Source organism: Rana temporaria, chromosome 5 (assembly GCF_905171775.1).
Source record: "Rana temporaria chromosome 5, aRanTem1.1, whole genome shotgun sequence".
NCBI lineage: Eukaryota > Metazoa > Chordata > Amphibia > Anura > Ranidae > Rana > Rana temporaria.
In genome coordinates, this window is record NC_053493.1 from 236,696,210 (window position 1) to 236,764,387 (window position 68,178).

At 42.6% G+C, this 68,178-nt stretch overlaps 1 protein-coding gene across 1 annotated transcript; it reads right to left on the bottom strand.

Annotated features, from left to right (window-relative positions):
- Window positions 1-6,467: 6,467 nt before the first annotated feature.
- On the bottom strand, window positions 6,468-43,771 carry KDSR (3-ketodihydrosphingosine reductase). The gene is made up of 11 exons (XM_040353607.1): window positions 43,720-43,771; window positions 43,198-43,330; window positions 34,663-34,752; window positions 32,760-32,816; window positions 28,969-29,034; window positions 28,095-28,190; window positions 26,058-26,249; window positions 17,375-17,458; window positions 14,933-15,016; window positions 12,254-12,355; window positions 6,468-7,058 (listed from the first exon to the last, which is right to left on the bottom strand). The coding sequence occupies exons 2-11, from the start codon at window positions 43,303-43,305 to the stop codon at window positions 6,939-6,941; spliced, it is 999 nt and encodes a 332-aa protein (XP_040209541.1). The 5' UTR covers window positions 43,306-43,330; window positions 43,720-43,771; the 3' UTR covers window positions 6,468-6,938.
- Window positions 43,772-68,178: the final 24,407 nt, after the last annotated feature.

The following is a 68,178-nucleotide window of genomic DNA, read 5'->3' on the forward strand; positions in this document are numbered from 1 at the left end:
ATTAGGAGCTGCAATACTTATACTTTCCATAGTGTTGTGTTCTGCTTTTACAGGGAACGCATGTTGGAGAACCAGAAAGTGTCCAAATAAAAAAATTTCAACAGGAGTTTTATAAAGCACTAAAAGAAGTTGAAAAGTATGATCGCTCATCAAAACTTACTGTTGAAGGAGCCATCCTTGTTTATCCAGAGATCGTTAGTGATGTGGCCAGAATAGTTACTGCAATGCCACCCACCCAAGTCAGTGTCGCAAGATTATTTTCAGCCCTAAAAATAATTAAGTCTGACTTAAGAGCCTCTATGAAAGAGGATCTGGCAGAGGCAATTCTCTTCCTTAGAACTCTACATTGAATTGATTTGCATTTGCTAAGCCTAGAACTACATTTCATAGCGCCCAGAAGCGATTCAGTTCGCATGCGCCGCGCTTTATAAGTTTTTCATTCATTCAAGATTAATATAAACCATTTCTAGGTTTTACAGATTTTTTTTTGGTTCATTATACATAAGCTTTGTTTTTGTTCTAAAACAACCAAATAATGTGGTTTGTATTTTTGAACTGGTAAAGATCCTGTTCCTGATGTTTATGCCTGCTGCTACTATCCAGCCACTTGATTGATTAATATTTTTTTTTTTTATAAAACTTTGTTTTCATTGTGTTTGTCTTTTGCTTAAACTGTGCAATACAGTAGACTGTTGGCTTCCCAGCCAGTAGTCCTGTGGTAGGTTGCGTTTCTTTCCCTCAAATAATGTATAAAATACAGAGGAGTCGGAGTCGGGGAGTCGGAAATACATAAAACTAAGGAGTCGGAGTCGGAACATTTATCTACCGACTCCACAGCCCTGGTAGACAGGTTAATTGGTTTTCTGCAAGCTGGTCGGTAAGTAGGCTTGGTTTTTCCCTGGGCATTCCCCAGGTTTGTGTTGCATTCTGAGTACTCCCCATTTATCACTACCCTCTGAACTCACCCCTATAGCCAGTTTTCAATTCATGTACTCTCCCTTTGGCCCATGCCGGCAGACCTTACTTTGTACAGTAAACATTTATGGGGAGCTGTATCAAATGCCTTTTCAACATCCAGATACACCACATCTATGGGCCTTCCTTTATCTATATGGTAACTCACCTACTCATAGAAGGTCAGATAAAAAAAAAAAAAGCGCAAGTGGATCAATCAACCATCTGTTAAAAAGAATCCCCTCTACCAGCGCTTATAGATATACACGTTATTCCAAATATTTTTAAATACACATCAAGCAGCTATTATAACTATACAATTTAAAACCAATACAGGCAATCCCCTACTTCCAAACATCCGACTTACAAACGACTCCTACTTACAAGCGGAGGGAGACAACAGAAAGTGAGAGGAAATCTACCCCTAGGAAGGGAAATTCTCTCCTGTAAGAGTTAATATAAGGTGTCTCCACTGATGCTTTATCACCAATCCTTGTTTCCCTAATAACACAAAACATTTTCAAAATCCAATTGTCATTGGGACAGAAAGTGAGGTGAAATCTTCTGAACAGGGACAAAGACAGCAAAACAAATGTTACAGGGGTGAGAACCCTTCCCTATGTTATCCAAAAAGCTTAAAAATGTATTTTTTGGCTGGAACTATACTTAAAAATGTACCTGTTCCAACTTACACACAGGAACGACTTAAGAACAAGCCTACAGTCCCTATCCTGTGACGTGTCATGAGAATAAACATTGCAGTTTTGGTTACTGAAGCCCCCCCGTTTCATTTGTAAAGACTGAGAAGAATAAATTAAATACCTTCTCCATCCTTAGTAATGAGATTCCCTTCATCATTCTTTATGGGACCAATCTGATCTGACCTCCCTTTCTTACTATATGTATTTAAAGAATTTCTTGGGATTTATTTTTTACTCTCCTCCTCCGCTACGTGCCTTTCATGTTCTATTTTAGTCACCCTGATTGCACCCTTACATTTCTTGTTGCTTTCTTTGTAAAGTTGGAATGCTGATGATGAACCCTCAGGCTTGTATTTTTTTAAAGGCCTTCTATTTTGCTTTTGTATTTATTTTTACATTGGAGCTAAGCCACCCATGACTTTTATTAGCCGTTTTAAACATATTTCCTATCGGGATGTACTGGCTAATACCCGTATTTAAATATCCCCTTAAAGCAAACCCATTTTTCCTCCGTGTTCTTTGTTCATAAGATTTGATGCCATTTAGTATCTTCTAGCAAGGATTGTAATTTAGGGACATTTAGGAAAAGGGCAAGCTTTAGATGAATGAGCGGTTCCTTCCGCCATGTCTATGTCTGGATAAAAAAAAATAATAAGAATAAAATCGCACATTATAATGACACTTCCCATCCTTGTCCTGTTGGAAGATAAACCTTAACTCCCGTCTGAGGTCCAGAGCACTCTGGATCAGGTTTTCATCAAGGATGTCTCTGTACATTGTTGCATTGATCCTTCCCTCGTTCCTGACCAGTCTCCCAGTTCCTGCCACTGAAGAAAATCCCCACAGCATGATGCTGCCACCACCATGCTTCACTGTAGGGATGGTATTGGCCAGGTGATGAGCGGTGCCTGGTTTCCTCCAGACATGACGCTTGCCATTCAGGCCAAAGAGTTCAATCTATGTTTCATCAGACCAGAGAATTTGTTTTCTCATGTCCTTTGGGTGCCTTTTGGCAAACTCCAAACTGTCATGTGCCTTTTACTGAAGAGTGACTTCCGTCTGGCCACTCTTCACTACCATACAGGCCTGATTTGTGAAGTGCTACAGAGATGGTTGTTCTTCTGAAAGGTTCTTCTCTCCAGAGAAACGCTGGAGCTCTGTCAGAGTGACCATCAGGTCCTTGGTCACCTCCCTTAACAAGGCCCTTCTCCCCCCGATCGTTGTTTGGCCAAGTGGTCCGATCTAGGAAGAGTCATGGTGGTTCCAAACTTCTTCCATTTACGGATGATGGAGGCTACAGTCTCATTGGGATCTTCAATGCTGCAGAAGTTTTTCTGTACCCTTCCCCAGATCTGTGTCTCCATACAATCCTGTCTTGGAGTGCTACAGACAATTCCTTGGACTTCATGGCTTGTTTTGTGCTCAGACATGTACAGTTAACTAGGAAACCTTATATAGACAGGTGTGTGCCTTTCCAAATTATGTCTAATCAACTGAATTCACCACATGTAGACTCCAGTCAAGTTGTAGAAACATCTCAATGATGAACAGTGGAAACAGGATACACCTAAACTCAATTTTGAGTGTCATGGCAAAGGGTGTGAATACATGTGATTTTTTCAGTTTTTTATTTTTAATACATTTGCAAAGATTTCAAACTTCTTTCATGTTGTCGTTATGGGGCATTGCTCATAGAATTTTGAGGAAAATAAGGAATTGAATCAATTTTGGAAAAAGGCTGCAACATAACAAAATGTGAAAAAAATGTAAGCGCTGTGAATACTTTCCGGATGCACTGTAGAAACACTTTAAGTTGTTAGATTTAATATTAAAATTTTATACATTGCATGCAAAACTAGAAAAAAAAAAAAAGGGGGGGGGGACTATGTTGGTGTCTGAATATTTCTAAAAAGGCAAGAAATGTATTTTTGTTACTCAAGTTTTACAGTAATAATTCCACATACGAATAGTTGCCTAATAATTCTGCATACCAAAGCTTTCCCCTGAGAAAGAAAAAGTGCACTTCCTTAGTTTAACATTCTGGTCTGATGTAAAATATCTTAGACCAGGGGTCTCAAACTGGCGTCCCTCCAGCTGTTGCGAAACTACAAGTCCAATGAGGCATTGCAAGGCTAACAGTTACAAGCATGACTCCCCTGCAGGCAGAGTCAATTTTGCAACAGCTAGAGGGCCACCAGTTTGAGATCCCCATCTTAGACTGACTGAGAACATTGTACAGTATTTGTTCCAACAATAAAAAAATTGAGGAATACCATTTGCCTAAATTTGCATGCAGTGTACATTACCAAATATTAATAGTGTCTACAGTATTTAAAGCAAAAAAAACAAAAAGGGAAATTTGTTTAGAATAACCCCCCCACACTTACAAAAGCCTTTATGTGCATTTATTTATATAATATCACTCTAAAATGGCATGTTCCTGGTCACACAACCTCCTGGGATACTCAAGACATCTCCTATGAGGCTGGAGGCTACATAAGCAGGCACACAATGGAGCCAGAGGGCAGGGCATGTATATCAGTGGCAGCTGGCTGTCTGAACGTGGAAGAAGCAACCAACTGAATGACCAAAAGGTGGCAGCTCAGGACAAGGGCTAGGTCACCAAAATAGTGAAATTGCAGTGGGACAGTGGTGGATTCATTATGCAGGTAAATTTATATTTTAAATATGACCCAGCAATAAAAAAAGATAAGCGGGAAACAAAGAAAGAGGGTGGAAAATAAACACTGCAATGGCAGGGGTAGATTGAGTTTAGCTTTAAATACAAAGCACAGCTTGATTTTGTGAAATAATGCAGCACTGGCCTGGGTAGATCTAGAAGAATGGCATGGTAGTGCTCCCACCAGTGGCAGTGTTTTTTTAACAGATATACTGTAACTATAGGTTGCAGATTTTATATATCCATTATATATATAAAAAAGCAAGTTATAGCATTTGGCTAGTTGGAGGAACACAATAGTGCTGCGATATCCCTGAAATATGTTCTATACTAGACACAGAGCTTTTGTTCCCCAACACTGTGCCTCACATGGACCAATAATATTTCCACAGTTACAAAGAAAAGGCACATTCCATTCTGGTGAGAACAATAGTAGAGCTATAGAAACAGCAATGTACAAACAACTATACGAATACAGATCATTGTTTGTGTCCAGAAAAAAAAAAAACACATAAAAACATACATGCTTGTATCACAAGTTTTAGGTTACTAAAATAAACTTTTAGAAAACTGATGTTGATTATACACACCCAGGATTTTTCCCTTGAGTTGTTGCTTTGGATACTCAACAAGGGCCCATTTTACCTTAATAATTGCAGCAATTTGTCAGTACATATTTTTAGGAGGACCCTGTAAGTATATGGCCATTGGTGACTATTCATAAATTGACATCAAAAGTACAGAAGCAGTAACGTTTACATACAAAAAAAAAAAAAAAGAAAGAAAGTGTAGGATAAGCATTTTGGGCCTAGTACTTGCTATGGTGTTCTATCATTTTCTGTTCCAATCATTCCCAACGAACATAAAGGCACCAACATTGTGTTAAACAGTCTTACATCCCCTATACGTGTAAAAGTAAAACAAAAAACACAGAGTTCACCATTATACAACACTGCAAGCCATTTACAGGTTGACAGTAAAAGTGAGGTTTTGAAAACGTCTTTGGCCTTTAACAAAATCCTCTCCAATACAATTTCATCAAGATATACCAAGGAGAGAAGTAGGCACTGCACACATTACATTTCCAATAGCTTCTAACTGCAAAGATCTAAATATTTGCTGGCTAACTGGTCTAGATACATTTAGAACCGGTTCACACTGGGGCGACCTGGGATCCGACTTCAAGTCGTGCGGTCGAGAAAATCAATGGAAGTGAATGGAGCCGTCTTAATGTAAACTACTGAAGTCGCTCCGACTTCAGAAAAGGTTCCTGTACTACTTCAATCCGACTTCTAGGCAACTTGTAGGCAACTTGTACCCATTGATTTCCATGGAAGTCACCTCCGAAGTCGGATCACTGTCTTAACTGAAGCAACAATACAGGAAGATAACATACATTTCTCAGGCAAACCCCTCCCTCCCCCACAGAGCTGATTGTATTTTGATTGGCCACTGGAAAGCCTCCTGTCCTGGAGGCGACTTGAAGTTGCCTTGTAAGTTGCCTGATGATTCATACTCAAGTCGTGTCCAAGTTGCCTCCCAAAGTCATGCTGGAAGACGTGTTGCCCCTGTGTGAATGGGCTCTAAGTGAAGGAAATTCTATATCTCACAATAAATATAGAATGGCATTCCAGGCGCAAACTGGGTAACATTATAAAGTATCTGGTCACTTCTGCTCTAACTGAAATCACATACTTGAGAAAGTGCTGCATCTTAAAGCTGAAATCCAGGTCGATACGGATACATTTGCAGATTAAATATAGATATATCATAGCCGATTTGCCTGGCAAAGAATTTGTGTTTATATCCATCCAGTCTTGAGATTTTGTGGCATGGAAAAATCTGTAAAAATCTAATCTGGCAGGGCAAGAGACCTGAATTCCCCCCACCCTGTGACTAGCCACTGAAAAAGGAGAAAGCTTCTCTCGTGGTCAGTCTTTTTAGCATGCTCCTTGCACTGTAGTACAACAGATTAGCTCCATGTGCGGCTTCTCCCTTTCACAATTTGAGCTCTGCTGTACAGTAGACTACAAATGACCTTTGCCAAGTCACATTCAGGTACTTGCACTTATAAAAAAAAAAAAAAAAAAAATCACATTTGAGGATTTTATCAAATACAGAGCTGCATTACCTTGTGTCTTAAAACTGTACTCTGGGCAGATATAACATTTTGAAATACAGTTTACTCTGAATAAACATCAGTTTTAATTATTGCTCAGTATCAGATTGCAAAATGCTGATAACTGTAGCTTATGGTATCCATTCACATCATTAGATGAAATGGATAATTCATCAGCAGAAAGCAAAAATAAAATAAAAAAGGAAGCCGTAGAACATAAGGTGATCAGGAACAAAGCAAACCGCACATCAGAAAATATTTCTGGCAATACTTAACAAAAAAAACAACCTGAAGTATAAACCTCTCAACACAATTTGCATAGTACCATGCTGGTGCTCAGCATATACAAGATACTCTTCCCTATTCATTTAGACATGTAGTTCTATGTTGGGAACAGTATAAACTAGTCAGATGGTGGGATTATCTTCAGGTCATATGCTTTCTAGCAGCAAGCATTTGAATTAAGTTCTTGGCAGTCCAAGGTTCAGTCTGTTTTATTGGCTTGCTCACAGCTCTGCTTCTGCATCATGCAGCGACGGACGATACTGTCAAAACTGCCAAGGTAGAACAATGCAATTGTACGAAAAAGTCCCATTGTTACGACCTAGAATGGAAACCGGTTAGATTAAATACTGTAATTCATTTCAAAAGGATTACACGTAAAAAAGTAGAGCAGAAAACGATATCTGCTCTTCATTAGACGGTGACCCACCCTATTCATAAAAATCATGACATGGTGTAGCCCCATGGTACTCTCTCCGTTTAAGAGAAACAGAGAGCTATGTGATGGAAATTACCAGACAGGTCACATGACCAGAGGTTCTCCCCCCAGAACTTTTTTTTCCCTTTTTCAAAACACAACTTTCATTAAAATGCTGGTGCAGAACACGGTATATACAGTAGGTAAAGCACAAGCATGGAGTCATACTGCTGTTTTTCAAAGAAGCCCCTTATTTTCACTTCACTAATGGGGCACTGCGGTCACCGATTTCATGGTCAGGCTGCCATTCTGTCAAATAATGTGCTTTTACTGTTCAGTGATGAAGCACCTTTTACTGACATTGCATCAGTCTTCTTATGGGACTGAAAGAAAGCAGAGCATGTCGGTACAACAGTTTACGACTCCCTTTCCTCTTATCGCGCCTCTGTTTATGCTCCTAGCTGCAGGATATTAGCAAAAAAAAATAAAAAAATTAGGCAGAACATGCACAGTGAGCCTAGTGATGCATGAGGCTTAAGAATAAATTATTGGATAGGCACCCAGATTTATCATGGAAGAGTGAACTACCCATTTCATTTGTAGAAGAGAAAAAAAAAAAAAAAACCCCGGGCAAAACATGGATCGGAACAATTTATCAGGGTACTGAGCACCCTTGCTGGGGAGAAACACACAGGTAAGAATTATACACTACTGTACAGAAGTTTTAAGCAGGTGTAAAAAAAAAAAAAAAAAAAGCTGTAAATTAGGAATGCTTTCAGAAATAGATGTGTCAATAGTTTATTTTATCAATTAACAAAATGGAAAGTCAATGACCAGAAGAGAAATCAAAATCAACACTTGGTGTGACCACCCTTTGCCTTAAAGGGGTTGTAAAGGTTCGTTTTTTATTTTCTAAATAGGTTCCTTTAAGCTAGTGCATTGTTGGTTCACTTACCTTTTCCTTCGATTTCCCTTCTAAATGTTTATTTTTCTTTGTCTGAATTTCTCACTTCTTGTTTCTCCTCAGTAAGCTTGCCCCCATCATCTAGCTGGGGGTTAGTCAGCCAGAACAGCTTACTGAGGAGGAACAGGAAGTGAGAAATTCAGACGAAGAAAAAAACATTTAGAAGGGAAATCTACGCCTCCTGATTGTGGACTCGTCCCATCAACAGCACTGGTGAGGGCTGGTCCTTATACTTCCACGCCTCTTACTTTCCTCTCCTTTTTTCCTTCCCTTCCTTGTTTTCCATCCGACTTTCTATTTTCTTTTTCTCTCCCTCTTTCTTGATTGTTTATTGTGAATTTGTTTGTACTGTTTTACTGTATGGGATGTTGGGGTGCCCTGCCTTGTTTTCGAGCTACCGGGACGGTCTCCAGGTTTTTTGACTGTCCTTGGTACCTCTGATTCATCCAAGATGCTTAATCGGTATCAGTAGGGGAGTCATATCTGCACCTACCTAAGGGATGGAGCTTGGGGTCATCCTACCCTTCACTAGTTTGAGGGGGAAGCCTGCCCACGTGGATCGAATATCCAGGGCGGGCGGGGTGCCCCCATGTTCATAGATTGTCAAGAGTTGTTACTCCCTGTGGAGACGGTTGTCCGTATCCGGACGATGTTATACATTTTCCCCGGTATCCCTCTCCTCCCCTTCCTTCACCTGCCGTTTGTCCCCCCCCCCAGTTTGTCTTGGCTATGTTGTACTGTTCAATTGTCAATGTAATTTGAAAATGAAAATAAAAATTATACAAAAAAAAAAGGGAAATCCAAGGAAAAGGTAAGTGAACCAACAACGCACTAGCTTAAAGCAGCGGTCTCAAACTGGCGGTCCTCCAGCTGTTGTATAACTTCAAGTCCCATCATGCCTCTGCCTGTGGGAGTCATGCTTGTAACTGTCAGTCTTTCAATGCCTCATGGGACTTGTAGTTAGGCAACAGCTGGAGGGTTGCCAGTTTGAGAACCCTGGCTTAAAAAGGAACCCATTTAGAAAATAAAAAACAAACCTTTAAAAACAGCATCAATTCTTCTAGGTATACCTGCACACACTTTGAAGGAATTCTGCAGGTAGGTTGCTGCAAACATCTTGGAGAACCACAGATCTTCTGTAGATGTAGGCTGCCTCAAATCCTTCAGTCTCTTCATTGAATCCCAGACAGACTCAATGATGTTATCAGGTCTCTGTAGGGGTGAAACACTCACTTCTAGGACTCCTTGTTCCTCTTTACACTAAAGATTATCATCATCATTATACAGGATTTATGTAGCGCCAACAGTTTGCACGGCGTTTTACAATTTAAAGGGGGACAGTACAATTACAATACAGAAGGAGTAGGATGGCCCTGCTCAGGAAAGCTTACAATCTAAAAAGGGAGGGGGGAGGTGGTACAAAAAGCTAATAGCTGCAGGGGATGCTCTGATGGAGGTGACTCAAGTACAGTTCTTAGGTGGAGGTGGGGTAGGCTTCCCTGAATAGGTGAGTTTTCAAGAATTGCTTAAAGGCAGACAGGGTAGGAGAAGACCGGACATACTGGGACAGGGAGTTCCAGAGGATGGGGGAGGCTCTGGAGGAGAGTATAGGAGGAGGTAACAAGGGAGCTAGAAAGCAGGAGGAGGAGATCTTGGAAGGAGCAGAGAAAGGACGATTTGGGCGATATCTGCAGATGAGGTTGGTGATGTAGCTGGGGGCAACATTGTGGATGGCCTAGTATGTGGTGGTTAGCATTTAGCATTTTATACAATAGGGAAGCCAGTGAAGAGATTGGCAAAGAGGGACAGCAGTCACAGATCGGTTAGTAAGGTTTATTAGTCTAGCAGCAGCGTTTATAATAGACTGAAGGGGGACTAGCCTGTGTAAAGGTAGGTCAGTGAGGAAAGAGTTGCAGTAGTCCAGGCAGGAAATAACCAAGGAGTGAATAAGTTGTTTTGTGGTGTCATTCGTTAGGAAGGGGCAAATTATGGAAATGTTGGAGGTTAAGGCAGCAAGATTTAGCCAGTGATTGTATGTGGAGGCAGAAGGAGAGGTCAGAGTCTAGGATTACACCCAGCACCCCGACATATGTGGAGGGACCAATGGTTGTGCTGTTGATCTCAATGGTAAAGTTGTGGGGAGGGAATCAGGGAAGAGGAAATATTACAAGCCCAGTTTATGAAAGATTGAGTTTGAGGAAGGGGCGTGACATCAATACGGATATGTCGTTTAGTAAGTTTGTGATACGCGAGGAGACTGAGGGGGTGAGTTGAGGAGTTGAGAGATAGATCTGGCAATCGTCAGCAAAGAGGTGGAATTGGAAGCCTTGGAAGCTTATCAGCTGGCCCAGGGATAAAATATAGGAGAAACAATAGGAGGGGCACAATGACAGAGCCTTGGGGTACCCCAACAGAAAGAGGAGAAAAGGAGACGTTGTATGCGACACTGACAGTGCGCTGAGATAGGTCCAGGAAAGAGCAGAGTCATGGAGACCAAGGGACTGGAGTTTCTTGAGGAGGAGTGGGTGGTTAAAAGTCAAAGGCAGCAAACAGGTCTAAGCGTATGAGTATGGAGTACTGCCCATTGGTGAGTTTTAGTAGGGCAGTTTCAGTGGAATATTGTGGGCAGAAGCTGGACTGTAGGGGATTGAGAAGGTTGTTAGTTATTAAATGACACTGACTGTATGTTTGGGGCCATTGTCCTGCTGCAGAATAAATGTGGGGCCCAATCACACGTCTCCCTGACGATATGGCATGATGGATAAGTGTCTGTTTATATTTCTTAGCATTGAGGACACCATTGACCCTGACCAAATCTCCAACTCCATTTGCAGAAATTAAGCCCCAAAACTTTCAAGGACCTCTACTGTGCTTCACTGTTGCCTGCAGACACTCATTGTACCTCTCTGACCCTTTGGCGAACAAACTGCCTCCTGCTCTTGCCACATATCTCACATTTTGACTCATCAGTCCAGAGCACCTGCTGCCATTTTAAGCACCCTATTTTTAAGGTTTTTGTGCATAGTTGAATCACTGAGCCTTATTTCAACATTGGTAGGTATGGCATTTTGGCCACAATTCTTTCATAAAGACCACTTCTGGCCAGTGTATCTGTGCTGATGGCACTCCTGGACTACTTCTGATGTGGAAGGGAAGCAAGCACAATGTGTCTTCATCTGCTGCATCAAGTTTCCTTGGCCAACCACTGCACCTACAGCCCTTAACAGTGCCTATTTCTATGTGTATCTTCAAAACAGCTTGAACAGCACATTTTGAAACACCTGATCTGCTTTGAAATTTTTGCCTGGAAGAGACCTTGCTGATGCAGTAGAACTACCTTGTGTGTTGTTGCTGTGCTCCGTCTTGTCATTTTGTATGACTTGTGACCTGAAACGGTCTTCCACATCCTCCCCTTAGTAGCAGAGTTTGTCTGTTTCTCAGCCAGTTTTAAGCCTCATTACACAGCTGTTTCTGTTTCAGTTAATGAACGTTTCCACCTCTAGTACATATGAAAGTGATGATCATTAGCACCTGCTTGGTATAACTGATTAATCATACACCTGACTCTAATCCTACAAAATCCCTGACTTTGTGCAAGTGTACAAAGTGTGCAAGTGTAAGAATTGATGCTGGTTTGAAGCTAAAAAAGTGTAGTCACACCAAATATTGATTTGATTTAGATTTTTCTTCTGTTCACTCACTTTGCATTTTGTAAATTGATAAAAACAAACAATTAAAATATATATTTCGTAAAGCAATCTTACTTTACAGCCTTTCTTTACACTTGCCTTAAACTTTTGCACAGTACTGTATATATTTGTACCCCCTCAAAAAAAAAAAAAAAAAAAAAAACAGTTTGCAACTACGGTTTTGCATATATTAATTGCTATAAAGCTTGAAAAGGCTGGAAAATTGTCTATTATATGTTCCATCCATGCAGAACTAGAGCAAGTTAAATAATAAAACAGCAAAGAATATGGCATCGGCCCAAATTGCAGGGTGAAAATTCCTTTCTGTTTCCAGTATGTAAAATTGTAATCCAAGCCCTGAAAAAAAGGATCGTTGCCAATCTGGAATTGAGGGCACATCCTGTTACCATTTCTGTCTGAATCAACTAGCACATTTCAAATGTTACCTGCTGGAGCCCTTCTGTGATGGTGGTGACAGGTGACATTCCACACGTTAAAGAAGACAGCATATAGCCATCAGATCCAACAGAACTGTTGAAATTACCTTGCTGCAATTAGGTAGAAAAAAAAAACAATTAATCTGACATTCACAATAATAAAAAATTACTCTGAAATTGGAGCAGCAACATTTGAAAACACCACGACACTGCCTTGAGGTGGACGGCATAACATCCTGGACTTTAAGTGATGTTATCTGAATGCCGCCAGCTGCAGGCACTATCCAAATATATTTTCTCTATTCTTTTCCCCTGCAATGTAAAAGCAAGCATAGCAGCTGTAAAGCCACTTGATTGCTTTAACAGGTGGCTGGAGGTGACACCCCCTCTCCCCCCCCCACCCTCTGGTGTTTTCCCGGCTGGCCCATGCGATCGGATAGCCAGAAAATAAATCCGCCAGCAGGTTACCATAGAGAGTTGGCCCCCTGCCCTATCCATGACCCTCGGAGGCCGAAAGCAAAGTTTATACCGAGCCGTATTGTCAGGGGCGCTGATAGGGGGGCCCACCGGTCCTCCTGTAGAGGGCCTGGGCACACAGAGGGAATCGGTGTGGTCAGATGGAGGGACAATTACAGCATGCCCTGTGTGGCTCTCTGCAGCAGCTCAAAACCATTTTTTCTCCCTCCTACTGGCTTTTAGCTGCTGCAGGAAGAGACACAGCCCCAACACCCTGCAGAAGCTCCCTGCGTTCAAACAAAACAAAACAAATAAAAATTGTAAAAAATAAAAATAATTTTTTTTTAACCACTTCAATACAGGGCATTTTCACCACCTTCTTGCCCAGACCAATTTTTAGTTTTAGCGCTGTCGTACTTTGAATGACAATTGCGGTGTTGTGCGACGTGGCTCCCAAACAAAATTGATGCCCTTTTTTTCCCCACAAATAGAGCTTTCTTTTGGTGGCATTTGATCACCTCTGCGGTTTTTATTTTTTGCGCTATAAACAAAAGAAGAGCAACAATTTTGAAAAAAAAAAAAAAAAAAAAAAACACAATATCTTTTACTTTTTGATTTAATAAATATCATAATTTTTTTTTTTTTACTTTTTTTTCCCTCAGTTTAGACCAATACGTATTAAAAAAAAACAAAAAAAAAAACGCAATAATCGTATTTGATCGGTTTGCGCAAAAGTTCTAGCGTCTACAAAATAGGGAATAGAATTATGGCATTTTTTTTTTTACTAGTAATGGCGGCGATCTGCGATTTTTATTGTGACTTTGCGGCGGACATATTGGACACGTTTGACACATTTTTGGGACCATTCACATTTACACAGCGATTAGTGCTTTAAAACTGCACTGATTACTGTGTAAATGTGACTGGCAGGGAAGGGGTTAACACTAGGGGGCACTGAAGGGGTTAAATATGTTCCCTAAAGTGTGTTCTAACGGTAGGGGGACTCACAAGGGCAGGAGATCGATGTGTGTTCCTCTGTACTGGGAACACACATCGGTCTCCTCACCGCTGACAGGACATAGATCTGTGTGTTTACACACACACACAGATCCATGGTCCTGCCTTGATTGCGGGCAATCGCGGGTGCCCGGCAGACATCAGAGCCGCCGAGCACACGCATCGGGTCCCGAGCAATGCTGCGGGGGCGCGTGCCTGCCGGCGCTTGTGCTCCCCCTAGCGGCCGGAAAAGCAAGGACGTCATATGACGCCCAGTATGAAGGACGAAAGGTCCCTGCTGACGTAATTTTACTATGACTCGGTAGGGAAGAGGTTAAAATTGTAAAATAAAATCATTTTATAACCATTTTTAAAAATGTAAACGTAAAAAAAAAAAAAAAAAAAAAAAAAAAAAAAAAAAAAGGGTGCTAAATCACACAGCTTCCCTGTTATCTTTGTGTCTAAAGCCTCTAACAAACTTTTCCTTGGATTTTTGTCCGAAAGGAGTTGGCTGGGCACACCCAAAGCATACACACGCTCTGATTTTTCTGCAAACATTCCTAAAACTTTCCCAACATCACATGGTTTTTCTGCTCTTTACTGACACCCTTTGGTGAACTTCTGCTATTGTTGGTTGATTTTAACATTGGTTCTGGGCATGCGTATTTGTACTTTGTACAAAAGTCCGATGGCTTGCTGTACACACGGTTGGACTAGGCACCATCGGACTTTTGTTGCCGAAAAGTTTGTCCGTTTGCAGAGCGAACTTTTGTCCGATGAAGACCGAAAAAGTTTGTCCGATGGAGCGTACACACGGTCGGATTTTTTTGCAAACTTGCTAATTTTTAAGTTTGTTGGCAAAAAGTTTGACAGTGTGTATGGGCCTCAAGAATGATTTTAGTATATTTTTTTATTCAAAATGGTATGATATACTCGAGGGGGCCCTGGCAGGTAGGTTGTAATATATATATATATATATATATATATATATATATATATATATATATATATATATATATTTATTTATATTTATATTATATTATATTCACATATGTATGGCAATCTTATGTTGTTGATTAAGAGTTCATAAAGTTCATAAAGTAGTTGAAGCACTTTTTGTTGTTCCATATTGATCACACAGCATAGATGTTTGTAAGTGCTCATTTCCCCAACACCGATGCATATAAATGTGCATTCCACAGGTAAGAGTGCACAGAAGCCTTATTATATACTTACTACAGCATCTCTAACTATCACTTTGGCAACTTGATCAGGTTGGCAAAGGCTTGAAGACTCTGAAATTAACCTGGTTTCCAGTGGCTTGAAATGAAACAAAAAACATGGATTATAAGCATTCATCATTTACATTTGAAAGTTATGGTTACAAGAGTTCCATTTGCATAAATATATGTTAAGAATTATGGATGATATGCACATCTAATGTAGTTTGATTTCCGACTGCATGTGAAAACGTAGAATCTTAAGTATTTAAAGTGGAACTTCTGCCTATATACTTCCTCCCCCATTTGGTGAACATTTGGCACCTTTCAGAGAGGGGGGGGGGGGGATGAAACGGGGACTCGTTTGACAGGTCCCCTTCCCCATTTCCGGAAGACGGCCGCGGCCCTATCTCCTGGAATTTTGGCCCCCTCCTCCTTCCCTTGCCACCAGGCAATTTGGAAAGCAAAGAGTGCTTCACATATGCGCAGTAGGGAACCAGGCAGCAAAGCCTTAAGGCTTCACTGCCTAGTTCCCTTACCAGGAATGGCAGCAGCAGCAACCGGCAGTGGAGCCGAAGATCGGCTGGGGTTCCGACATTGCGGGCTCCCTGGACAGGTAAAGTGCCCTAATATTAAGTCAGCAGCTGCAGTATTTGTAGCTGCTGAATTACATTTTTTATTTTTTTGGGCTGGACCTCCTCTAACTTATCACTTCACTGATTTAGGACCCATTTATACAAGATGCAATGGGATGCATTTTTGAACAAATTCTTATTGCACAAATAGTACAAAATCAAGATTATCCTATGGGCATAGTTCACACCATTACAGTGCATTTAAAAAGAAAAAAAAAGAAAAAAAGTACAGTGCACTGCATTTTTTGCTTATTTTGCACCACAAACGCATGAAAATGCAAATAAATGCATAGAAATACACTGCAACACAGCGCATATAAAAGCCAGAGAAGACAAGAAGGAAGTGACCTCCAAAGAAATGCAAGCAGACAAACGCAAGTCAAAACATATGTCGATGCACACGCAGTTTCTGGTGTCAATGGGCCCTTAAAGTGGACCATACAGGAGAACTTCAGTACAGCTGGAGCATAGGAAAGTGATTATATGCAACACCTGTGCATTTGTTCCTTCAATTGAAACTAGAATTTGCTTGGTCAGATTCAACTTGGCATCAGAAGCTCGCAAGTCTACGATAAAAAATTCTGACACTCCATGGACCAATGTACCAAACCTGAGGGATCCCTCCTGAAGCTGGAAATCACTGTACTAGGCACGGCTACTACATGGATCACCCACTAGCAATCAAGGAATGCAAATTGTTCACTGAATAGTGCCCATGCTGAGCAGACCGCCTCCTGTGTTCACAATGTAGCTCAGCATGGGACTCGGAAGCTAGTGGAGATCAATGTAGTAGGAGTGTCCAGTACAGTGATACCACAGGTATGTGGGACGGGAACTTTTCCCCCTGAAATGCACTCCATTGGGGACCAATGTAACTATGTAAAAAAAAAAAAAAAAAAAAAGAAGAAGAGAAGCAAGTTTCAGGTTGTTAAAAAAAGTCCCTTGGTAGCGCGAAGCCTGAGAACTGAGTGATCACATTACTGATGATCGCTCAGTTCTCGGTTAGCTCTAAGCAGAGTGGCGACAGTCAGTTGCAGAAAACACCACACACACATTTTGTACACGGAGCAGCACTTTCACAGCCTAGGGCACATTCTTGGTACAATGGACAGGAGCCAATTCATCCCACACTGGCCAATCAAAATGGCAAAAGACCCATCGCCCACAAGAAGCTGGGGAGGAGATACCGTGGCACATTTATGGGCTGTTGGATGGGATGTGAGGATTGTGGATTTTAGTTGCACTTTAAATTCTACAGCTTGGTAAAATTTAATAACAGACATAATTTAATCAGAGGTGGCCGAACGTTTGTACACAATTTTAGATATGCATAAAGGTTAAAAACGACTAAGGATTTTTATTTGAAATGGGACAAATTACACTTTCTCCTTACACGTGTCAATGACAGCAAGCAGGTTACAATGAGCAGAAAGATATTTTGTCTTTTCAGTTGTATGACTCGTTTGAAAGGAAGTGTGCTAGCAAATCACATATTAGAAACTCTTCTCTTTAGAAAAAATAAAAAATATAAAAATTGATATAAGAGTTACAGTTAGGCAAAAAAAAAAAAAAATTGATATAAGAGTTACAGTCAGGCAAAAAAAAAAAAAAATTGATATAAGAGTTACAGTTAGGCAAATAAAGTTAAATTTAAGATTAAAAAAAAAAAAAAAAGAAAAAAAAAAAAGAGAAATGCATGCCGGTTAGGTACATACTTGGTTCTCTCCAGTACAAACGCTGGAGTGCCAGTGTCACTGACTTCCAGCAGCAGCACCTTTAACCTAGAAATAGGAGTGAACAGTAAAGATGTATGCAAACAATACCTTTGATTTGTTTTCTTCAGCAAACCCAGGTGTGTCAGTGTCCGGAGGATAGGCAACAGTAACATAAACATTATATGGCTTAACCTGAAAAGAAAACCAAAACGACCAATTATGGCAGCTTATATGCAAAGTGTTACCACACATACACTTTTTTTTATTTTTAGGTAACTTTTAGGTGAATTGTTTAATTGTTTGGTAACAAATTGCTAATCAGCCAATCACATGGCAGCAACAATGCATTTAGGCATCTAGACATGGTGAAGACAACTTGCTAAATTTTAAACAGAGCATCAGAATGGGGAAGAAAGTGGATTTAGGCGACCGAAATGTGTAAATGTAGCATGGTTGGTGTTAGACGAATCGGTCTGAGCAATACAAAAAATTTGAGGGAAAGTGTGGAGCTGCTTCAGATGGGGGGGGGGGGGGAGGGGGGGGAAGCAGGGTAAAAATGGAAGAGGAGAGGTGGCTCAGTCCCAGCTTTGATATGAATCCACTGTCATATGAAGCCCCGCCTCCTATGATAGACAGCACACTGGTCTGATAATGGGACATGTGGCATCTATTATAAGAGCCGGTCCAGGAGGCGGGACTTCGTATGACAACAGCCACCGGGGTAATTCAAATCAAAGCTGGATCACAGTGGGAGATCCCCACTCTGTGTAACCCGGGCGGCTCTCCTCTTCCTCTCTGATCCTCGTGCACTGGTGGGGCTGCATTGATGGGCACTGGCGAGGTTACACCAATGATGCTCCACTGATTAAGTTGTTCATATTTATTTTTGGAACGTAATTCTGCATAAAACAAAAACAAAAAACACTTGGCCTGTGTGAGGAAGCAGGGAGGCAAATTTACACTGTTATACAAGCAGTACAATCACTACTTTACATTGTAGCAAAGTGTAATTTCTTCAGTGTTTTGTTACATATAGTGCGTAAAAAATGGAAAATTATCTATCAAATACTTACCGTAATTTCTTTCCCGATAGACATGGCAGCATATGTTTGAGTTTAGCCCCTCTTCTTCTCCTACCCTATATGACCCCACTCCCATAAATCTTTGCTCTGAGCCAGCAGCTGCAGTCTGTATCTAGCCTATTCAGACACTGCGGAGGGGACTCCTGCTGCCATGGAGTGCATCAGTAAAGGAAAATTACAGTAAGTATTTTATAGACAATTTTCCATTTTCCTGACAGACTCCATAGCAGCATACGCTTGGGAAATAACTCGCCATACACACCTGGGTGGGCAGATGCTGAGCAAGGAATTTGTAAACCAATTAACAGAGGATAAGGCAGCTGGTTCTACACAGTAATGAGTCATAAACGTATTAATTGAAGACCAGGAAGCTGCCCCGCAGATCACCTTGGGAGCGACGTGCCATGAGGCTGCCTAGGATGTAGAGACACTTCTGGTTGAGTGCGCAGTCACTGCTTCTGGAGGTGTCAAGCCCATCTCTTTAAAAACCCACTAAATTGCCTGAACGATACAAGCAGCAATGGACCTAGGCGAGGCGCGCATCCCTTTAATCCTTCCTGTGAAAAAGGACAAGTAATTAATAAGACTGTCGAAAGAGAGCTGTGGCCTCCAGATATCGCTTCAAGGAGTTTCCCCATGTCAAGTGGGTGGACATTGGAGTCTTCAACTGATCTGAATGTGGAGAGAACAATCTTCTGGTTCTCATGAAAAACAGATATGACCTTGGGGTTTGACCCCAGTATGAAAACTAGGACTACTCTGTCTGGGAAGAAGGTTAAAAATGGTTCTTTCGAACCCAAAGCCCGGATCTCGGATACTCTTTGCCGATGTGATGGCTACCAAGAAGATAGTCTTGAGAGTGAGTTCGTTGACCGAGTGTGTCTTGTCACGACCTGACTGGAGCCCCGAGAAGAAGTCGAGAACTGAAGAACTGGTGGATAAATATGTCTGGACCAGGACACTTCAGTGAAAACTGATATGGCTGAGACTTGTACCCGGAGAGGACTGACTGACAGGGTCAAATCTAAGTCCGACTGTAAGAAGCTCAGGACGTCTTGAACTGCTGGGGTACTGTAAGCACTTGCTTCCTCCTAGCGTTTTAGAGCGTAGGGATGGCATCCTCTGGACAGCTTAAGGCCTCCCCCTCTCAAGAACCAGAAAAAAAAAAAAAGGGGGGGGGGTATGGGACTTTGAATGAGAAATATGTAAACATATATCTCCATCCCTGTTATATGTATAAAAAAAAAGGAGGGGGATTGTGACTTTAAATGAGGTATGCATGAGAGGACTCAAAGATAGACCGTATAATATGGATGCGTTTATTTGTCTAAAACACATAGCAGAGCATGCAATTTTGAATGTATACATAATAGTAAACATACATGGCAATAAGCATATAAAAAGCATGATGCAAAAACCATAAACAGAGTAGTAGCCCAACCTAGAGTCTGTCATGCAACCTCCATCCCTAACCCCCTTTTTTTCTCGTGCATTAGGGATGGAGGTTGCATGACAGACTCTGGGTTGGGCTACTACTCTCTTTGCATTGTTTTTAATCCAACTTATTGTGGTTCATACCCTTGAGGGCAATTTTAGCTTTGATTTTTTCAGACATATCTTTTTTCTGCTCTATTCTAGCATGTTTTGGGTGTGCATTGAGGGACTACGGGGATGCCTTTGCCTGCACTTCCGGTAGCTGCGATGCTCTCGGGTGCCTTCCTATCCCCCCATTGGTCACTCAGTTCGAGTGCGAAGGGTGGGCGGTTTTTCCTCATAGCATCGGCGCCACGCATCCGTCCCATATGGGGGCGTCGGCACCTCGGACGAGTCATGTCATCTTGGCTGACCAATGGGAAGCTCCACCCGGTTTCAAATGAGCGGCCACTGTGATCCGGACACCCCTTCCTGTTGTCAATGCCAGCGCGACGCTGGTCTGGCTGGGTGGTTGATATCGGGAATATTCACTTAGGCTATCAGCTGCAGGTCAATCCTGCTCTACACATACCCATTTACTGGGCCTCATCTCCATACAGGCTAACAAATGCCTCTTTATTATCCCCAGCTACTACTTGGGCTAAGGGCTTTTACCATAGCCCATTTACTACTTACCCATATGGGTTTTACTAATATCATTAATTATCTCATTTAGATTGGAGCCCCCAGGCACCTGGGATACATGTTTATGCCATCGGTTTTCCCACCGGCCCTACCTCAGTTCCCAGTTGCAGACAACTTTAGCAACCCGTGCGTTCCAGTTTGCACATCCTCACATGCTGGAAATTAGTACGTTTTTTTGAGATGGCCCTTTTTTCCAATCTCTCCTACTGTCTCCCATTATTTGGGTGTTATGCTAAAACTTATATATTCTACTTGTGTCCTTCTGCAGATTTTACCACACAGGCACCCGCCCCTGAAGATTGGCAATAATGCCATGAAAGGCGTCTCGGGCTTACACAGATGCTACAAGTTTCAGTTGCAGGACCTACCCCGGGTTTAATGATTCTATTTTATGAGGATTTTTTTTAATAATGCGAGGAACAAAGTTGTTATACAAGGTTTATGCATCATACTTTTTATATGCTTATTGCCATATATGTTTACTGTTATGTATACATTCAAAATCGCATGCTCTGCTATGTGTTTTAGACAAATAAACCCATCCAAGTCCCAATCCCCCTCTTTTTTCCTCTCAAGAGCCAAGCCTTTCAAGTGCAGGTGAGCCGGGCTTGGATGTAAGGCAACACCCTGAGACAGCAGGTCTGGTCAGAGGTAGGGGAATTGGATCCCGGAACCTGAGTAGTGTCAGCCACGGCCTGTTGGGCCAATATGGGATTATCGCCACTACCTCTACTTCTATTCTGAGTCTCCACAGGAACTGGAGTATAACTGGAATGAGAGAAAAGGCATAGGCCCTGAAAAAAACTCCACTCGAAGACTGCCTTGTGGAGAGCCCACTCGTTGTCCAGCAGCACTCACAAGAGGAAATCTGCCTGAACATTCTGGACCCCGGGAACATAGATCGCTGACAGGTTCTTCTGAGCCCAGGTCATGATTGGCTCGACTTCTCTCAACAGAGACCGACTGGGGGTTTCTCCCTGCTTCCTCACACAGGCCACTATCGTGTTGTCCAATCTGAGCATCACTAGAGACCCTGAGGTTAGGTGACGGAAGGCCTGTAATGCCTAAAAAAATGCACAGAGCTCCAGAATGTTCGAGACTATCCCATGAGCAGGGAAGTCCCATCTGCCCTGTGCTATCCGATTGCTGGCATTCGTGGTTATTGTGACCAATGGGATGGGAACAGTCGAGTGGCAATTGAGGAGATTCCTTTGCAGAAGCCACCAGGTTAAGCCTTGTGTCATGGATGGCGTTAAGCAGATGTGTTGGTTCTTGTTGTCTGGCCTCCATTGCTGGAGAAAGCCCTTCTGGAAAGGTCGCATTCTCCACTGCACCCACTTCACCATGGGAATTGTGGCAACCATGGTGCCAATAATTCTTAGACATGGCTGGGCACAGAGATGAGATGAAGAACGTGCCACCCATATTCCGTCCCAGACAAATAAGACTTCCTCTTTGGGCAGAGAGATAGTGCCCATCACTGTGTTGAACTGAGCCCTGAGAAATACAAGGGAAGGTGGAGATGACCTGACCCCTGTGTTCCAGAAGCTACTTCTTGTCCTGAGACATTAGGTGAAGGTCATCTAAATAGTGGTGTAGACGAATACCTCTGGTTCTCAAAAGGGCTACCACGCCAATAAGACTTTTGAAAACAGGGTGAGGCGGTGAATTGTAGGTGGAGCTGACCTATGGCGAAGCTAAGAAACGATCGAAATTCTTCTACTACAGGAATATGAAAATATGCGTCTTAAAGCGGTAGTTCCCCCCCCCCCCCCCCCGACACATTTTACCATCGAGACAGGCATTGTAGCGCGAGCTACAGTATGCCTGTCCCGATTTTTTTAACCCCGTACTCACCTTGTACTCGGACATCGTAGATTTCGGCTCCCGCGGGGAATGGGCGTGCCTATGGAGAGGGAGGATGATTGACGGCCGGCCCTGGCACGTCACTCTCCCCGAAGACAGCCGGAGTAGGTCTCGGCTCTTCACGGCGCCTGCGCACAGGCTATGCGCACGCGTCGTGAAGACCAAGCCTATTTCGGCTATTTCCGGAGAAGCGTGACGCGCCAGAGCCGGCCGTCAATCATCCTCCGTCTCCATAGGCACGCCCATTCCCCGGTATCTTCGATGGACGACTACAAGGTGAGTACGGGGGTAAAAAATGCGGGACAGGCATACTGTAGCTCGCGCTACAATGCCTGATTTTAAGGTAAAAGAAAAAAAAATTTTTTTTTTTCCGTCGATAGGGTGAACCCCCGCTTTAAATCCATCAACATCAGCTCGTCTGGAATGGGCACGGCCGCTCCCTGTGCGACCAGAGTATCAACGTAGGACATGTGCCTCCACTGTGGGGGACGCTCATTGTTTAGTGTTAGGACCACAGATTACAGGGTGCCTTGGCGCGGCTCTGTGGCTCACGCATGTGTTTGCAAATGCGTGCAGACAAAACCCCTGTTTTTAACGCATACTGTTAGACAGGTTAATTGGTTGTTCTGCAGGCTGGTCGGTAAGGAGGCTTGGTTTTTCCCTGGGCATTCCCCAGGTTTTGTTGTGATCAACGTAGGACAGCAGCGTTTGTCTTTTGTCTTCTGAAAATGAAAGGCATAGGGGAACAAATCTGAGCCTGGGAGCTCTGCTGAAAAAGTCCAGACATGGCCAGAGTATACTGTTCTGACGGTTCAGAAGTCTTGAATTCAGGCCACCTAAAGATGCCAATAGCGGAGAAGGTGAGCCCCCACCTGGTATGTCTGAGCGGGCCCAATCTCAAAAAATACTTAGTAGCATTTCAGTCACCAATGGGTGTACTCAGAGAGTGTTCGGAAAGAGGAATGCCTTGATATCCAGGTTCTCCTGAACTCTGAGCGGGGTTTGTAGCTACGGGCTTCCCTGGCACGATCCGCACTTGGTTTCCTTGGAAAAGCCAGTTTCTGGCTCTGCAGGCGCCGGTCCTGGGGCAGGAACCCAGACTTGCCTCTCGTGACTCAAGTTATGGTCCTATCGAATTTGTTATCAAAGAGGGAAGAACCCTTGAAGGGAATCCGGAACCACACCTGCTTGGAGGCAGGGTCAACCACGGCCGGAGCCATAGGGGGTCACTTGGCCAGTGAAGCTTGAAACATCATGTGGGGCTGTTTTTTTAGCATACGGTACTGTTATTTAGAAAAATGGCAACTGCTGCACCTACCAAAATATCTAATGTTTTTCTATCAAGTTCCGAGGTTTACAGCTCTACCACACAGCACAGCCCTGTATTGCAGGGCACAAGATCATACATAGTTACCATGTTCAGCTCTTGCCCTTACCCCATTCTGTAACTCTATATTGAAAAAAAAAAAAAAAAAAAAAAAAAGGAAAATCAGCCATCCGATTAACCTGCTTTCTTCTCCTATGAGCATGTGCCTGGTTAACAAATGAGTAATGCAGCACAACTTATTGGATTCTTGTGTCACTTCATCCTCTCACAATCTGAGCTGTGCTGTACATAGATTGAAAGATACTAAAACCAAGTCAAGGAGACAGGAAATTCTCCTAGGCAAGACTTCAGTTTTTGTAGCTAGCCATGAACCACAAAGAAAGAGGGGCAGGATCTGTGTCCCATGATGTACTCCGAGAAACCAGATTTTACCAGTAAACCAAAATTCCCATATTGTTTAGATACACAGACACAGAGCATCTTCATATCCATGAAAGGGATGTCCCAAAGCATTGAATATGAGGGGAGGACAACATAGCAACAAGTGAAATGCCCCAAAACATCTAATCCAAAATGGCTTAGAACCTCAGGCTGCAGCCTGCAAAAACACACGGTCCAAAAAGGTAGTCTTAAGAGGTTCTACAGGTCACTTGCTAAAACTTTTTTTTTTTAAATGAAGTATACCAAAGACCAAGTAGCAGCTTTACAAATATGAACTACCAAAGTCTGATGCTGAATAGCCCAGAATCACTCACACGCCTGGAAGAATGAGCAGTCACTGAAAAGATAGAACGTTGCCCTTTAGACTGCAAGCATGAGAAAGAAGCTGATGGTTCCATTGAGAAAAGGTTGACTTGAAAGCTGCATAACCCTTCAAGAAGCACAAATGGGAATCATCAAATAAATCCCCAAACTGAAGATGTTTCAGGTGCACAGATTCGCATACTAGTAAAAACCTAATGGACAAAATTCTGCACTCACGTCATGTGTTCTTTATGGAAGAAAGTGTCACAACTGACCACATTGTGAACACTTTCCGCAAGATTACACAACCAACTGTTGATCATTGGTGAAAGAAATCAAAGATTGCCTGTGGTTTAGACTGGAGAAAGAAGAGGGTAAACCTCATCAAATGCTGGTGGCTAAACAGAAGCGGCTTAAAGGGGTTGTAAAGGTTTGTTTTTTATTTTCTAAATAGGTTCCTTTAAGCTAGTGCATTGTTGGTTCACTTACCTTTTCCTTCGATTTCCCTTCTAAATGTTTTTTTTCTTTGTCTGAATTTCTCACTTCCTGTTTCTCCTCAGTAAACTTGCCACCATAATCCGAGCGGTGTTTAGTCAGCCAGAACAGCTTACTGAGGAGGAACAGGAAGTGAGAATTTCAGACAAAGAAAAAAAAACATTTAGAAGGGAAATCGAAGGAAAAGGCAAGTGAACCAACAATGCACTAGCTTAAAGGAACCTATTTAGAAAATAAAAAATTACCGTAAACCTTTACAACCCCTTTAAGGTTTGTTTTCCATATGAGAAACAGAATGGCAATAAGCAGTGGACATTTTAGCAGACTCCAAGCTGGTTGTTCTAAACAGTGGCCCAGATTCAGGTAGGGGCGCGCACTGATACGGCGGCGCAGCGTATCGTTTTTAAGCTATGCCTCCGTAAATTACTGGAGCTACGCTGCATTCACGAAGCATTTGCTCCGTAATTTGCGGCGGCTTTTCGTAAAAAGGGGCCGGCGTAAGCGCGCGTAATTTAAATGATCCCGTAGGGGGCGTGTTCCCGCGCTGAACGTACTGCGCATGCTCCGTCGTGAAAATTTCCCGACGTGCATTGCGGTAAATGACGTCGCAAGGACCTCATTGGCTTCGACGTGAACGTAAATTCACCGCCATTCACGAACGAGTTACGCAAACGACACAAAATTTGAAAATGGCGACGCGGGAACGACGTCCATACTTACCATTGGCTGCGCCTCCTAATAGCAGGAGCAGCCTTACGGGGAAAACGACGTACGCAAACGACGTAAAAAACGAGCGCCGGCCGTGCGTACGTTTGTGAATCGGCGTTAGTATGCAATTTGCATACTCTACGCTGACAACTACGGGTGCGCCACCTAGCGGCCAGCGTCAGAATGCACCCTAAGATACGACGGCATAAGAGACTTATGCCAGCGCTACTTAGCAATTACGCTGCGTATCTATGGGATACGCAGGCGTAATTGCTTGCTGAATCTACCCCAGTGTTGGTAACAATAGGGTTGTTGCTGGCACAAAACTGTTGCTTAATTTCCTCGCAGATCTAGAGAATTACTTTCAAAGGCACAACATAAGGAGATAATAATATGAACTGTGAAAGGAGGACAATATAAAAAGGAGAGAAAGGGGCTTTTTTCATCATACCTCCATTTGTAGTGCTTCTGCTAGTCCTCGGAGAGCAAACTTGGTAGGAGAGTATGCAGTGTAGCCAAATAATCCCAGCTGTCCAGCCTGAGAAGACACAAATACAATTCTTCCCAACCTCCGTTCCTTCATAGTGGAAATCACAGCACGACTAGCATATACACTGCCCAGATAATTCACTTCCATCAGTCTCTACAGAAGAGACAAACAACATGAAAAAAATACAAAGATAGCAGTGTGAATCGCAAATAGTAATTTAAAATAAATGCATGCATAAAAAACAGACTTGGAGCATGAGACAGCAAATTTCACCAACACATGTATCCCCAAATTATGCTAGAAGTGCTTCCATTCTGGCATGAAAAAAAATGCACAGAACAAGGTTATTCACAGAGCAAGTTTTGGATAGAAAATCAAATGAATATGAACCCAATCTAACCGATAAGTCAAAATGATGGCTTTTCCGACAGGTGAAATACTTTCCCTGGCACCATCACAGTGCAGAACATATTATGTGCTAAATCAATTACATCTCAATTTTGCTGTACAGTTTCTTAAAACTGAATAAGAGACATTGTACCAAGACTCATTGCAGTAGCATACAATAAAAAAATGGGGAGGGAGATATTGAATAGTCAATGCTTTTGAAATTTAGTTCCAGCTCAGGGAGGGGAGAGAGTGTAAACACCCCAATTTCACTTTCAGGCCCCATTCACACAAAGCATAGCGGGAGCACACTTTTTGGTGCATTTTTCCGGCGACACGCAAACTGCAGCCTAGTGATTCCAATAGACTGTGCTACACGCGGCAGAATAGCCTATGGAGCATTTTTGCACCTTGCACATTTACCATGCATTTTTGCACTCGACAAATGTACTTTTGCATTTGGGGCACCATTAATTAATGGCACGAAAGCGCAACTAGTTTCTTTTAGGTGTATAAAAGGTGGCCATTCCCTGATCGCTCAACAGCTTCTCCTGTTTTAGTGTGCACACTCTGCCAAATGAAAAATCTATGCAGGGTGAAGGAGAGATGCAAAGCAAGCGATTAGAGGAAAACACTGGCTATGTATTCAGGGAAAACAGGGCTAACTGACTATGATTGCATTGGAGAAGCATGAAAGTACAAAAGGAGCAATCTCCTGGAGGAGGAAGGCAGGTGCAGGGTGTTTGATGACAGCTGCTGAAGTACTTCCTCATTCTACTAAAAGTTTTAATGTCCTATATAGGATGTGTGCCAAGAAGTCATGGAGGAGCTTTCTAAAGAAGAAAGCAGAGGCAAGATCTGCTTCTCTTCAGCAGGGACAGGGAAGCTGGTCAGAGATGATGGGAAGATGGATGGAGCCAAATACAGGAAAATCTTAGAAGAAAACCTGCAAAAGACATGAGACTGGGGCGGAGTTTCACCTTCCAGCAGGACAACGACCCTAAACATACAGCCAGAGCTACAATGGAGTGGTTTAAATCAAAGCATATTCATGTGTTAGAATGGCCCAGTCAAAGTCCAGACCTAAAATTTAATTGAGAATCTGTAGCAAGACTTGAAAATTGCTGTTTAGACACAATCTAATCTGACAAGGCTTGAGCTATTTTGCAAAAAATGGGCAAGAATTGCACTCTACATGTGTAAAGCCAGTAGAGACATCCCCAAAAAAGACCTGCTGCTGTAATTGCAGTGAAAGGGGGTTCTACAAGAGTATTGACTCAGGGGGGCTGAATACAAAATGCACGCCACACTTTTCACATATTTGTAAAAAAATTTAAAATAAATAAATAAAAAAACAACACAATTTATAATTTTCCTTCCACTTCACAATTATGTGCCACTTTGTGTTGGTCCATCATATAAATGGTGACAAAACTTGGAAACTGTCAAGGGGTAGGAATTCTTTTTCAAGGCACTGTACAAGGCACTGTATACACTAAAAAGGTGACAGAAAAAAATAATATATATATGCCATGCCTTTTTGATATACAAATGCACACTATAGGATACTGATCATAATGAAACAAAAAAAACACACCACATACTACTTACAGTAAATTTACCAATTTCTATTTCTTCAAATCGTCCCGCAATTGCCATGCCAGCACAATTCACCAACATATCAACTGGTCCTAGTTTTTCCTGAGCCTAAAGTAAAAAAAAAAATAATAAAAAAAAGTTATTAGTTTCTGCACAAATGAACATCTTTCTTAAAGTGGAGTTCCACCCACATCTTTGTTTAATAATTATTAATCTTGCATAATGCATATCAATAAAATTGAATTATTGTCACTAGTGCTGCTTTCAGAAGATATTAATTGAAAAAAAAAAAAAGACCTTATATTTCTCTTTCTTGGGGATTCCCATCTTACTTGTGAGCAGAAGCCCACAAGCGTATTCTTCCGGGATATGGCGCTGCTGTATTCCCAGCATGTACCGCCCATTCTCTCGCATGCGCAGTTATAGCACGTAGCGGCGCTGTAAACAATACAGGTTGCCATTACAACGGGTGGCATCGTTGGAAGTGTCCACTCTGTTGTGATGGCGCTGCTCACTGACTGCTGGAAAATTATGACACATCTGCCAGGAGCAGTAGCGAGCAGAGGCGCTGAGGGAAATTACGTCAGGTGAGGAAGGGGGGAGGATTCGAAGGGACCACATAGCAACAGGCATAAAAAAATAAAAAATAAATACAAATTTTTGTCCAAATGTCTTTAGTTAGGCCATTTGCTGCACAGTAATATCAACTTCGCCCAAGAGGTGAATGGAAAAAAAAAAAAAAGTTGGTCAATTAAAGTCCTTTAAAACCCCAGGTCCAATTTAGGAATAATAGTCACTATACTTTAGGGATGACGTGTCATTTACCAAGGAAACCATTTTAATTGTCATATCAAATAGAGCATAGTTGGAATGAGCTTGATCTTACTTGTTTTATGACGTTTTCCACTTGTCTATACTCTTTGGATACATCAACTGATATACACAATACCACCTAGTTAAGAAAAGAAAAGAAGCATAACAAATACAAAACACAAAGCACTTCTCCCTTTTCAGGATACAATCCTGGAAGATTTTTACTACTGCAGCTTCTCATATTGAAGCATGGGTGGATTTCAGCCCAAATAATGCAATCCTTAAGATTTCTCATTAAAGCAGAGTTCCGGCCACAATTTCACTTTTTAAATATAAATACCCCTGTAATACACAAGCTTAATGTATTCTAGTAAAGTTAGTCTGTAAACTAAGGTCCGTTTTGTTAGGTTGTTACAGCATTTAGACACTTTATAAAATAGAAATTGACTGGGGCCATCTTAAGTGTGGGCATCATGAAGCCAGACTGTATGACTTCCTGGATTTCAGCCTTGCAGATCTCGCACATGCTCAGTGCTGCACAAGCAGTGTAATAGGTTTCAGATCAGGTTTCAGCACCTGTACTGTCCAAGTCACATGATTCTTCGAGACTGGGGAGTGCACAGACTCCTGGAAAGTTACACCCACTACATTCCCAGGAGTCTGTGCGGTGTAGGTTAGGAAGCTTAAGCACCTAGGTGCAGGAAGAGGGAAGATTAACTATTCTGCCTAGCAACAACACTTTGAAGGCATCTAAAAAAAAAAAAAAAATAAAAAAAATAAAAAAAATTCTTAAAGGACTAATGACATTTTTTTAAAACTACTGATGCAATTTTATATTTATGGGTGGAGCTCCACTTTAACCTAGGGGGCTTTTGGTCTATGTGATGGCAATAAAGGGCATAAAAAAATAAAAAAATAATAGTTGTGTGGAGTTGTTTTGAAGGGAAAGGCAAATTTACACTGTTATACAAGCTGTACACTCACTACTTTACATTGTAGCAAAGTATAATTTCTTCAGTGTTGTCACATGAAAAGATATAATCAAATATTTCCAAAAATGTGAGGGGTGTACTCAGTTTTGTGAGATACTGTATATAAGTAAATGCACATGTCAGGTGCGACTACATACAAAAAAACATCTGTGGCACTGCACACGTTATATTGCTGCTCACACCAGAGCGAGTGCAAGAATTCTAGGGCCATAAATGGTTAACTCCAAAATGATGACCTGTAAGGTTTTTTAAAAACATTGCCTAGGAATAATTGAACTGAAGTTCAATGCCATTTCATAGGCACACACAATAGTAAGACTTGACATGTTTTGCATCCATTTACTGAACACAAACTTTATCTTTAATAATTTACCAAAAAGTGGGTAATATATTGCTTCTGTCTGGACTAAAATTAACTTGGATATTTTTTACTCAATATTTGCATTTGATAAGCTGTTGCAATACAATATTGTGACATAAATTAGGAACTACCACCATTTTCTATTGTTTGGTGGTTTAAACTAATTTTCGGGCCAAAAATGGCAGTGTAATTAACCACTTGAAGACTAGCATGTTAAATCTTCCCGTCCTGGGCATTTTTTCAGTTTTTAGCACTGTGATACTTTGACTAACAATTACTCGGTCATGCAACACTAACCAAAATTTATATATTTTTTTGAAAGAAAGAGGGGAATTTTTTTTTTTTTTTTAAAAGCCAAAAAAATTTCATAGTTTCTGCTATAAAACTCTGCTTTGCAGCCTGAAATGAAGACAGGCAGTTTGTTTTATACAGCTATATTTACACAGTGAAACTTATACCATTCAAGTAAAAGATATAACACCAACATGAGACAAAAAAAAAAAAAAAAAAAAAAAAGAAGAAGAAGAAGAATCACAGATCTGAAAAAAGGATCACCCCCTTGTGTCAGCATTTTGATGAACCACCGTTTGCTTTAATTACAGCCTTTAGTATGTTGGGATATGTCTATTAATTTTGCATATCTACACTAAGTTTGGGCTCCAACTAAACCATGAGAAATATTAAGGATACCTCGCGCCACTACAGTTGTAAATAAAGGGGTAGATTCACGTAGAATGGCGTAACTTTGTGCGGGCGTAACGTATCCTATTTACGTTACGCCTCCGCAACTTTTACAGGCAAGTGCCGTATTCTCAAAAAAAAAAGTTGCGGCGGCGTAGCGTAAATAGGCCGGCGTAAGCCCGCCTAATTCAAATTGTGAAGAGGTGGGCGTGTGTTATGTAAATCAGGCTTGACCCGACGTGATTGACGTTTTCCCCCGAACGTCCATGGAATTTCCCAGTGTGCATTGCGCCAAAGTACGCCGCAAGGACGTCACTGGTTTCGACGTGAACGTAAATGACGTCCAGCCCCATTCACGGACGACTTACGCAAACGACTTAACTTTTTCAAATTTCGACGCGGGAACGACGGCTATACTTAACATTGGTACGCCGCACTTACGCCACCATATATCAGGAGTAACTATACGCCGGGAAAAGCCTAACGTAAACAGCCTAACTGTACTGCGTCGGCCGGGCGTACGTTCGTGAATTTGCGTATATAGCCGATTTACATATTTTGACGCGTAAATTAACGTACACGCCCCTATCGGCCAGCGTAAATATGCAGTTACGATCCGACAGCGTAAGAGACTTACGCCTGTCGGATCTAATAGATATCTATGCGTAACTGATTCTAAGAATCAGGCGCAAAGATACGACCGGCCGGACTCAGAGATACAACGGCGTATCTGGAGATATGCCGTCGTATCTCCTCTGAGAATCTGGCCCAAAATATATAAAGTGCAACTATAAGTCCAATGAAAAGCTGCTCCGATTGTGTAGGAAAAAGTCTGACTAGGCCATACAAGAACATTCACCTTTTTCTCCTTCAACCACTATGTGGTCATATTTGCTGTTTTAACATTTTTTGCACCATCCATTTTCCCCTTCCAGGATATTACCACCTCCATGCTTTACTGTAGGAATAGTGTAATCTAGACAGTGAGCTTTATTGGATTTCCACCAGAAATATCATTTGGTTTTGAGGCCAAATCATTCACCTGACCAAAACACATTTTTTTCCCCATGTGGCTTCAGTATTTTCCTCAGAAGGTGCATTTTTGGTAACACTCTTCATGACTGCATGTGGCCTTTGAGTGGCTTTTTTTCGCGAAACCCTCTCAATGCAAATGTGGAGAATTTGTGATACCGTTGTCACATGCACACAATGACCACTCTGTCATAAATTCATGCAACTGCTCTAGAGTTGCCATAGGCCTCTTGGTAGTCTCTCTGACCAGTTTCCTCCTGGCTCTTTCATCCAGTTTGGAGCAACGTCCTGTCCAGGGAGGGTCTGTGTTGTACCAAATATCTTCCACTTCTTAATAGACTTTACTGTGCTTCTAGGCGTTGATAAAGCCCTTGAAATGCTCCAGGAAAATCGCTTTTTTGCCAAGCCAATTAAAATGACCAGAGCTAAAAGTCAAATGGCTTTATGTATAGCCAATCACCTTCTCAGTGGCACACAATCGAGTTTACAAGCCATTTTTACAAGAGGGGGGTGACTTTTTTCAACTCAGCGATTCTTTTTTTTTATTTTTTTAACATGGATATGTTGAGGTTATAGCTTTCACTTGTATGTGATACACTGCACTTAGTAAATACAGCTGGATAAAACAAAGGAGGTCTTCATTTCAGGCTGCAAAGCAACAAAATTTGATTTTAAAAGGGGGGGGGGGGTGATGCTTTTCTATACCCACTGTATTTTCACGTGTCGACGGGTTCTTTTTTCACAGTGCCAATAAAATACTCAGCAAGTTATTTCACAATCATTTCCTCATAAGCTTACCTGTTTGTCATTTATAGCATACTTTTCGATTTCCTTTTTGGCTTGCAGCAGTTTGCTCTGCAACAAGAAAAACAAGAGAATCAACATGCACAGAAAGACCCAGCCAGATACGGCTATATGTTCCGAAGCAGATGTTTAGTTGACAGGCAAGAGGTCAGTAAAGTTCAAGAAGCTTATTTGTTAATACAGGTTGAAGTCCACCAGCATGCATATTCATCAATTTTTCAAGTTACTGCAGACCTGTCTGGACTGAAGCATTGCGCCATAAACACACATATGTACATTTCATTCATAATAGTAAAAGGCAAGCAAGTAAAACAAATCTGTTTTCATTTTACATTGTATATAATCATGCAAAAATGTATTATTGTTCCTTTAACCACTTAAGGACCGCCTCCTGCACATATACGTCGGCAGAATGGCACAGCTGGGCACATGCACGTACAGGTACGTCATGTGCTAGTACCCAGCCGTGGGTCACGGGCGCGAAGCTCCGGGACCGCGGATCGCCACTGGAGTCCCGCGATCGGTCCCCGGAGCTGAAGGACGGGGAGAGCTGTGTGTAAACACAGCTTCCCCGTTCTTCACTGTGGCGGCGTCATCGATCGTGTGATCCCTTTTATAGGGGGACACAATCGATGACATCCCACCTACAGCCACACCCCCCTACAGTTGTAAACACACTTCAGGTCACACATAAACCCATCAGCGCCCCCTGTGGTTAACTCCCAAACTGCAATTGTCATTTTAACAGAAAACAATGCATTTTAAATGCATTTTTGCTGTGAAAATGACAATGGTCCCAAAAATGTGTCAAAATTGTCCGAAGTGTCCGCCAGCAAAGTAGGTCCACGCTATAACACAGGCACAAAGGAGTTAAAATGTTACCCCTACACCCCCCCCCCCATTACTTTGGCTTTGCATCCAATTCGCATGACAGGAGAGTGTGACCGGCTCTTAATGCAGCTGGTTTATACAGCTCCAGGATGGCTGTGGTCCAGATTTAGAAAGGGTCTTGTGCATTTTGTGGTCTTGTGGTTCTGATTCAGGTGCAAATTCAGGCAAAAATTTTAACCAGAATCGGTGAACAGGGACGCACCAGACCCTTTTTCTTAATTTCTTCATAATGTGAATGCACCAGATACACTATATTGTGAAAAGTATTGAGACGCCTATAGCAAGCTGCTTGGTTTTAGATACACCCTAATGTATATATTTGGCTAGATCATCATTTTGTGATCATAGATTCTCATTCCGCGTACGCACGATCATTTTTCGGCATGAAAAAAACGTCATTTTAAAAAAATGTCATTTAAAATGATCGTGTGTGGGCTTCACATCATTTTTCGGCTTCTGAAAAACGACAAAAAATTTTTTCGAGCATGCTGCATTTTTTAAACAATGTTTAAACAATGTCGTTTTTTGGGTTGTAAAACATGATCGTGTGTGGGCTAAAATGACGTTAAAAACCCACGCATGCTCAGAAGCAAGTTATGAGATGGAAGCGCACGTTCTGGTAAAACTACCATTCATAATGGAGTAAACACATTCATCACGCTGCAACAGACAGAAAATCGCGAATCGTCTTTTACTAACACGGAATCAGCTAAAGCAGCCCAAAGGGTGGCGTCATCCGCATGGAACTTCCCCTTTATAGTGCCGTCGTACGTGTTGTACATCACCTCGCTTTGCTAGAGCATTTAAAAAAAAACAATGGTGTGTGGGCAACGTTGTTTTAATGATGACGTTGGAAAAACAGCGTTTTTTTTCATGCCGAAATATGATCGTGTGTACGCGGCATCAGTTCAGTGCAATTTTAACATAATGCATTAAAAATACAATACATAATTCATGCAGAAACCTGACCAATTGCAAATCTGAAAACAACAACATTTATTTTTACCTCATCACGCGCTACTAAAGTAATAAAAGCGCCCTGCTTAAAGCATTCAATGGCAATACATTTTCCAATACCGCTGGAACCACCAGTCACCTATTAGGAAAAAAAAAAAAAAAAAAAAAAAAAACACGTATTAGTAACACTTTACCAGTAGTTCTTGTGGGAGTGTTGCATAAATAGTCAAACAAATTAACTTACATTTCTACCCTTTATAGCCAGCTTTTTTTCGTTTTTTTTTTATTATTATTCTGAAACAAAGGGAAGGGAAGACTAGCACTCTCCATATTTAAAGAGGCAAATCAGGACCTGTATATTCCGTGCTGCAAGTAGGGCTCATCAGCAATCTAAAAATCTACAGGGATGGTGTAAAAATTGAGTCAGGCGCCTCAAAACTGAATTGGCACACTTCTGGTTGTCCTACTTCAGTTGTAACTAGAAGCCAGTCTAAATGTAGCTAAATACCATGCATACAAAAACACATGTAGGGTAGCTAATATTCCCACTTTTTTTTACCCCATAACATACAGTAATATCATTTTAAAGCCCAACTGAACCTTCATTTTAAAATCAACTAAATACATTTCAGATGCATAAAAAATAAATGCAGAGGAATCAATTAAGCTTCCTGGGCAGAACTGTTGGCAGTAGTGTGCTCCACAATAAATACACAGTCAAGGCCTGTACACACAATGAGAATATTGGATGAATGATCATCTTTTTTTGTATGGTAGTCTCAGAAAATTAAAGTTACTAAAAAAGCTTGATTGACAGAATACAACTTCGGAAGTGATGTAATGTATTCTGTGCAGTCTTGGTCTTCCATTTTGTTTACTACAAATACTGTACGGATTAAAAAAAAAAAAAAAAAAAAAAAAATTTGTTTTGGTATCGTATGAGGAAAACTTTAGCGTTTGCCCCTTTCGATAATTCTGCATACACTGTTGTGATCGGCTCTCAAAATCTGTACAATCAATCAGATTATCTCATGAGCGATTCGAAAGCAGCATTTTTTTCCGCGTGTGTACTAGGCATTACACCTGTTTTAAGTCGATCTGCACCACCCGCACCAGTTTCTATTTCACTAAACTGCACCATACAGAAAACTTCTACAGATCTCTGCCAAGTCTGACCTGGGGTACGGGACATGAGCTGTTAAGGGTCACGCACAATGAGAATATCAGACGAATGATGGTCAGTTTAGTTTTTTTGCATGCTAGTCTGCATATCAAAAAAGGAGATTATTCAATTTAAGAAAATTCTCATACGGCAGAAAACAACTTCGGAAGTAATGTATTGAATTCGATTTCTATTGTATTTTTGGATAAAAACTGTGCCGAAGGAAGATCGTACAAAAAAAAAAAAAAGTTAGTTAGAGTTTGTCCCTTCGGATGAATTGTCGTGATCGGCTCTCGAAAATTGGTGTACTAATGATCAGATTATCATACGATCGTTTTGAAAGCTGTATTTATGGTACGATTTTCTGATAGTGTGTACTAGGCTTTAGTTTACACAGTTCACATCCCTCTATCTGGCTGTGCAGAGATTGCACTACACAAGCAGAGCCTGCAGGGTTAGTAACTTTCCTCCTTCTCCCGCCCAGCCAAGGAAGGGTGGGTGTTTGGAAAGGCAGAGAGGTCAGAGCATGCAGCTCAGGCTCTCCTGTTCTCTGTGCCACAGCCACAACAGAACAGAGAATTGACCGTCCCCCCACCCCCCTTTTATTAATTAGAAGCAGCATCTGCTCCATTCTGAAAGTTTAGAAGAGTGGTGCAAACATTATGCTTGTACCACTTCTTGTTAAATTTTCCCTCGTTATGTTTAAAGCCTTACAGTTATTTTTTTAAGTTTTTATTAAAGAAAACAGTAGAAAGCCTATATTCCCCTACCATGCTGCAGAGTGGGACCCTTTCTCTGGGTGGGGAAGTTGTAAGCTCTCTGGTAAAGGCCTGCAATGCCCCCTGCTGCTTGAGTGCTTTAATCAGCAGAGAACATAAGCTTTGCCGATTTCAGAGCTATATGCTCCGCTTCCACAGGCAGCCTGCAAACCTGCCCATTTCCTGACAGCCATTGCTGTCTGCTTCTGGATTAGTGGTGGCTTGCGTCATGGTTGCAAAGCAACAGGATGCAGCATGTCTCCTCCCTAAAGCGGGCTGTGCTTTAGTTGCCGCACAACAGGATGTGGCCGCTTTCCCCAGCAACAGCTTGCAGCTCAAAAACCAGGCAACATGACATTACATATGCCTCTTGACTTCACAGCACTTACTCTCTGCTGCCTTGCCCTTCCCATGGCATTCTGATCAGTAGCCAGACAATTGGTCTCAGCTCACACCTTCCTGCTTAAGGATTGACCCTTCAGACAGGAGGAGCCTTATTCAAACTTCATTAGCCTAACCCTCAATGTCAAGAAGCTTCACATGCTGCTCCAGGGGAGAGAAGACTAAACCGTCTGCAATCTTGTTTCAGGTACTGTCATGGCTTGTCTCCACCAGAACAATCAATTGGACCAGCAACAAGAATCACACATGAAGCAAAAGCGCATCGAGGCACGTGTGCAAGACTTATTGATATAAGCATTTCAATAAATAAATAAAATACCCTTGCTACTTTCGTGGACTTCAACTGCCTGCCCTGAACTTTGCTAGTCATTGCCTGCCCAGACCTTTTTAGCATATTACAGATATACTACTGTGCATTGCCAGCCCAGACCTTTTTAGCATATTACAGATATACCACTGTGCATTGCCAGCCCAGACCTTTTTTGTGTCCTACACCAGCTGTCATTCACCTGTCATTCTTCTGCCAGAGTACACACAGTCAGGTTCATCCAATTTAGCCGATTTAAACTGGAAGCTCAATTGAACTTTAAAGACTTATGGCTCATTTACACTTCCTCACAAACACACAAGTATTTTTTAACTTTCATGTGTTGTAATGCATTTCACGCCACTGTGTATGCGTATACCAAAGGCATTTTCTGTAGCAGGGGTGCATGCGATTCACATACTGCAAGTTATTTCATGGTATGATTCTCAATTATTTATTTTCTTTTATTGTATTGCTTCAAAATTCCTGCATGCAGCAATTCTTCCAAAATGGATCTGCCACAAAGGTGAATGGAAATGCATATTGCTTTTTTAATTGAGGCATATTAATGCATGAACTGCACAATACAGAAAAAAACCTTTGGAAAAATTAGGAAGGTGCAAACGCATGCATTTTTTTCCTAAAAACAACATGTAAAAAGCCTGTCTTTCAAAACCTGTAAAAAAGATGACATATTGCTAGTAAAAGCAGTGTGGCTGTGCAATTGCCACCAGACATACTCTATGCTGGTCATCATGCTACATCAGACTATACTTTACTGTATGGTAAACACTTGAAGACAGACGGCACTACTCATAATGATAGGAAAAGGGGGTAGGCAGCCTTTGCCCCCCTTTTCCTCATGGGAAAGCGATGGATCCTTATGGGTCCATTTTTTCCCTGAGGGAGCAATTTTTTCCCTCAGGTGAATTGGCGGGCTCTTTTGCCCTGCAGTTGACCTCTTACTGCAGGGGAATTTTGGCGGGCTCATTGCCCGACAGATGACCTCTGTAGCCTGGGGTAGAAAGCCCGGGAAAACCCAGTTTGAACTGGTCAGATTCTGGGCTATTTAAATGGGGTTCCGTTCAGCTCAGGCTCATTCGCCTCAGAAGACTTAGGAGCTGTGGTGTTCTTTCCCCACCCCCCCCCTTTTTTCACATATATAACTTTGTCGCAGTGTTTGTTATATGGTAGGGTCACCTTTGTTTATCAAAGGGGGACTAGCTTTTATTTATATTACATGAGTATGTGTTATAATAATAAATATGTTTATCAGCTGGTGCTATGGTCTTTGTGTAAGCTGGGTAATTTTTATTGGCAGCCTGGGCCGTAGTGGCTAGGTTAGCTTTAAGGCTGGGTTCACACTACTACACTACTTTCATCCTACTTTGCTCTGTGTTCAATGTTTCCCTATGAGAGCGTCTTGTAGCGTCCTACACAAGTCGGTCCGACTTTGAAAATGCTCCCTGTACTACTTTTGGTCCTACATTGATCCTACTTCAGGCCCATTGAATATCATTGAAGTCGGACCAAAGTAGTATCCTGTTCATGAAAGTAGGATGGATGTAGGACCAATGTAGGATAAATGTAGGACCAATGTATCAGAGCAAAGTAGGATGAAAGTAGTGTAGTAGTGTGAACCCAGCCTAAGGCTTATTTTAAGGTTATTTATTTATGTAAATATTTAAATTATTTAACTATTTACCCTTTGAAACCAATAATAAACACTTGCGGCCTTTTATCATCCAACAAGTTGTCTGTTGTTTTCTTATTTATTTAAAGTATTAAGGGTATGTTCCATTTGCTTTCCCATTCTACCATGTATGGCAAATAACAGATCCAGAATATGTATACTTCAAGTGAACATTTGACTTGCATACTTGGGTCCAGGCTTGTGACTGAAGCTGCTGGATTCACATGACAGAAAGTACTTGAACCACTAGATCACCACGGCAGCTAGATACCTAGTTTATCTAGAAGCCAGACACAATGGTAGCCCACATACTTCTCTCAGTACATAATCGTATTTGAAGCAATGTACAGTGTAACTCCAGACAACACTTTTAGTATTGGATATACCAGGGAAGGTTAAAATCTTGGTCAGGTTTTTACCGATGTAGCCCCGTTTAGGAAACTCTGAATTTCTGCTCCAGTGACATTCAAGCAATTAGGCAATTCCCCTGCAAAGCACGAAGAGAAACAAAGCCTAACATAAATTCCAACCCTTCCCCATGCTTTTCAAAACCAAGAAGCTGCTTTAGCTGAAATTTCATAATAAAAAAGGCACACGGTCCTGGATAATTGCTTGCTAGAGAACCTGTTGGGATATAAATACAGGAGTTGGTATTGCTAACCTGTTTTTTTAAAGGGTCTCTAATGCACCGTACACATGAACTGAATATCGTACGACTTTTTTCGCTTAATAGTCGCAAGTAGAAATTAAATAGGTTATTAAAGTCATGAAAATTGTGATGGTGTAATGCATTTATATTGTATTTTCGGACAACTGTACTGACTAAACGAAAATCGTACAATCTGGAACCGTAAGAGAAATATTTTCGTGCATGTCTGATAAAATAATATGGGATGAACTGTCATGATCAGCTCTCAAAAGCTCTGTACGAACGATCCGATTATCGTACGATTCTTCCTCAGACAACATTTTTCGGACGATATTCGGATCGTGTGTACGGGCCATAAGAGTGTAATCCATGTGTGTCCCACTACAAAACAGATTACAGCGCACACATTCAAGAATGACATTTATCCTGCAAGGCTAGTTAAAAACACCTGAACATATAAAAAAAAAAAAAAAAGGGGGGGGGGGGGGGGGTTTGGTCACACTATTATGGTCATATAGTGCTAAGCCCACTTACTGCGACAAAGTACCCCACTACCTAACCAGACATTGGCCTCAGTAGTATTAGTAGTAGTAATAAGGCTAAAGGAAAAAATTCACTCAACAAATTAAACTTGCCACCATTCTAACTTCTCACTTCCTACAAAAGCCAAGCTTTGAATTATTTTTCTTCTACCTTTCCTTGTCATTTTTGCTACTTGCTCAGCCCCCCTGCTACTATTATAGCCTAGGCAAGAAGCTCTGACGCCATGTCAGTTTACACACGGTTCTATGAACGGATGAAAAGTAATGCATGCTGGGATATGTGATGTCAATATACGAGGAGGCATTACTATCCTCCATTCATAGAATAATTAGCAAGCTGTCATATAGTGTCAGATCCCCGTCTGCACCTTCATGACCTGGCAGCGCATAAACTGGGTGCCAGCTGCAAGAAGCAGGAAGAGGCAGCTGGCTCTGCGTGATATAAACAACGAAGATGGTGGAACACAATAGGAGCTGTAGCAGGACGAGAAAAGACAATGCTGGCTCTGCCATTATTACAGCGAGGAAAAAAAAAGTGGGAAGCAGTAGGAGATTTATTAGGAGGGTGAGGTTTCTCTTTAAAGTGATAGTAAAGTCATGCTATCTAAAATCTACTGACAGGTAGGCTGCATTCACACCTGAGCGTTTTGTAGCCTGAAGCTATAAAAGGCTAGAGGGGAAAAATATACATTATTCTCAATGGAGATGGTTCACATCTCCACTCCAAAACTCCTGAAGCCGAACGCCTGAAGCTCATAAAAGGTCTGAACCCTTTTTTGTCGCGCGAAGAGGGGTGATTTGTGCATTTAACGTTTGTATTTCCATAGAAACTAATGAAAATGCTCGATTCAAGCGTCTAGCGCGACAACGAGCATTTCTACGGGCGTTTTGTCGCTTTAATCTGTTCTGTGAAATAGAATATTCACCCTGGAAGAAGATAAAAAAAATCTACAAACATAGCAACAAATGATGAAAGAGATGAGCATTTTTCCTATTGGCTAAAATAAAAAACGATGAAGTTCAAAAACGTCGGACAACGCTGTATGCAAACGCGCGAATACGTGTTAATACGCGCGACAAAACACCAGAAAAAAACGACCGAAAACGCTACGCTCAGGTGTGAATGCGGCCGTATTTTTTTTTCTAATATATATATCAGAAGAGACCCGGGTGGTCTCCTCAGTCATAAATGTCCCCCAGCCTGTCAGCGGGTATTGTGATCAGAACTGCACATGTGCAGTTCAGATCACATTTAATGCCCGCTCTGTGTGCCTCAGCCCATGTGCAGGAGTGACGTCGCTGCAGCCTGGCTATTCAAGCTGCCCAAGATACAACCTGGAAGACCAGGCAAAGATGGAAGCGTTAGGCGACCCATGACAGCGCTGCGCAGGAGGGCTCTGTTTGCACATAAGTCTCATAATCTACTGTACTAGTATGCAACCTGCAGAGGGACCAGTTTTTTTTTTTTTTAGCTAGGACTTTACCACCACTATAAAAGATGACAACACAAAAGCAAACATGTTCAGAAATAAATCAGCAAAGGTAGAAGCTATAGTCTACACTAGGGGTCTCCAAACTTTCAAAACAAAGGGCCAGTTTACTGCCTTTCAAGTTTTGGGGGGGCCACACTATGGCCACTGGGAAAATGCCCCGGCATCAGTTGATGCAAACAGTGCCATAGGCTTGGTGGACAGTGAGAGTACTGGGATCAGTGAACGTAAACAATGCCATAGGCTTAGTGGTCAGTGGGTGTTGAAAATGCCCTGGCATCAATGTATGTAAACAATGCCATAGGCTTGGTGTTCAGTGAGAGCTGAAAATGCCCTGACTTCAGTGGATGTAAGCAATGCCATAGGCTTGGTGGTCAATGGGTGTTGAAAATTCCCTGGCATCAGGGGATGCAAACCATGCCATAGGCTTGGTGTTCAGTGAGAGTTGAAAATGCCTTGGCATCAGTGGATGTAAACAATGCGGATGTAAAGAATGCCATAGGCTTGGTGGTCAGTGAGAGTTCAAAATGCCCTGGAATCAGTGGATGTAAACAGTGCCATAAGCTTGGTGGACAGTGGGAGTTGAAAATGCCCTGGCATCAGTGGATGTAAATGCTATAGGCTTGGTATTCAAGTTGAAAATGCCCTGGCATCAGTGGATGTAAACAATGCCATTGGCTTGGTGGTCAGTAAGAGTTGAAAATGCCCTGGCATCAGTGGATGTAAACAATGCCATTGGCTTGGTGGTCAGTGAGAGTTGAAAATGCCCTGGCATCAGTGAATGTAAATGCTTTAGGCTTGGTATTCAAGTTGAAAATGCCCTGGCATCAGTGGATGTAAACAATGCCATAGGCTTGGTGGACAGTGGAAGTTGAAATGCCCTGGCATCAGTGGATGTAAATGCCATAGACTTGGTGGACAGTGGGTGTTGAAAATGCCCTGGCATCAGTGAATGTAAACAATGACATAGGCTTGGCATTCAGTGAGAGTTAATAAAGCCCTGGCATCAGTGGAAGTAAACAATGCCATAGGCTTGGTGGTCAGTGAGAGTTGAAAATGCCCTGGCATCAGTGGATGTAAACAATGCCATAGGCTTGGTGGTCAGTGAGAGTTGAAAATGCCCTGGCATCAGTGGATGTAAACAATGCAGTAGGCTTGGTAGACAGTGGGAGTTGAAAATGCCCTGGCATCAGTGGATGTAAACAATGCAGTAGGCTTGGTAGACAGTGGGAGTTGAAAATGCTCTGGCATCAGTGGATGTAAACAATGCCATAGGCTTGGTGGTAAGTGGGAGTAAAATATGATATCACTGGTGTCAGTGGGAGGAACCGTGCCCCATCATTGTTGTAATTGGGAGACTAGTTACTCATCTCTGGTGTTATTCGAAGGTATTTTACCCCAGCTTCGGCTTCAGTGGCTGGAATAGTACCGGAAGGGCCAGATAAAGACAAGTAAAGTGCCACATCTGGCCCTCCGCCCGAAGTTTGGAGACCCCTGGTTCCTTTTACTGTCCTATATGTACAATAAAAGCACAACCTGCAAACACAAAAAAGTGACAATTAAAGGTCAGACCAGACTCACCACTATATGTGCACCTGCCAGTTTTAGGGGTTTGGGACTGATGAGCGGAGACACCATATACAGCAGCAACACAAACGCCACTAGGAAGGCAGCGGCCAGCAGCAGCATGACGGATTGCGTGAGGATGTCCAGCCTGAAGAAAGGGATGGCACACAGGGGGAAATGGGGGCTCAGTGAGGGTAGATGAGGGCAATACCCAAGGAAGACTGACAGATGCCCCAGGAAGGAGATCACTGGGTGAGTGAAGAAGACAGAGGGAAGAAATAAAGGAAGAGACTTCAGCAGGACTCAGCCAGCCAGAAACATGGATACGTTACAGAAGGAAGGAGGAGGAGGACAGGTTACAGAGTTAGCACATGCTAGAGGAGTGCAGAGGAAGAAGGGACAAGTGTACACAACACTCGGGGGACAGCAGTGTACTAGCAGGCTGACACCAAAGCAACAGCTCCAGGATCAGATGCGACCAAAGCAGAGATCGTAGTTCGCTGACAGAGCCTGTCTAGTTCATGTGACAGCATGCACCTCTCCCAAGCTGGGTCCCTCTGCACGCTCCTCCCCCCCTCAGCTGCTCTTCCTGTTTACATTTCACTTTCTCTACATTCAAGAGGGCTCTCTGAGGATTCTGGCGTGCGAGAGATGTTATGCTGCCATCTAGTGTCAGTATTCAAGAATGCTGTTATCAATTCTACAGGCGTTTCACAGGATGTATCTGCTATGGAAACCTTTTCTCTTTTCAAATATTTTATTGAGAATAAAACAGTACAATTTTTTGGGGGGATATGGAAACCCTTTTCAAGAACAAACCTCTGCTAGAGTTGACAATTGATGTTAAGAATGAATAATGCTCGTGTACTAAACTGTCTGTTGAAAATATCAGTTATGATCCCAGCCATTTATAATGCATTTTTTTTATATATTTTGATACATTGTGTTTGACATATAGTATGATACATTCTCTTAAATATGTTCTGGGTGCATCCAGGTATGTGAAGATCGTGATAAATCTTTTCCTGTCATCCCTGTAACAATATGAACACTTTCCATATACAATGGAACCTCGGTTTAAGAGTAACTTTTTTTGAGAGCGTTTTGATTTGCAAGCAACTTTTTTTTTTTTATTCTGACTCGGTTTGCGAGTGTTTACTTGCAAGACGAGCAGAATTCAAGCTACATAGGCCTGCAGTACCTCATTTGGCCTGAGGTACGGGGGGAGCAGAAGCCAAGCAGAGCCGAAAATAGGCCTGCAGGACCTCATTTGGCCTGAGGTACGGGGGCGCAGGAGCCGAGAAAAGCTGAACATTAGCCTGCAGTAGCTCATTTGGCCTGAGGTACGGGGGCGCAGGAGCCGAGTCAAAGTGTCCTCAGGCCTTTTCAGACGTTTTCGGCGCTCTGTGGCGCCCCCCTCACCTATGTCCACATTTGGTATTGCATCCCGTTGAAATCAATGTGGAACAAATTATTTTATTTTCCATTGACTTCAATGGGAAAACTCACTTTGATATACAAATACTTTGGATTACAAGCATACTCCTGGAACGGATTATGCTCGTAATCCGAGGTTCAACTGTACATATATGTATATACATGTTTTTTTTATTTATATAACATACTATTTTTAGTTTTGTTCTGTATATTTTTTACAAATAATTATTTTCAATTCACATTTTGATTCTTTATTTTAATATTTTTTCTTTTTATGTCGTATTTTTTCTTTCTTGTCTTTTTATATGCTTTTTTACACTTTATAGTCATATATTTTTGAAGAATTACATTGGTTAAAATGGGTGCCCTTGTGACAAGAAGGGTTACAAGAGTTTTAGCTGAACCTTTAAATAAAGCCTCATTCACACAATCGGATTTCCAACAGACTTTTTCGTGGATTTTGCTCTGAATTGACATTGTCCGTGATATGCATACACATGGCAGGACTTTTTCAGCCAACAAACACGAACGTAGTGACGTAATAGACGTACTACTTGTTTTTTCTGCTCTTTACCGCCACCCTTTGGGCAAGTTCTGCTATTGTTGTCTGATTTTCAGCATTGTGAGCATGCGTGTTTGTACTTTGGTCTAGTGTAGCATCTGGCTCACTGCTACCATCCTCACTGTCATTAAAGAAATGTTTTTTTAATAATATATTTCTAATTAATGTGGTGCCGATCTCATGCGATGTCTGTGAGATGCAAGTTCAGCCATACAATTGTATGGCTGAACTCGCATTGGATTGGTACAGAAAAAAATCGCAGGAACTTTTCCCGCACTAGAATCAAATCACATGAGTGTTCTCACCTATGCAATCTGATTCCTGTGCGAGTTAACAGTTCACACTGCTATCTGTGAACTAAACTGGGGGTGTTGTTAACAATGTATTGACACCCGCAGCGGTTCGCAGAGGGCAGTGTGAACTGCCCACAGAAGAGATACGATGCGGCAAACGGCGCTGGAATCGCACTGGTTCCCGCATTGCATCAGTGTGAACCCGGGCTTAATTAACACATGTACACTGCTGCTTACCTAAATGGTTAAGGCTGCACTCACACCTGAGCGTATTTTTCAGACAGAATGCCACGTGTTTTTACCACAATTTTTGCTGCGTTTTTTGCCCCCAACACGCTAACACTAGAATTGACCTTCAAATCTGTCTCCAGATGGTATATGGTTCCAACTGGCCTAGCACAACTTTGCCTGAATTACTCCGGCACCTGTTTTTTGGGGCTGCTCCCTCTGAGGGAAAGTACTTCATATGTGGGGGTTGAGCTCTATGCTTTCTAGCTTTTGGACAAAGGTCCTTAAACAGGTACAAATGTTGCTAACCTGCGCCTTTCTTAGGAATCCTCCTGCTCCCTACCCTAGTACCCAGTCTTGTTTCTCCTATTCCTTGCAATGCTGTATTCCCTTTTCATTACATTGTATATGTTTTGTATTTAGTCAGTAGTTTAGCTCTTTAGTTACTTTGTCAGTAGTTAGGTTTGCTAGTAGTTCTTGTGCATTGGAGGTTTGGTTCTTGTTTGTCTTTGTGGTTTGTTTATGTTCACTGTTTGCTGGTGTGTATTTGTGTGTTTCACTCTAAAATAAATATCACTTTAAGGATATATACATTGTTTGGTCTCAGTTCCCTTGTGTAGCTACGTGTCTGGTCTCCTTAGCCGCTGGCATAATCGTGATGTCCACCAACGACCAGATCTTCTACACTTGGGAAGCCAGTTGCTTTGGATTTTTGCCTTTCCTTTGTCAATATGCTGAGAGTGAAGGTTATTTGCCATGTGCAACTTTCAGTAGAGGATAATGCCGCATACACACCATCACTTTATGTGATGAAAAAAAACGACACTTTCTGTGAAGTAAAAAATGACGTTTTTGAAACTTCAATTTTCAAAGACGAAGTTGCCTACACACCATCGTTTTCTCACAATGTTCTAGCAAAGTGAGGTTACGTTCCACCACGTTTTACCATTGAAGCTTGCTTCATAAGTAGCTTCTGGGCATGCGTGGATGAAAAAACGTCTTAGAAAACGACGTTTTTTGCTACACACGGTCAATTTCTGTGAAGTAAAAAGTGCACTTTTGAAAAACGACACATAAAATTGAAGCATGCTTCAATTTTTTTTGGTCGTTTTTTACAAGACATAAAACGACGTTTTCCCCCACACACAGTCAATTAAAGTGACGTTTTTAAAAACGTCATTTTTTTTCATCACATAAAGTGATGGTGTGTACGCGGCATAAGAACTTGTGTCATTCACTTTGGCAGGATCTCACTGAGGAGCTGCTTGGAAGCATTCTGACAGCACATGCTTTAGCTGTTGAGGGTAGATTTTCACTTAGGCCCCTTTCACACTGAGGAGTTTTTCAATAGCACCTAAATACCACCTGAAAAACGCCTGCCCAGCATTCCCAATGTGAAAGCCTGAGGGCTTTCATACTAAGGCGATGCTCTGGCGAGAGAGAAAAAAATCTGCTGCAAACAGCATCTTTGGAGCAGTGAGAGGAGCGGTGTGTATACCGCTCCTTCCCATTGAAAACAATGGGAAACCACGGTAATACCGCCCGCAATCCGCCTCTGCAAAGGCGCATTGTGGGCGGTATTAACCCATTTCCGGTCGCTAGCGGGGGTTAATACCGCATCGCTATCGGCCAAATCTCGCGGCAATTCCGACGGTATAGCGCCGCTATTTTTAGCAGTGCTATACTGCCACCGCATCACCCACCCCAGTGTGAAAGGGGCCTTAGTGAAGAACAACCTTTGATTCAGGTCTGTTCTGAGCTGTTATTTCAGTTTACCTCTCAGGGTCATGATGTTTTCACTCCTTCACCCGGGGCATCACGATTCTGAGTGCCTCATTGCTACCAGTTTGTGCCTGATTGCCTGATCTATCCTGTATCTCTCTGCCTTGCTCCTGCTCCCTGCTCTAGTACCTAGTTTCTCCTATTCCTTGCATCCCTGTATTCCCTTGTGATTACATTGTATATGTTTTGTATTTAGTTACTTTGTCAGTAGTTACGTTTGTTAGGAGTAGGGATGTGCTCCGGCGCATTCGCACAGTCCACGGGCAGAGGCCGCCAGGAAGTCTGCACGGCGCTGCGCTAACCACAGACAGGGAGACATTTCCCGATCTCTGCAGCCGAGCACCGGGACAATGTCTCCCTGCCTGTCATTAGCGCAGCGCCCTGCAGAGTTCCTGGCGGGCTCTGCACGTGGACTGTGCGAACACGCCAGAGCTAATCCCTAGTTAGGAGTTCTTGTGCATTGGGAGTTTTGTTCTTGTTTGTCTTTTGGGGTTTGTTTATGTTCACTGTTTGCTGGTGTGTATTTGTGTGTTTCACTATAAATAAATACCACTTTAAGGATATATACATTGTTTGGTCTCAGTTCCCTTGTGTAGCTACGTGTCTGGTTTCTCTAGCCGCTGACTCCTGACAGTTTTAGTAGTGGCGAAACAAACCAACGTAAAAGACTAGTGTAGCGGGCAGCTATTTTATTTGTTGGCCCTGCTTTAAATTTAGGGGTTAGTCAATGAAGTTCATATAAGTGATTGAGTGGAGTGGTGAATGACTTTGGAGTTTAGGAGTTTTTCCCCTGTGATTTGTAGTGTTGCTCATCTTACTTTAAAAAAGTAATTAGTTACAGTTACAAATTACTTCTCCGAAAAAGTAATTGCGTTAGTGACTCAGTTACTACATTGAAAAAGTAATTAGTTACTCAGCAAAGTAACTGACTTTTTTTTTTATATTCTAAATATGTATAAAGGGCTCTCGCGCCTCCAAGTGAAAAAGAGGCGATAATGAATAAATAAAAAATTGCTGCTCAATCTAAATGTATATAAATATTAGTATATCTAAATACCCAAGTGAAATGAAAAAAAAAGAGTGATAAGCGCAATAAATAACAATGAACACAACCAGTGCTGAATGTGTTGCTGCAAGTGCTAAAATGTGCGGATAATAATCCTATATTGCTAAAAGAAATAACAAGTGGTAATAAAGTCCCATGAATTAGATGATAAACATGATCTTCATAAATGCAGAGAAGTTCTTCCACAAATCTTCTGAAAAGTTCTTCATAAAATGAGCTCACAGAGCCAGAGGTGTATTTAGGTTTTGTGCTGCCCTAGGCCTGACTAAACTCATGCGCCCCCATAATTTAAATATGACCCACCCCTTCCTGTTTAAGACACGCCCTATCATCTGTAAACCACACCCCTTCCACTTTAGGCTCCACATTTTCCTGTTAGAGCTCCGCCTCTTACTCTCTGTACATTAGCACACTCACGCACCATTCACTCCATACTTACATCAATCCAGTTGGCTCCTGTCTAAATTGTTGCCCTTACCATGTGTATGTATGTATGAATGCTAGTTAGGGACTTTAGATTGTAAGCTCCTTGAGGGCAGGGACTGATGTCCGCCTCTGGTATGACATGCACCCAGTCTGGCCAATCACCGGCCGTTTAATGCGGGCGTCAGTCGCTCCCTCCCCCTGGCCAAGTATGTCCCATGTATGTTGCTAGCGCAAGTGCCACGCTACAGGCCGCCGCGCCAGGGGCTAAATTTATGAGGGAGCCAGAAGGCGGCCGCGGGAGCCGATTAAATAAAAGGACGGATCAGGGGTCTTTTTTTCGTGCGGGGGGCGGCTTTGGTGCCCGTGCCGCCCCCCGCAAAGTGCCGCCCTAGGCCTTGTCGGCCTAGGCCAAGATACATCCCTGCACAGAGCGCTTACCTTCATGCACAAAAAAAAAATGACTCCTTAAATGCACAGCTCTCTGTTTGCACTGACAGGGGTGGATGGATGTCTCCCACTTATCTGATTGGATTTCCTCCTGGTGTCCAGTGGTGAAGGCTAAATCCCCAGTATGTTCCTCAATGGTGATTAAAATAAATAAAGAAAACTTCTCATGGTGAAATACGTTTAAAATGTTTAATAAAGGATACAAAGATCTGCTTACAAGCGGTGTAGTGAAAACTGTGCAGTAACACAATACTTCAGAGTATTGTGTTACTACTGCACAGTTTTCACTACACCGCTTGTAAGCAGATCTTTATGAAGAACTTTTCAGAAGATTTGCAAAATCATTTACTACTGCGCTGATCTGGTGCAAAAATACTTTTGTAAACAATGTGAATATAACACCTTCAGTCTAATAATTAGTGTCAAAAATACATATGTATATAATATCACCAATGTGCTCAAACAAAGTGTGATCCAATACGCTATATGTAATCCCAAAAAATATATATAATAAATGCGTGAACAATTAACATTGTGAACAATTCCCACTTGACAAGATTGGTAGATTGGTGTAGGCACAGGGATTATAAACGTTGGGTGGATATGGAGCAACAGATTAGTCCAATACCACTATGCAGAGCCCCTTGGTGCTACAATGTATTACCAAGTAAGTTGAAGAAACACCCTATAATCGGTCCAATGCTGCTAATTGCGGCTAAGGTTTGCCGAAATACAACGTTTTCAACGAGCCAATCCCCCTTGTTTCCTATAATGGGGAACCCAGGTTTTATACCAGGAACAGGAGGAGGGGTATCCAATAAACTAAAAGAAAAGGGTACGGTGCAGGTCTCACATTTCTTGCAAACAGAAAACTGGCCATCTATTGATGCCTTAATGAAACCAGGGGGAATCTTTGAATTACGTTTTTGGCAAGCGCTACAAGTAAATCATTTCCTGAGATCTTTGGGACAGCCATCTAATTTTCGGCGACAGTTAACAAAATTTGAGGCCTACTGCGACGATGAGGAACCAATACTACGAGTGGTTTCTAAGTTGTATAGATTGCTGAATTCCCCTCAGTGGGATTTTGTGATGCCGGGAATTAGTAAGTGGGAAAGAGATCTGGGGAGGAATTTTTCACCAACTCAGCGTAAAAATATCATCCACTTGGCATTGAATTCCTCAGTATGTACGCGAACACAGGAATCCAATTACAAACTTCTAACCCAATAGTACTATACACCAGTAAAGATGCATAAATTCTTTACAGAAAATTCAGAGTGCTGTTGGAGATGTGGACTGGAGCAGGGAACCTTGCTACATATATTCTGGTCCTGTGTAAAAGTAAGACAATACTGGCTGGAAGTCCAGAGAATATCTCAAAAACTTACAGAGTTCCAGATACCAGATGATCCGGCTTTTTTCTTGCTCCATAGTTCACAGATCCCGGTGCAAACGTATACAAAAAATCGGTGTTATGTCACTTGATAAATGCTGCTAAAAGTGGAATAACTTTACAGTGGAGAGAAACTAGAACACCCTCCATCACGAGATGGCTTAATAGAGTTCGAGAGATAGGAGCCATAGAAGATCTGGTTCTTTCAGCCCAAAATAAAAGAGAACAGTATGTTGAAACATGGACAGGATGGAATCTATTCATGTACTCTGAAGAGGGGAAGAGAATGTTTGCTGAGGAGAATATGGAGTGAGGAGTCCTCCCTGGGGGGAGTGTGTATAGGAGTATGATTTATAGAAATAAGAAAATAGTACCACCATCTCTTGAGTAAAGGGTTAGAAGGGGGGAGGTAGAGGGGTTGGGAGGGTTTTTTTTTTGTTTTGTTTTGCTTTGGGAAGGGGAGGGGAGGGAAAGGCAGGATATATAAGGACAAGGGAACAGAGAGGTTTTAGGTGTATGAGAACAATACATTTAATTTACAGATTCGGATAAGAAGGTTTAAGAAGTTTTGTTCATTAGTGGTTTGCATCTTTCCTAGAAAATCGCACTCAGACCGTGAAACTTGGAGGTTTTACATCAGAAACACGGACCATTACAAGCGGAGTTCCTCAAGGATCACCCCTCTCACCTGTACTCTTCAACATCTACATCCGCCCTCTCCTCAAAATCATCAGCAAACAGGACCTGCGCTACCACTCCTATGCGGACGACACGCAGCTTTACCTTCGAATCACCAACAAAAAATACCAATTTCATGAACTAGGAAAGTGCCTTACACTGATCGACAATTGGATGACTGAAAGCTCCCTCAAACTCAACGGATCCAAAACAGAACTACTCACCCTTCACGCAAAATGGAAATCCATTTCCAGGACCACATGGACACCACACACCATCCTCGGACAAACCATCGCGCCAAGCAATAAAGTCAAAAGTCTCGGAGTCATCTTTGACGCAGACATGACTATGGATGCACAAATAGGATCAGTCGTCAGCGGTTCTCATCATCTGCTCCGCATGCTACGTAGACTCATCGCCTTCATCCCGGAAGAGGACACAGCAGTAGTGGTTGGAACAATCATCAACTCACAACTCGACTACGCAAATTCCCTCTACTTAGGACTACCGAAATACCAGATTTCACGCCTACAAGTCGTCCAGAACACGGCAGCCAGACTGGTAACTGGTAAAAAGCCGTAGGAACCAATCTCCCCAGCCTTGAGGTCCCTCCACTGGCTGCCCGTACAGGACCGGGTGACATTCAAGACTCTCTGCCTCACCCACAAATGTACACAGGGTAAAGCTCCTCAATACTTAGGCGAGAAAATAAAACCCTACGTCACCAAGCGCGTGCTCCGGTCAACCAACCTAAAACCTTCTCCAAATCCCCAAACCTCGCTACAAATCGAAGGGAGAACGTAGATTCTCAGTCCAAGGACCACGGCTCTGGAATGCTCTACCCACGACCATCCGCTTGGAAGAAAACCATCGGGTTTTTAGGAAAAAACTGAAGACCCACCTCTTCTGAAAGACCTGTACAACTCTGGATGCCAGCGCCTTGAGGCGATTAAGTTCGCATTTGTTGCACTATACAAGTTTCTCACTCACTCACTCACTCATTAGTATAATACCATGGGAAAGGAGAGATATGGACATGCCTTTCTTGGTTGCTGTTTGTTTTTCGCTGTTGGGAGCGACAATATGTATATGACTATGTACTTCTTTCTTTTGTTATGATAATACCTCTTTGTGGCCTTCCAAAGTTTAGAACTTGGAATAATTGGACTTTTTAATTGTTCACACATTTATTATATATTTTTTTGGGGATTGCATATAGCGTATTGGAACACACAGTGTTTGAGCACATTGGTAATATTATATACATATGTATTTTTGACACTAATTATTAGACTGAAGGTGTTATATTCACATTGTTTACAAAAGTATTTTTGCACAGGATCAGCGCAGTAGTATATGTTAAACATATACAAACCATATTTTCTTTACCATTTCACCTCCTGGAGGTGCCCATTGTAACTGCAGCAGATATAAATTGTTTAATATTATTGTGCGCCGGTGACACAACACACAAAATCATTTACTGTAGCCTCCGAGTCCTTGTACCTGCAGGCTGCAGTGCTCGGGTGTCCTTCTCTCCTGGAGTCACGCTGCCTGGCCGCCGGCGCAATGGTCCACCTCCTCTTCACAGACTTCAGTCTGGCTGCTGCGCCTGTGCGTGATGTCACGCTTGGCACGCTTTGTCTCCCGTTTTGAAGGGGCCAGCCGTACATGACGTGACGCGTCATCACGTCCCGGCCGCGAATCGCATTCATTGGTCCACTCTGATGTCCATCATGACAGCACACTGGCCAATGCTGGGAACGCGGGCGGGAGTGTCTGTGACGTCGATGGACGCTCTGCTGCCATCTAGTGGCGGTAAATGTAATTGCGGTAACGCCGCCCAAGTAATGGGAACGGCGTTACCGTGAAGGGAAGAGTAATCAGGTAGATTACCCGTTACCCTCAAAAGGGGCATCGTTAGGTAACGGCGTTACTTACAACACTGCTCACCAACTAGGGGGACCACACCTTGCAGGACCTTCCTCCCAAGGCATGATTTTGGCTAGAGAGATGATCAAGCCAATAATGAAGTACAAATGTAGAGAGGTTCGACCATGTGGCTACCCTACAAATCTGCTCTGGGGTCACAACGGCTTTCTCTGCAAAGGAAATTGATAAAGCTCTGGAAAAATGAGCATTAAGAAATTGTTGAGGATTAATCCTAATGATCTTGTAGGATTCTGAAACTGCAATTCTAATCCAATGGGTCAAGGTAGATCTGGTGGCCTGTTTGCTTTTGTAGGTACCTGAATACAGTACAAATAAGGCCTTGTGCACACTGGAGGGGTAGTCTGGAGTTTTTTTATCCTGTCTCTAAACTCCCCCGCATGTTAGCCTAAAGCTTCTAAAAAAAATTCTAAAGTCATTGGTAGCTGACAGGTAATTCAAAAAACACCTACAAACATCCAGAAGACTGAGTTTTATTTCCTTATCACTTGAAGGCCTCTTACAGAAGGAGAAAGCTCAATATCCAGGGATCTATGAAATACGGATTAGACCTTTGGAGGTGAATCCAGATCCATTTTCAGAATTACTCAGTCTTCTAGGACCGTGAGATAATGCCTGCATCTCAATCATTCTGCGGGCTGACGTAATCGTCACCAAAAATACTGTTTTTAGAGTTATAAATCTTTTTTTTTTTAAATAACAATTTTATTTTTCAAACATACCAGCAGGTAGGTATACAAAAAGTTGACACTGTGACAGAGGAACTTTTGCATTACATCAGTACAGCCAGTGTATCGCAGAAAACATTGAACCATTAGCCAAACAGCTGGGGGATCCCTGCCAACTCCACATAAAGACTGCAAGCTGTGAAGCAGGGTCTCCCAGCAACTATAGATACATCCAGGAAAAAGAAAGAGAAGAGAGAAAAGAAAAGACTGAAAGGAAAAATAAGTGGGGGAAGGGAAGAGAGAGTGCAAACGGGAAGAGAGAAAAAGGAGGGTGGGGGCAGGGAAGTTCAACCATCGGCTCAGGGTGGATCCTCCTGCCGGTTTAACTCCTCCCAGACCTTATCATGCTTATCCAATCTATCTTGTAATCGGGCTATCATTTTTTCCATCAGCTCAATGTATTTTATTCTAGCATACAAGTCTGCTTGGGAGGGTGGGGATCGGCGCTTCCAGTGCAGGGCAATCAGACACATTGCAGCTGTCACGACATGCCTAAGCAGTGTTTTTGAGTATTTGGGAATTTGCAAAGTTGAGACTCCCAAAATAAATAATTTCGGGGTCCTGGGAACCTGTAACCCTAACAGCCGGGTCAACAAATGCTGCGTCTCTGTCCAGAAAGGCACAATCTTGGGGCAGGTCCAGTAGATGTGGTACAGAGTCCCCTTGTCTCCCTGACAGCGCCAGCACCTGTCCGAGCTGGAGGGATAGATAGCATGGAGGGCATCTGGTGTCAGGTACCAAAAGTAGAGCATTTTATAAGCGTTTTTCTTGTAGATCGTGTAAAAAGAACTTTTGGCTGCCTTGGACCAGATCGTCTGCCAAGTTGTCTCTGGGATCTCCTCTCCCAGTGCCTTTTCCCAGCGAAGCATATAAGTATGCTTACCCTGAGTAGAGATGGAATAGGAGTTGAGCAGCCGATATATGTCCGATATCAGACCTTGGCGTGAGGATCCCTCCAGTACAAGTCTCTCAAAGGGGGTTGGCACTGAGAATTGGAGGCTCGGGGCAAAAGACTGTGGATAATGTCGTATTTGCAGGTACCCATAAAACACCTGGCGAGGCTGATCAATATTTGGTTGGAGTGCAGAGAATGAGAGCATCTTGCGTGATATTGGGTCCGCCAAGTGGCCAAAGTAGAACAAGTCCTGTGTCGCCCAAGGCGAGGACATCTGGTGGGTGAGGCCGGCAGGCATTCTGGGGTTATACAGGAAGGAAGTCAGAAGAGAACGCTCAGAGCCCAGGCCATGTGCCTGAGACAATCTGCGCCAAATCGTCCGAAGGTGGAGCATGGGGCCCAACAGCCGGCTCGAGTCCACAGAGTTATAAATCTTAACCACTTCATATGACGTCTTTCAGGATAACATGCCGGCGGGGCGATTGGTGGTGCTGTGTGTCAGTCTAAAAACACTGCATCTCCGATTGTGGTATTTAGCCTCTGAAGGAGGCTTCTTACCACTTGATCTGCTGTGACAAATCACAGCTGATCATCATGTGAACCAGGAAGTGCTGGTAAAGGGCTTTCCTCGGTTTGTGCTGACAGGCAGAGTGACCGGCAGAAGCGATATCCTGTGTGTTCAAGAAACGCACTTTGCCCAGGAGGCCACACCCAATTGCCAACATAAATCCTTTCCGTACGTCTACAAAGCATGCTTCGCCAAAAAGCAAAGGGGAGTACTAATAGCCATTAGAGATACTCTCTCATTCCAGCTTCAAAGTTGCACCCTCGACCAGGAGGGTAGGTACATTATTCTTGTACCATAGAGAATGTGGTATACACAATAGCAAATGTGTATGCCCCGAACCACGGTCAGATTAAGTTCCTCAAAAGAACTCTAAAATCGATACGTGATTTGCAACAAGGTCACTTGCTAATATGCGTAGACTTCAACATTGTGCCTGACAATGTAATGGACTCGACCTCTGGTCCCAAACGTTTTGTCTCACCGCTTGCATCTTTGCTGAAGGTTAATGACTTACATGATGTCTGGAGGTGCTGTAACGCGATGAAGAAGGACTATACGTACTTATCCCCACATTACAATACCTACTCTCACATAGATCTATTTCTATCAGACTAATGGTTATTGCAGAATGTTATTGAAGCCAAAATCCACACTATCACTTGGTCAGACCACGCCCAGTCACCATTAAAATTGTACCCAGAGACTCCAAACCCAAGTCATTTATATGGCGTGTTAATAACGCGGCCCTGCAAATTCCAGACAATATTGAACATCTCTCCCAAAAATTGGAAGAATTTTTTCTTAACAACACAGGCTCAGTGTCTGACCCGGCGATACTGTGGAACGCTCACCAATCTTTTATGAGAGGCTACATCATTCAACTTGGGGCCAAAATGAAAAAGGGGAGGATGCAGAGGATGGAAGAATTGACCGCAAAGATAGCGAACATAGACCTTAAAAATAAAACAAAACCATCCCACCTCCTACAATCCCAGCTGTTCACATTACGCCACAAGCTTCGTGCAGTATTGCTAAAAAACTATGAATATAACCTTATTAAATTAAAGGCTAAATCATATGTCACCAATAACAAAGAAGAGAAAGCCATGGCCCAACGCATTAAGGGGCACAGAGTTAAATCGCAAATAGCGCACCTGTTCTATCCCACCAACAATGACAAACATGTTTGTCCAAGCCATTGCTGACGCTTTCAGCTCATACTACAGTAACCTGTATAACATTAAAGACAGTACTACTCATCAACCCACCCAGGCAGAAATACAATCCTTCCTTAATCACATACATACAACTCCCATCGCTCACGCCCGAACAACTATCGTGTTTGAACTCCCCTTTTACAGAAACTGAAATCCAACTGACAAATTGCCCAATGCAAAATCCCCAGGCAGTGATGGATACACCAGAGAATATTTTAAGGTATTTAACAATATTTTACCCCCCATCTCTGCAAGCTATTCAACCACGCTGCATCCTCCTCATCCTTCCCGGATGAAATGTTATCAGCTCCGATTATAACGCTACCAAAACCTGGTAAGGACCCCACTACTCCACAAAACTTTCGTCCCATTTCCCTACTGAATATCGATCTAAAAATTTACGCGAAGTTGCTAGCAAATAGAATCGTTGACATTCTTCCATCTTTGATTCACAATGACCAAACAGGCTTTACTAAAGGTCACCAAACCTCAGACGCCACCAGGAGGCTGATAAACATTATCCACCATACACACACGACTGGAACGCCTTCTCTGCTTCCATCATTGGACGCAGAGAGGGCGTTCGACAGAGTTAATTGGAATTACTTATCTATGGTGCTGCAAAAATTTGGTTTTGGTGGATGTATCCTCCAGGCTGTATTAGCATTATACACCTGGGGCCAGATTCACGTAGGAGGGCGTAACTTTGTGTGGGCATAGCGTATCCTATATACGCGCTACGCCTCCGCAACTTAGACAGGCAAGTGCAGTATTCACAAAGCACTTGCTCCGTAAGTTGCGGCGACGTAGCGTAAATTGGCTGGCGTAAGCCCGCCTAATTCAAAGTAGGCTGGTAGGGGGGCATGTTGTATGCAAATGAATCGTGACCCCACGTAAATGACGCGCCTAACCAACGGCGCATGCGCACGCATGCTCAGTATCACGTCGAATTTACACCCTAAGATACGCCGGCTCAATGCCTGTGACGTGAACGTAACTTACGCACAGCCCCATTCACGTACAACGTAAAAAGATACGCTTGTTCCAACGTCCATACCTTGCATTATCTGCGCCTCATATAGCAGGGGTAACTTTACGCCGGACGTAAGCCTTACGTAAACGGCGTAGCGGGCGCAAGTATGTTCGTGAATCGCGTATCTAGCTAATTTACATATTCGACGCATAAATCTATGGAAGCGCCCCTAGCGGCCAGCGTAAATATGCACCCCAAGATACGACGGCGTAGGAGACTTACACCGCTCGTATCTTGGCAACAGAGAGGCGTATCTGATTCTATGAATCAGGCGCACAGATACGATGGCACAGATTCGGACTTACGACGGCGTACGTGGAGATACGTCGTCGTAAGTCCTTTGAGAATCTGGCCCCAGACCTTCAGCAGGGGTGCTTACATCAAGTCTTCTCTCCACCCCTTTCCACATAACAAATGGAATGAGACAGGGATGCCCCCTATCCCCCCTGATCTTCAATCTAATAATGGAACCTTAAAGCGGTAGTTCACCCTCCTTCACCTCATTATTCCATTACTTTCGGCATCGTAGCGCGAGCTACGGTATGCCGGTCTTAAATTTTTAATCCCCGTACTCACTGTGGTATCGTTGATTGAAGAATCCGACTCCCGCGGGGAATGGGTGTGCCTATGGAGAGGGAGGATGATTGACGGCCGGCTCTGGCACGTCACGCTCCCCGAAGACAGCCGGAGTAGGTCTCGGCTATTCACGACGCCTGCGCACAGGCTATGCGCAGGCGCCGTGAATAGCCAAGCCTATTTCGGCTATTTCCGGAGAAGCGTGACGTGCCAGGGCCGGCCGTCAATCACCTTCTCTCACCATAGGAACGCCCATTCCCCGGATTCTTCAATCATCGATAGCACGGTGAGTACGGGGATAAAAAATGTAAGACCGGCATACCGTAGCTCGCGCTACGATGCCGAATTTAATGGTCTAATAAAAAAAAACTTTTTTTTTTTTTTAACAGGGTGAACCCCCGCTTTAAGCAGAACACATTCGGATTAACTCCAAGATATCAGGAATAACTATCAACAACCAAATCCATAAAATAAGTCTATTTGCGGATGACGAAATATTGATGATAACCAACCTATCACGCTCGCTTCATGAAATCCAATCACTTTTAAATTGGTTCGGCAAAGATTCCTACTATAAGGCGAACGCAAGTAAATCTCATATCCTAGATTTAGGTATAGATCCAGTAACACGCAATCTCCTACAACAAAAATTCCCATACTCTTGGGCGGAAACGAGTATCCCTTACCTTGGTGCCAACTTAACTAAATCCACAACAACCCTGTTTACACACAATTACATTCCCTTGAGAGCTAAAATACAATCTGATCTTCTCAAATTAGACAAACTGTAATTCTCCTGGTGGGGAAGACTAGCAGCATTTAAGATGATGCTTCTCCCTCAGATTCTTTCCTTCTTTAGGAATCTCCCTATACCAATCCCTCTCAAATACTTTCAGTCCCTCCAATCAATACTATCTAGGTTCATATGGAAAGGGAAAAAATCTTGATGCTCACACGCCAAACTAATAAAACAGAGAATGTGTGGTGGAATAGGCCATGTAGACTTCCGAGACTACTTTCTTGCCTCCGTTTTGAACCAAATTCGTGAATGGTTCCTACCCTCACCTACGACCATTTGGGGTTCTATAGAATCAACGTACTGCACAAAAGGCCCAACGTCACTATGGCGGCTATTCAATGCCTTACTGGGGAAACGTACCCCATCTCATTTACCACCCACAATGATGGTTTCTATCCAAACCTGGCTGACCCTTCTAGCTCATGACACCAAGTCTGACCCAAAGGTCATCTTGGACATCCCTATTAAGGTTTTGAGTCACCAGATGGATCACATTTCACTCAAATTATGGCGTGCGAAAGGAGTTTAATTTCTCCACAACCTGTATAACGGCATTCTGAAATCCTTCGCAGCTCTCCAAAAGGAATTCACCTTGCCTCAAACCAGTTTTTACCAATATCTACAAATTAAACATTGTCTGCACAATTCTCGGGCACACTTGCAAACCATTCATGCACAAGCATTGTCGTTTTTGTCGGCCCACAAACAGACTGAGGGAATTACTAGATTTTACAACTTGCTACAACAAAAAAGAACCTTTGTAAAATCTCCTTCCCATATCCAATGGGAAACAGACCGGCAACAAACCTTTACCTCTATCCAGTGGGGCACAGAGCGTGCAAAATTTATCGGAAGGCATCTAACTGCTCCACTTTGTGGGAACCATCAGTTAAACTAGCTTTGCGGTGGTACTATACCCTGACCTCCCTATCCAGATTCAACCCCCACAATCCTGCTGATTGCTGGGGACAATGTGGGGCTAGAGGAGACCTACTTCATACACTTTGGAGCTGTCCCAAACTCATCTTGTATTGGTCTCAAGTGTTTGATACTATATCTGCAGTAGCTCACACTAGAATAATACCAGAACCGGCACTAGCACTTCTGTCCTTGAGAATAGACCAACTACCGATAACTACGCAACACACTATTGTTAATATCCTACTAGCAGCTAGACTTACTATAACGAGAAAATGGAAAGATCCCTCCCCACCCACTATCGCTGAAGTGATTGACCTCACTAACCTGCACTGTACGTATGAAAGAATCTTGGCCTCCTCTATGGGATCTCTTCACAAATCCCTGGTGCATTGGTCTCCATGGTTGTCCTGGTGTTCACCTATAACATAGATTGCATCTCCTTGAGTATGAGTCCCCAGTGCCCAATATTACAATGATAGGGCCGGACTGCCCCTTGGGCACAGTGTGTTCCCCTTGGGGGTGCGGGGGGGGGGGGGGGGAGGCTCGGCGGCAGATCTACTATAACCATCACATCCACTGAGAGATAGTTTGGGGAATCATGCTCAGTCTTGCTAATAACATAATAGCCTTTTCTTGCACTCTAAAACTCTGATTGCTTCTACTATGCTGAGGCTAAACAGCAGGGACACTGTCTGGGCATTTTGCCAGGATGCTCTGGGGGGGGGGGGGGGGGGTTGACCGCCCCTGCTCCCCTCTTTCCAGGATTCAGCGTTTGCTACAAAACCGATGTACTTCCTGTATGGGAGGGGTTATATAGGGGATCACTTCCTGTCCTGTCCAAGACTGTCTACCAGTGTCCATTCACCTAGAGATGGCATATAGTTATTAGTCTAACTCAGTGTCCCATGATGTATGCAAAAGAAGACCAACATTATTAAAATAGACAGGAAATGCTTACCAATCAGCAATGCACAATATAGTGTATGAGTGTTTAATATACAGCATAGCGTATATAGTGCAGGACTGTTAAGCTGGCCATAGACTGTTTTTTTTTTTTTTTTTCTTATTCAGTCAGTGTAGGATAGTATGTTCAGGCGAGGAGTGCGGTGTGTATGGCAGTGGGTAGTATGTGTAGGAGAGGAATGCAGAGTGTATGGTAGTAGTAAGTATTTGCAGGAGAGGGGTGCGGATTGTATGGCGGTGGGTAGTATGTGCAGAAAATTAATGCAGAGTGTATGGTGGTGGGGAGTACATGCAGGAGAGAAATGCAGTGTATGGTGGTGGGTAGTATGTGATGGATAGTTAGTGCAGGGTGAGCGATAGTGTCAAGGGAGGAGAATCCAGGCCAGTGTATAAACTTAGTGGCGCTGTGTGTTTTTAGTGACAGACGTAGCTGTAGTGCCCGAGACATGTCTCATTCGTGGGTGGATTGTGGGTAAGAGCACAGTGAGCCCCATTCCCCCTCAGGGCCTTTGTGCAGCGCACACATTGCATCTATGGATGATACACCACTGCTTCATGTGCTCAACCCAGCCCTGACTATCTGGAGCGAATATGCTCATTGAATAATAAAGATAAATTCTTAAGCCCGGTACACACGATCAGTTTTTTTAGTTAAACCTAAAAGGGAGGAACGAAAAAGAACTGAAGAGCTCAGAAGGAGCTCACGGTACCAACTAACTGTTAGTACAGCAATCTCTCCGCTGAGCTAGTGTGTTCCGACAGGAGGTGGCTCCCCTGCTAGAACACACTTGTCAGTACACTCAGCCATTGGCACGTTACCATCTCTGGACTTTGTCACTTTCTAATGGACACATTATTTTTGCGATTTTAAAGCGGAGTTTCACCCAAAAATTGTACTTCCGCTTATCGGAACCCTCCCCCACTCCGGTGTCACATTTGTCACCTTTCAGGGGGGAGGGGGGTGCAGATGCCTGTCTGCAGGCACGCTGGACACGCAAGTGTCCATTTTTTAAAAGTCAGCAGCTGCAGTATTTGTAGCTGCTGTTAAAAGAAAAAAAAAAAAAAAAAAAAAAAAAGAAGATTCGGATGGACCTCCGCTTTAAGAACCGAAATGGACTATATACTGTAATTTGTCTGATTAATTTTACTTGTATATTTACATATAAAGTTGTTTCATTTATGCATTTTCTTTTTTGCACAATTTGGGGATTTTTTGCAGCACTGGTGGTTGTGGGTTTACTACCCAGTAGGCATAATACATAATCACATTTATGAAATGGACATTTCACACAACATTTGAATTATTTGCATCACTGGTGATCTGGTTTCTAGTACCCAGTAGGGTTTTTTGCTAAATGTTTTTATGTTTAAGGTTTATCTGTGCACTGTATTTAGAGGCAATATCACACACTGTTTATTGGAATTGTATTCTTGGTACATTGAATTCTACCAAGTGGAAAGGTGTAAAAACTTTTATATCACTCACAATAGGACACAAGTATAATTTTATTAGGTTTTTATTGAGCACTATTTACAATACATATAAGCAAAACTCCACATTATAATGATACAATCTCTATTTGCATATGTCATAATACATGAAATTGACGTGAGCCACTGCTTAAATTACATTTTATTAATACCCAACAACTTTGTCAAAGTGGTAGCTCTTAGGACCCCCTGCATTTAACCCCTGTGTAAAGCCGATTTAATGTTATCTGTCCACACTCGGATGGCCCTAGAAACAGATGTCAAACCACTGGCCGGCAAGCTGCTCCAGCCACCTAGTAGGCCTTCTTTAGATCCAGGTCTATTCTGCAATTCAACACATCCCAGAAAGACACTATGGGGTCGATTTACCAAAGGTAAATAAACTGTTCACTTTGCATAGGGCAGTTTTTACTCTGCAAGTGCAGTTGCTACAAAGCTTAGTAAATGAGGTAAAGCTATACTTTGCAAAGAGTACCCAATCACGTGCAAGAAAAATAAAAATGCATTTTTGCTTGCACATGATTGGATGATGGAAGTTGGCATAGCATCTGCTTATTTACCAAGCGGTGGAACAACTGCTCTTGCACAGTGCATTTGTTTTTAGTAAATCAACCCCTATGTCCTCTAGGGGTAATGTATTTCTCGCCAATGTTGGCATTTTATCCACTTATAAAAAAAAATCCTTAATCTCCTAAATCAATGGAAAGGCTGCCAAACTTCAAGTAAAATATTTTCCCTTTTTACTGGGATCCTACAATTGATCCTCACATTGAATAACCTTTTTAATAGCTGCAATAAAAGGCTCAATAAGGGCAAAGTCAAACACTGAGCAGGCGATATACTTTGTAAAGTCCATCTTTATGATTTTCTTCACCCCCTGCCAGCTCTGCGTCTAAAGAAACAACTTGCTGCTTATGAGGGACCTGGGAGATTCAAAGTGGAAGCAAACTCTTAAAGGAAATCATGTACCACTTACTTAATACCCACAAGATGTTGTTTTTTCCGTTCTGTGTCCTTGAACACGCCGAGCACACAAGCTTGTCAGGAATGGACTGCTTACCACATTCTAAAACACTTCCCAGGAGGACAACTGCCTCTAGAGGGATGGCTCCTGGAAGTATGGCGATGTGATCTGTGGAACATGATCAGGAGGATCGACACCCATGTGAACCAGATTGCCGTGTTGACTACTTTGAATCTCTCTCTGATCAGGGCTGTTAGAATAAAACAGGCCTTTAAAAAAAAAAAGGTGCTCTTTGAATTGCCAAACCTACCATAAGCTTGACCTCTTACCTAGTGGCTTTGAGTGTGGTAAACTGCCCATGCAGGCAGCTGCAGGGGAGCACTTGGATTAAAAAATAAACTAAAGAATGCAAGAGTCAAAGAGAAAAAACGGACTAAAAACACAGACCTAGTGGTGACTTCACAATAGCAGAAAAGAACAAAGACAGAAGGAGAACCTTCCCAACAGGAAGACAGCAGACCACTACCACCAGTAGAGTCAGATTAAGACCCTTGAACACTGGGGTGCTTTTCAGGCGTTTTAGTGCTGAAAATAGCGCCTGTAAAGAGCCTCTCAAGCCACCCCAGTGTGAAAGCCCAAGTGCTTTCACACTGGGGCGGTGCGCTTGCAGGACAAAAAAATAAATAAAAAAGACGACCTGCAGAAGTGTCTTTGGTGCCAGGCGGGAGCAGTGTATACACAACTCCTAAAAATGGCCCCTGTGATTGAAATCAATAGGCAGCGCTTCAAAAGCTGCACTTTTAACCCTTTATTCGGCCACTAGCGGGGGGTTAAAAGCACCCAGCTTGCGGCCAAAATGCGCTGCTAAAACAGCGGTAAAGCGTTGCTAAATCGCCCGCATTACCACAGGGGTCTAAATAAGGTGTCTTATGAAGCCATGCCCACTGATCTAAAATAGGCATGTGCTTTGCGCATTTGCCCAACAACACATAAAGGAACCTCAGTTACCATAAAAGAAAAAATGGCTACCAATATGTGCATATGAGCATAAGCACACAAAAGCATACACGCCAAAAACAGTTTTGCACGGGCACAACATAACAGCTGAACAGCGCATTCGCAGCTAGCAACCTGGAAGATAAAAAGAAACAGTGCACCCCGCCATATAGCTTGTCATGTACTGTGGCGAAAATTATTTGATCCCCTGCAGATTTTGTAAGTTTGCCCACATACAAAGAAATTAAAGGTCTATAATTGTTAAGTGTATCTTAAATGAGAGAGACAGAATATCAACCAACAATCCATAAAAAAACATGATACAACAACTGTTATAAATTGAGTTGCGGTTCAGTGAGTAAAACAAGTATTTGATTCACTACCAATAATAATTCTGGCTCCCACAGACTGGCTACAGTGTGTGTGCGCTCATGTGGTACACAGATTAGTCCTGTCAATTTAAAAAAGGTGCTCCCAACGACAACTCGTTATGTGTATAAAAGACACCTGTCCGCAGAATCTTTCAGCTATTCAAACCTCACCCCCATGGGCAAGACAAGAGAGCTGTCAAATAACGTCAGTGACAAGATTGTAGATCTGGACAAGGTTGGAATAGACTACAAGACCATCAGAAAGAAGCTTGGTGAGAAGGAGACAACTGTTGGAGATTTGCAAAATGGAAGATAACTATCAACCGCCCTCAGTCTGGAGCTCCATGCAAGATTTCGCCTCATTGGGCAAGGATAATGAGAAAAGACTAGATGGGAGGAGCTTGTGGATGATTTCAAGGCAGTTGGGACCACAGTCACCAAACAAACCATTGGTAATGCAATACGCCACCATGGATTGAAATCCTGCAGCACCCGCAAGGTCCCCCTCCTCAAGAAGGCAAATGTACAGGCCCATCTGAAGTTTGCCAACGAACATCTAAATGATTCAGAGAAGGATCTGGAGAGAGTGCCGTGGTCAGATGAGACCAAAAATTAGCTCTTTGGCATTAACTCGACTCGCTGTGTCTGGAGGAAGAAAAATGCAGACTATGACCCGAAGAACACTATCCCTATAGTTAAGCATGGAGATGGAAACATGCTTTGGGGCCGTTTCTCTGCCAAGGATACAGGCTGACTTTGCCGCATCATGGGGACATGTATTGTAAAATCTTTGATGAGAATGGGTCTTCCAGCATGACGGACTCAAATCATACCACCAAGGCAACAAAAGGAGTGGCTTAGCTAGTCTCCAGACCTTACTTCTGTAGAAAATGTATGGGGGGAGATGAAACTTTGAGTTGCCAAGCAACAGCCAAGAAGGATTTAGAGAAGATCTGTAAAGAAGAGACCAAAATCCCTCCTGCAAGGTGTGGAAACCTGGTACGCAACTACAAGAAACATCTTACCGCTGTGCTTGCCAACAAGGGTTTCTCCACCAAGTACTAAGTTATGTTTTGCTTGGGGATCATACTATACTTTTACTCACTGAACTGTAACTCAGTTTATAACATTAGTATCATGTTTATTTCTGGATTTCTGGTTGATATTCTGTCTCCATCATTTAAAATATACCTATGATAAAAATGATTGCCCACTTACAAAGAAATGAAGGGTCTAACTTACAAAAACTGCAGAGGGTCACATATTTTTTCCCCACTGCAGGAGAAAACACCAGAGAAGGGCGAGTCCGGGCTAGGGTTTAATCTTTTACAGAGGTACAATTGGTGCTGTGGATTGAAAGGTGGCAGAGCTTCAACCATATGTATGCTACCATGAAGGAACCAGGAAAGTGCTACTGTGAACCTGAGCACTGTCAGATACTGCAACCTTCCCCTACAGCAGACCAGAAGAGCGGAAGAGTTCTTAATAAGAAAAAGATTGCTGTGGGCTTCAACAAAATAGCAAGAAAAAACCGGAGCAATGCAAGAGGCAGTTTAGATTACACACTAATGTTGGTAGCATAATTATTGTGGAATGCATGTTCCTAGCTGTAGAAAATATCTTTTTTTATGAAGTTATGGTTAGAGTTCCACTTTAATGAAGACCTTTTACAGGTTGAGCAAATTACTGTACTGATGCAATTAGAAAAGCAGCACCAAATCTAAGCATGTGGAGGCAGCATCATTAAGGACTGAGATTGTAACTTTATGGTTTGGAGTAATGTCTGCAGACTAAGATGCCAGCAGGAGACAAAAAATAAATAAAAAATCCAGGTCGGTGGTGTCGGGCCCATACATGCCTTCCCTTGGGCTGTCAGAGGATCAGAAGCTGGGAGGGCCCACATGACCGCACTAACATACTACCAATATGAAGGCTCCACAAGGGGTACGCAGACTACTGGAGGCGCATGAAGGTCACCTGACTGCCTGTGACTATGTGGCAGCTGGGATCACAGGAAGAAATATACATGTTTGGCACAAACAGGAAGTAGTGAGCACAGGCACTGTTCGCCAGTACCGCCAGGGCCCAAGCAGGTTTAGAGACTATATTGGAAATGGGTTACATGGCGTTGGCTAAAATGAACGCTGGGTGCCAATTCTAAAGCAACCCCATGTTCTGTGCCCACCACTGGCCCATAGCCTTGATAGAGTCACGAGCAGAAGCTTGACATTAACCCATGCGGGGATGCTACCAGGTAGAAAAAGGAGCATCAACCATGCTCCTATAGGGGCATTGCCCACACTTACTGCAGCGGTAGACCAGAATGTGCCTCACAGCTCCAAAAGTTGCACAAAGGCTGAAGAGTGTCCAGCAGGGTTCTGGAGAATACCCCCTTGCAGGCAAACATTCTTTGCTCTCCTGGTGGGCATGAACCTTGCAGGTAATGGAACACGCTGTACTCCATGTGTGAGTGTGATGTGACCAACACAGGTCCCAGCATCCAGATAGCAACATAACAGGCTAGCCCTGCTTCCTGATGCACAGCCTCGCGAGGTAAAGCTGAGGGTTAGTGGATTTTGAAGCTGCAAAAATGAGCACCAGTGGCTCTACAGCAACTTAAGAAACTTGCTAGCAGAAATATATATTGATTGAAAATAAATGGTTTACATCTCCGAGAGAAGAGATGTGTTTCAAAAGACACAGACAATAAAAACTGAGGTATGCTGGGAGTGGGAGGGGTAACACTAGGCTTTACTTAAAGCTTTTAGTTTGCTAGTGTCAAATCTCCTGAAGCCTTGTAGGTAGCATAACCCACTGAACCAGATCACTCATCCCAGGTCCTGTAATGCAGTGGTTCTCAACCCTGTCCTCAAGTACCCACAACAGGCCATATTTTGAGGATTTCCCCGAGATAAAATAGCTGTCCAAACTACCAAGCCATGGACTCTGATTTAACGCACCTGTGCAAGTGAAAGGAAAACCTGCAAACATGGCCTGTTGGGGGTACTTGAGGACAGGGTTGAGAACCACTGCTGTAATATACAATAAGGGCTCATTTTCATGGGAGCTGTGGTCCATGCAGAATCAATTGGCCAATTGTTTAAGTGGCTGGAGCCGCCTGAAGCGGAGAGCAGGCAGCCTACGTTACTCATATATTATATGGGGACACAATAGCTATATATATATATATATATATATATATATATATA

What these genes read in the sequence shown, in the direction of transcription:
- KDSR (XM_040353607.1), bottom strand. Translation starts at nt 43,305, where the DNA reads ATGCTGCTGCTGGCCGCTGCCTTCCTAGTGGCGTTTGTGTTGCTGCTG. An exon ending in TGGCAGGTGCACATATAGTG is followed by an intron (nt 34,753 to 43,197) that starts GTGAGTCTGGTC and finishes TTTTCCTAATAG; the next exon opens with GTGACTGGTGGTTCCAGCGG. An exon ending in CTGAAGAAAACAAATCAAAG is followed by an intron (nt 15,017 to 17,374) that starts GTATTGTTTGCA and finishes TTTCATTTCAAG; the next exon opens with CCACTGGAAACCAGGTTAAT.